The sequence below is a fragment of the Frieseomelitta varia genome, unplaced genomic scaffold (genome assembly GCF_011392965.1).
Source record: "Frieseomelitta varia isolate USP_RPSP 00005682 unplaced genomic scaffold, Fvar_1.2 scaffold_152, whole genome shotgun sequence".
Classification (NCBI taxonomy): Eukaryota; Metazoa; Arthropoda; class Insecta; order Hymenoptera; family Apidae; genus Frieseomelitta; species Frieseomelitta varia.
The window spans coordinates 1084320-1156289 of record NW_025109217.1 but is presented as its reverse complement, the minus strand read 5'-3'; the positions used below and the strand labels follow the sequence as shown (position 1 = coordinate 1156289).

Genomic DNA, 71970 nt, shown 5'->3' with positions numbered 1-71970 from the left:
TTTTTTTTACCCTACGACATTTATCTCTTTATACAGGCTATAAATCATTTAAGCTTCGACTGTGACAGAATGCAGATAGAATTTCAGTGGTTAATAGAATTAAATTTGTTTGTCGGTGATAGAAAGCTATCGGTATTTCATTAGCTGAAAATCTGGACTAAAAGAAAAAATCTACATCGACGTGTATGACGAACAAGTAAGAACGAATGAACGAAAGACAGATCTACTATTGATAAATTTTTGTCTTCGGTTATATATTAATCGGATATACAGTAATTAACGAAATTATTGACTGTACCGAACCGTACCGAATCGTAATGAATTCCTTATCAAACGTAATGAATCTGTCATTAGCAACAGTTCTTAAATAATTTAACTGACTTATTCAACGGTATTTAAGAAAACAAATCAATTATCGATCTGCTGCAGCTGAGAACCAACCTTTTTACATATTTATCGGCAGATCGAGTCCACGCTTTAAATTTTTCAATTCTCGACGCAACGTTGACAAGTTATAACTGTCGGAGTGACGTTGGCAAATCAATCGCATTAGCCATCAAGGTGGGAATTTACCGCAGGAATTAAAACGCAGAAAATTCAAAGCAGCCCCCGACTCGGTTTAATTCGATCGCGCATAATACGCGCGATCCCGTTCCAAAGTATTTCACGCGTGCAACCTCCACGGGGTTTGCGAAAGAAAAAAGAAAAAAAAAAGAAAGAAAGAAGAAAGAACGAATCACGGGGCGGCGTGGGACCAGTCGGCGCGGAGAGGAAAAAGGAGAATACGAGAGAGAGAGAGAGAGTCGAATAAAGTCGAGCCAGGCAGTGAATCATAAATACCGTGGCATAATGCAGGTTCCATTTCCGTGATGGAATGGAGAGAGGGTGCGCGCAATGTGAACTGGAAAAATAATATAAGGCTAATAAGCTCTTAAATTTACCGGGAAACCTTCCTTGGTCGCGAGTTATCTATGGATTGCAGGTGTAGAAATAATACCTCGCTCCTTGGCTAGGTGCATGCCTCATTTTTATCGTCCCCAACGGGCGCGCATGCAAGATGCCTCGGCGAAAGCTCAGCCAGTTTAAAGTCTGATATATCCACGCTCGCGTGCGTGAGTGCGCGCGCGCGCCGCACCGCGCCGGACACCGCGTGATTTTTAAGCTTCGTTCGGCTGAAAAATACCAGCGTCGCCCGTCTCGTGGCAATTATCCACGCTGCGGATCTCCGGCTTTCGAACGCTTTGCCCGACGCCAGGTTAACGAGCAAGACAGAGTAATTATTCCGTAATTGAACGGATTGATGATCGACTCCGTGCCTGATTGCCTATCGGAAAACAATAAACTGGCACGACTAGCAATAAATACGTTGTTACGGTTGATCCTTTCGTTTGGGAATATTAAAAAAAAAGGAAAAAAAAAATAATAAAATACTGCGCGAGAGGCATTTCGTGTCCTTTGTGACGGTGACGCAAGGTATAAAGAGATTATTTGTACCATTGTAGCGAGACTTGTTTTACAAAATTGATCTAATCCTCTAATTGGTCGTCCATCCAATTTAAATTGTTTTCTCGTTTTTGGTACACGTCCCAGTGGATCTACGGTACGCGAGAGGTTTTCTCGTTAAAATAACAATATATACGTAAAAAGTTTCGTTAGTCCACGTACCAAGATTAAATTTTAAAATGTTAAAGCTTAGCTAACTCGAATAATCCTATTTTACTAAATGTTTCACGTAATGTGAATTATTAATAGTGGAGTGAAATTTGTTCAAACTTGCTAATGTATATTGTATAATGTAGGCGCTCTGATACACGTGGTTGACACAATGTGTACCAAGTTTGGTACACTCGTTGAAAATGTACAAGTTACACGACGTAAGTTGAAGCAATACGCGAAAACGGTAAATTCTACAGAAAAATACAGTCCGCTGCTAAAACGGATATCCGACTTTTCAGAGCAGAATATTAAATAACGATAATTTTGCAAGTGAACCATGAGCCCCGGAAGGGCAGGAAACTTTTTCGAAAGTTCTGCGGCAGGATCGGATAAGCGAATGCTTTAATACTCCCCCGACCGAAGTTAAAATTCTTATCGGATAAGATATCTCGGCAGCTCTCTTTGGAAGAGTAGAGATAAAGGGAAATCCAATATAAAAAGATGAAATGGTTCTAAAGAGCAGGAAGAATGAAACCCGACGTTCAATAGTAGTAATCCATGGACAATCCTCTCCCCTTCCTTTTTTCCCTTTCTCTCTCTCTCTCTCTCCTTTTTTCCATACAGAAATGCATCTATCTCGCGATGGTAATTAAACAGAGTTAGTTTGTAATCTCGCCGCCCGTGATAAACGATTATTAAAATCGTTCCCGATACTCGATAACGGGGCACCAGCAATTTAATAATAATACCATCAAATACCTTTCTATCCTTGGAAAATAATATTCAGCGTGCGAAAGTTCGATGAATAATAAAAACGGAAACAGTCGTGTCGCGACGATGAAACGTAGCTGCGCCAAGGCCACTGACCTTGGTGGCAATTTTTCATCTGGCATCAGCGATACCCAGCTTTCCCTCTTCTCTTCGTCGTCAGGCCTCGGTATCGAGGCGTCGGTCTATCGTTTCAAGTTAGTTTTCACGAACTTTACAAGTTCCGTGCCCGGCGAACCGGAGTAAGGGAAAACCGAGACTTTATCTTAACTCAACCATTCCCGTCGAATTCGATAAATCCTTTCCAGCTTTCTTTCGTCTCCACTCCCCTCTCCACTCCCCTCTCCTCCCCCAACCCTCCCTCCCTCCTCTTCCTTCCTTCCTTCTGCCACGTTTGGCCGATGCTTTTCACACCTAATCGATGAACGAACATCGATTATCACTTGTCCCGGTTGGTTCGTGCCATCGATCCTCTCACACGGGCCGCAGGAATATCGACCCTTCGGGCGGGAAAGAAAAAAAACTCGCTGCGACGCAACTTCGAAAGCCTCTTCCCTTGTTGTTTCGTAATAGACGAGCGTGACGAAGCTGGGAGGTGAGAAAAAAAGAGAACCGTCAGCATAGCATCTCGACGTTGAATTGGATTAAGTTTGTCCGCGATATTTCATTTAAACTTGTATCCGCTTCATCCACTTTGTTACCGGGTGCTTGCAACACATTCTCCAAACGACGCTGTTTCAAAGTCAATAGGAAGACCACGCCAAAAAGCAGAAGTTTAAAGTAGAATCTCGTTTCTCTCTCTCCTTCGTTTTTATCATTTCACCGGCGCCGACAGTTTCGCTGGGTAGGTAATACGCGTCTGTCTTTCTACTTTCGGCGGTATTATTTTTGAAGGACGCGCGCGCGTACCCGCGTATACTTTATCGCGTGATTCTTTCGAGAGAAAGCCCATTGTCTTCTGTCCGTGATATGTAAACTTGCCACGGCTACCTGCAGCACGCTTTTCAACGACCTCGTTCCGTTTTCATGTCTCGAAGGCAACGACCAACTTTTCTTATGCACGATGGCCGCCGGAAGTCAACGGTGTGCAAGCGCCACGTTTCGCCTATCTTCGGAACAGATTGAGTAATAAGAATTTACAGGCGCAATAATCGTTTCCTTTCTCATGGCCGATCGACAACGACACGCATAGACACTGATTTGACAAACTATATCGTTCTCGTTTTCTCCTCTCTTCGGCTTTCTATCCTCTCTTCTCTGCAACACTCGAATTCGATCGTTGAATTTTTCTCATCTGGCCAGCTACGCGGAACGTGATCAACGCTATTTCGATAAACAGCTGGGAAATTTGCAAAGTAAACTTGAATGTTTCCAACATCGACCATCGCGGGATAGTTTAACGATTTTGCAAGAGATACGGCGAAAAAATTCCGCCCGGTGCGGGGGACTTTTTCCTTTTACTTTGCCCGTACAGACACACTTTTATCTCTCGGAATCGGAAAAATATTTTTAATTGAAAATCAAAACGTTGTTCGACGAAAGAGAAGTGGTAGTCTGTTACGATATTTGACAAAAACCGGGTGCACAGTGAAACAACGTCTCTGTTTCGTCGGACGGCGATCCATTTTATGCGCACCGTTCTGTTCTCTATTCGGTGGTTTTCCATTTTATCCCGGTGGCGAGCGAGTATTTCCACGAGCGGACGCATCACGAGGCATCACGACGAAGCTTCTTCTTCCCCCGAAAAGCGCGGAGCCGTTAGTTCGCCGCTCCACGTTGAATCCGTGGTTCCAGGCAGCAGCCTTGGAAGAGGAGCAGAGGAACCCCCGTTTGTTTCCCGCAATCTGCCGGACGGTAAATTTCAAGCGAGTGGCGTGTGGAATAGCGCACGATGGGGGAATTGCTGTTGGCTGAACGTAGGAGGAGGTCGAAGAACCACGGCTTGCACAAGTTAGGGATGGTACTGTTCTACGGGGAGAAAGGGGTAACGATTGTACCATCGCTGCAAGCCTCTCGGGGAATCAGCTGATCTTCCAACGACTGATCCCTGCGGTTTCTGATGTACAATTGCTGTAGCACGCGCTATCGAATTCCAGCGATACCGATTTCAGGGACGTTATTATACGATTCGCGAGAAATCTGACCGGTTTACCATGGCTTCCATAAGCGACAATAGTTGACATCACTTCATCTAACTCTAAGGTGCGCTTAATCCCGCAGACAGCGGGAAACACGAGCACGAAAAGATACGAAGATGCCACTTTGTGATTAAAAGGGGACTGTGAAGAAATCAATGTCGCGTGTTCATAAAATTTCAAATGGAAAGATGCGATTGACCGACTGAATTTGAAAATTTCTTTCCGATGAAAAAGGAAAAGAATGTAAAATGTAAATCATCGCGTTCTTTTTCTCAAATCTTCGTGTAAAATCTCTTTATGCATGTATTTGAACGGTCACGTCGTAAAACGGCTGTTACGTGACACGCTAAATCTTCTGATGGTTGTTGCACAATCATAAAAAGAGCTATGAGAAACGACGAAGAGAACGAGAGTGCAACAAATGAAAAAAAAAAAAAAAATGAAAATGAAGCGAAATTGTTTCTGGTCGTTGAAACGCTCAACGTTTCAACAAATATAATTAATTAATTTAATTTTAATTGCGAACATGAGAAATTTCTGTATATCAATCATACTATTAATAATACCTATTTGTAACATTATAGGTGTTTTACATCTATCAATAGAGGAATCCAATTAGTTTATTCGATCGATCATCATCATTTTGTTTGGTAATTACAAATTGTGTCCATTATATTGAAATTAAACATACACTGTCGTAAACGTGAAATTGTAATGTAATTGACATCGTAACAAATTAAAACTTCACATGTACTACGCTGTATCGGTGTATGATACAGAAATTTTTAGAAGCCCCATCTCCTCGCGAGTTAAGGATAATTGACGTTACGCAACGATAATTCACTCGCACGAGCCTCGATTCCCTGTAGCAAGTTAATTACTGTTCGAGGAGGTTACTGCGCGAAGTGGAAGCGCAAAGTCATTGATACATCCTGCCTCAGTTGCTGCGAGTATCCAGGGAGCGTTCCACTTGTCAGACGAAGGGAGAACAACAGAGAGAACGATGGAAGAAAATGAAGCGAGCGTTTATTGTGCTTGGAAACGTTGCTTTCAATATATACAACGATTCTTCTGTTACGTGCGATAGATGGCTTCGAGTAACTGTTCGTACAATGGCAACAATATCATTTTCCAATTGCTTCTCGCTGCTTTGTTCTAAATATCGTTAGAACTATTTTTATTTTTAACGCTAGGTATTATTATTATTATTATTATTATTATTACACAGTAAATTAAATTTTTTAGATTCCTCTTGCACAAAGTATCATTTAATTGGTCCGCTTTCCCAAAACGTTACAAAGGGTAAGAAAAAAAAAAAAAAAAGAAATGCGTTATAGGACGCGTTTCTCAAAAGCGCTCGCGTAATTTTCATCGGGCAATCGAGAAAGTTTTTTTTTTTTTTCTTTTTTCGATCAAATTTCTCGCGAACGTGCGAACGAGCTTTTTCACGGTCGCTTGGGCATCGGAATCATGGGAGGCATCTCGTAAATTGGAAATAAGCTAGGCGCGAGAACATCGATGATTCGAGAAGTGACGTGGACCGATTATTACGGTTGATCGCTGTTTATTCATCGGGCGAGATCCATTGTGGGCAGGGTGATTTCGCGAGCGGCGAAAAATCAGATTTGCCCGTCGGTCTCGCGACCGGGATAAAAGAGGGTGGTCCATCCCCGATCATTTTTCAATTACAAACAGCTGCTTGGTCAGAGGTATTGAATTCAGCGACACAACCGGGACTCTGGAAATAAAAGCGGCACGAGGCGAAATATTGATTCGGACGATGATTTCCACGAGATCCGTGGCTCGCGGAATACACGCCGACCTTTTGCAAGATATATCTGCCCGGGTGTAAAATCAAAATGTCCCGGTGAGAGATCACGTTTTATCCGACCTCAGCGAGACACGCCGTCGTCTATTATCCGGCATTATATTTCGCGTTATTCGACGACGCAATTTCAGTGGATTTGCCCTTCATCCGAGGATGAAAAAAAAAGAAGAGAGAGACAGAAGAGAAAAATGAGAGAGAGAGAGAGAGAGAGAGAAGAATATTCTGACCTCTGATTGGTCTCAATCGGATTGGCGACGCGCTGTTGGAACTTGGTGACTGAAAATTGGGCAGTCGCCAGACGTTTCATGCGAAAGACACGTTCGTTGCCGTCTCTGTCCTTTTCTTCCTCTCTTCTTCTGTTTTTCCTTTTTTTCATCGCATATCTATAATTGAATCGGAAGCCATTCCAAATGACAGCTTTGAAAAACAGGCAACTCGAAACGGCTGAACGCATTATCGTATCATTATAGTATCTGCAGCCAGAACGAAACATCGTCGCGTACAAAATTTCATACGAGTCGTCGAACGGCTCATTCATTATTTCTCGCGAAATTTCAACGACGAGTTATTTCAAGCGAGTCGCGCGTGCTAAATATTCAAGTGTTTGGCGTGTTGTACAAAAGGTGTAGAAATACCTAAAAGAAAGACGGTCGCGGCGAAAGGATAAATCGAATGATTCTAAGTGTATATCCGCCTTGTCAGTTGGCAAAGGGCACTATTTCATTTTGCAAGCGGCTCGCAACGATCCCTCCAGGAGGACGAGTTTCCTGCCAGTAACTCAATATACGTTCAGCAACGATACGTTCAGCCTCTAATATATAAGTAATCACGAGAGCCTATTATGTGCCGGAAAGAGTCGCGCTTGGTACGTAAACTCATGTTTATTGTAACATTTTCATGCGCTTCCTGCACAGCCGCAAAATATAAGACTCGGGGAAAGTCGCCGAACATCTGGCATACATGGCTGCATTCAGCTCGCGGCGCAACTTCAAAGGTAAAAGTACTCCCGGCTAATAAATAATTAAGTACGCGAGTCGTACGGCGTTTCACGTGGAAGACATCTCGTTAAAATATGCAGCGATTTCCCCGGCAGACTTGAGAGACGTGCCCGGCCCGTGCAACATTCCGACGTTTCCGGATAAAGAAAGTCACCGTGGGGATTGAAAAAATTACGAGACGTCTCTCATGAAATTTCGGACGGTTCCCGATTAAGTTGAAATTTCGCGCGCTGGCTTTCGTTGTCACGAACGCCGCAGACGACGAGGATCACGCGGACGTGTTTGGGGGGATGGTTTTCTCGGTGTCGGTCGCGTGGCGTGGTCCGCGTTATATTCTCAAATTTTTTACCTAAAACTTATTGCACCGGCATAATAGATCCTAGGATGTAATTGCTCGGTCTCATGCAATTTCTAAGATATTCTAATTGCAGCAACGGGAGACTTCGTTCTTCCTTGCCTTTTTTTTTCTCTTCTCTTCGGTCTCGAGACTCGAGACTCGCCGATCAATTTAGTGTGGAATTTAGGATAAGCACAAGCTCGGCTGAAATTATAATCACGGAGAACGCGAGATTGAAACGATAAAGCGACATTCGCAGCGCTAACGACTGACGCTTTTTAATGGTCGTGGCTACACGCATCTCGACAGTTGATATTTATTATTAAAATACACGTTAAAAAGTCACTGCATCAAAACGCTCCGGTTTCACGCTATTCCAGTGTCTAACATTTCGTTGAAAGAAGAAAAAAAAAGAAGGAAATCTGCGTTTTTAGATCTACAATGCTTATCGGTGCTCGACGTTAATGAACAACGCGTTCTTCATCCGGGAAGTGGCGTTGACAATCTGAAGGATCTGACGCTGTCATCTTTTCCCATACGTTCAATTTTATCTTTCCCGTGCGTCGCGTTACCTGTGAGTATCCGTCAAGACGCGATGAAACTTTCATAGCACGTCAGCGTGGCTTAGAAGACGACCTGAGAGAGAGAGAGAGATCAAAGCAAACGAGAAATCAAGGAAATCGGCCGGACCCGCCGCGAAATTCGATTACACGTCATTAAACGCGTCCCCGACACTCGGATATAAATTATGTTCTCGGAGTATGCAAGATCAGAGGATAAGACAACGCCGGTAGCATTAATGACCGGTGCATTAACGGGCGCGCACGTGATTTCCCGGTCGGAAAAGGCCGCGAGAGGTCCCTTCTTATTAAAAAGCGAATTAAAAGCTGCTCCATTAAAACCACTGGCCGTACGACGAGTTTTGCATTATTCATGCCAGAGATCGTGTCTTTGTGACCGATCGGCCGACGTACCGAGACAATTTAATTATCCACCGCGAAACGTCCCTGCGTTTAATTAAAGGGAAACGCGTGCACCCAGCGTTCCACGGAAGGCCACGTGCGGCCTTCGACTTGAAAACGTCTTGTCCATTTCCGGTAGTTACTGCGACGCCATCTGATGAGGACAGACGTTAGAGAGACCGCTCTATTGATCGTTTCCCTTTTTAATCGTATATCTACATGGCGGGATTTTCCTTAATATCGTTGCAACGAGCACAGAAGGTTTTCTAATATTATTCTATCGCACAGTATTTATTAAATATTATGCACGTGTCACGAGCGCAGCATGGTTAATTAAAATATAACTCGTAACTTTGTTTGACACGGATACAACGAGTCGTGGCGAAAGTAAGATTCCCTAATTATTTCTAATTCAGAATTAACACGTATATTAGTTTGGCCGCGGTGTGACGAAACAATTGAAGATTTCCCTCCAGAATTATAATGGAAATTCCTTTTAATATAAGTTTGCCGGACGATGTTCCAGTAGGGTTGATTTCGTTCAAAGTTTTCATTTCTTCAAGTTCCGTGTATGTACGTGAGGTTTGAAAATGACGAGTGAATGACGTTGAATTTACAAAAACAAAACTCGCGATAAGAAGGAAAAGAAAGTACTAGGAATGCAGAAACATATATAACTCTCGTCATATAAATTTAATTAGAAAATTTCGTTTAAAGTGGTTTTCGAGCGGATTGGTCAGCCAATAAAAAGCAAACCTTTGACTGCTCGAACGTGCTTTTAATCCAGATCACTGGGGACCGCGCGAGACCGATAAACATGCATGGCGAACGTCGATACTCGCGACTGCGACGACTCAGTCTGAAACATTTACCTCGAACTGATTGAAACGTGTCACGTGTCACGATACACGGATTTCGAATCCGAAGTGGTCAAAGAAGTCTAATCGAAATGTTTGATAAAATTATAATACGGCTCACAGAGAGAGAGAGAGAGAGAGAGAGAGAGAGAGAGAGAAACCGGATCAATCGCCATAATGCTAGAAGAGTTTCACGAGTACGAATATGAATTACACTATACAAAATAGTAAAATATATAAAAAAGACAAATAAAATTTGATATGGCAATTATTGTCGATTCGCTAGGATACAGAGACCGTTTAAAATCAAAATTAAATGAAACGAGTTAAATGATAATATTAGCACTAAATACATGGTATTTGGAAATGAAATGAGCCAGGGAACGCAAGATAATTAATTTCGAGTTAATTAATTAATATTAACGTCAATATGGAACTGTAATAATTTTAATCGACGATATTAGTTAAAAATTTCTGGGGAATTCCGTCCTCGGCAAAATTTTGTTCAACGGGGTTGATACGATTCGAATCGCACAGTGCGCACGGTTGTGCAACACATTCCCGGGATTATGCTCATCGGTTTCAATAACGGAGAAGAATTCAGAATAGAAGGAAAAAATCGGACGGGGAAAAAAACCTACGAAAAGTGATCGGTGGTTATCGGAAATTAAAAAAATTACGTCTATATTTTTTACGGCGAGTTTCGATTGAATTCCCGCAACGTTACGTTCCGGAACATCGCGCGGAATTTCGATGAAAACAAAATAAACTACAAGCTGTCAGGCTGATGAAAATAAAAAAGAAAAAAGAAGAAAAAAAGGAAAAAAGCACGCAGAAAACATCGCGAATTCTTTATACGGTTGCATTACATTTCGGATAAATTCACGTGGCAGAAAATACATTTGGGAAATTTCAGTCGACGTGCCAGTGGCATTACCCACAACGATTTCCCCCCAAATGCGCCGTCAGTTTGATTTTTATCTGTATAATTATTTTCAACGACTATCCTTACGGGCTAGTCCCGTGAAATGAATTACGCCGGGCAACTTCAAACAGAATTTTCCAACGGTTACGGTTTCATTACGTGAAAATTGCGCTCGTAAACGCTTCCCACCCCCTTGCCAATCCTCTGATAACAGTCGCGATAATAATAGTAAACGATCCGTTCGACGAAATATATCAAAACAGATACATCGGCAACGATTTCACCGTCGGCGAAATAACCGAGCAAAGACGATACGGAGTAACGAATTGTTTGTCGGCTTACGAGCGGCGCGCAGCAAACTATCTGCTCGCGAAGAGATCGTAAAGCGCGCGGCGTTACGCGCGAAACAAGACCACGGTGAACGACGAAAGGAATTAGAAGAAGGTTTCCAGAGTTGTTGCAATTGATCGTCGACGATCGAGATGTTTTCCCGGTTTTCAAGGTAGAAAACTTGCTGCTTGCCGTGGGACGTGGGACGAGCGAAGAAACAAACGGAAAGAGGGGAAGTGGGGTTGGAGAGGGTGGAGGGAAGAAAGAAGAAAAAAAAAAAGGAGAAAAGAGAAAGAGAAAGGAATCGAGAGGAACGAAACGACAGAAACGGTCTGGGAATCTATGCGATAGCGAGACAAATGTTGCCTTGATCAAAGGGAATTCGAAACGGTTCCTTGTGAAAGCGGCGCGAAGATTGCAGAGAAAAGGGCGAAGTAACGGATCCGTCTGATCCGGCACGGAGTTCGACTACTATGGCGTACCTCACGAGACGTATTCCACTTCGACATGGCACGCCGCAAATCCGTAAAGCTCAAATCCCACGGAGTCCCTGTGGATTTGCCTGGCGGAGGGAAAGACTGGAAGCGAGGAACGATGAAAAAAAGAGTGGAACAGAAAGAAGAAAGGGAGGAGTGACGAGGTCGACAACGGCGGGTAGCGGGTAGCGGGTAGCGGGGAATGGGAAGTAGGGAAACTCACGGGGTAGGGAACGAGAAAGAAAAGGAATTTCAACGTTTCAGACGGCCGCGATTGGGAGGTACAATTTGGGAGGACTACGGCGCGGGCAACAGCGAAGGGAATTCGCTCGGGACGATCGATACTATGAATATTCGATATTTCCCTGGATGCGCAAAGACCTGTCAAAACAGCAATTTCGAACATTAATGTGTCGTTGCAAGGACAACGTTTGCCGTGCAAATATGGCCATCCCTTCTCCCCCGCCCCCCATCCTGCAACGCCGCGAGCCTCTTATTTGCGAGTCTCCTATCGCACCGATATGATTAATATTTCGGTATTGATCAATAACGGGGCGAAGCTACGGGGTCCACGTAGTCGAACGTTCGGCTAAACTTTCCGCTAAAGTCAACCGTTCGATTATCGCCGTCTGACACTGGCCAGGCTTAAGTCGCCGAGTACCCTTGTTCCCGCGCCTGTGAATGACATTTTAAAGCCACTCCGATGAACGCGGTCGCGGCTAACGTAACTAACCAGCTATAATATATATCGCGTGTCAAATATGTACGATGCACAACGAAGAACTCTCATCTCGGAAATGCGTTTGTAATATCTCCAGGAGATTTGCAATAGCTTTTAAAAGCGTGACCGATCTCTCGTCGTGTTATTACGAACAACGGGGCATTAACATCACGAAGCTTGTTAAGGTATTAGTCAGTCAGTGCCAATAAACGCTGGTGCAAGAAACATCGAGGTTAAGCACCAGAACGATGTTTTGCCCGAAAGCGCAGACTGTTAATAATCGCAGACAGAGGGAGCTGGCTATTAGCTTTTCCTTAGTATGTCGTTTAAATTAATGTTTGTATGTGCCGGGTTTGCAACTTCCAACCGGTAGTCGAACGGAGCCGGGATTTCTATTTGACTTTGCACTGTATTCTGAGCGATGCACGCCGCGTTACTAATGTTTATAGAGTAGATACACGCGCTGCGCCATGTACACACGTACATGTGCACGGGCGGTGTACACGTACACGTGCACGCGTGCACGCACGGTAACGCAATATTTTAATATCGCCCGGTTTACATTTGAACTCTGTATTTAGAACGGAAGACCCTTTGATATATCACGTAAGTAACATGCGGCGCAACGTACGGGACGATAAAACGGGAACGTGGTCGAAAAATATCGTCGAAATGCTGTGCAGCTCGAACGACAAATTCGTTCGGACATGCGACTGTGAAATACAGTTACATTCAGTCTGATTAAGGTTGAAATGAAATTTTTATGAAAAAAAAAAAAAAAAAAATCGGATCGATCAACCGAAATGCATTACGAACTGTCGACTATCTATATGTAGCGGCGAATAAAATTTCCTTCCCCCTTCACCCTCCCGTCCCTCCTCTCTCTCCACCTCTAATTCGTTTCCTGGTTATCGATGCAACATCCAGTGAAAATTTTTCATCGTGGATCACTCGCAGCAGGCTAACAATGTCAACTGAAGAATTTTTCTTTTTGTTCGTCGACATTGCGACGGTTTTGTGTAGTGCGGTGCAAGTGCAAGAACGTGCGCGTGCAAGATGCAGGTAACGCGCGAATACAAAGTTCCGTGAAACGTTCTTGGCTTTTCCTATTTCTCTCTCTCTCTTTCTCTCTCTCTTGGATACCGAGTGTTTGTTACTCGACGCCTCTAGACGCTGCCTTTGTCACGCAGTTGCGCGGATCCTTGGACTGGTTCAAATTTCCCGGAAGATGGTGCTTCATCTTCAGTCAACACCGTTTCAATATCCTTTCTTCGACGTCCTTTTCGATTCACCACAGACCCGACCTGGGCTCTTCCTCTCACTGGCTAAACCGGCGACTTTCTCGGGCATAATCGATTCCGATACCCGGCCAGATACTCGCTCTCGTTTCGTAATTCTTACCGAGGCACGAAAACCGACGCTTTTCAAAGTAATTCGTACTTTAAAATTTTCTCACTGTCTCTCGATCCGGACACTCGAGACGTCCCTTCGTTATAAATCTTCGCTGTTTTAGCCTCTATTACACCGTGATATCGATAAAAATCGTCGAGAAGAGATTGTCACGGTTGGTTAATAAATCCATCGCTTTTCACCCGATCGGGTCGGACGCTGGAATTTTTATATCCGTCGAAACGCTCTGTCAACCTTTGAGTCGACGTATCAAAAAGTCCGCGTGATCTGGTATTTTCAGAAGGAAAGAATAAAATCGTCGAAGAATTTCCACAAATGGTCTACAAACACGAACTTTTTAAAAATTCGAGCGTCACGCAGGGATCATAATGTTTCAATCACTGGCGCCTTCGTTTCACGAAGGAACGAAAACCGACGAAAATTTCCAACGTTTCTCAAAGTATTACCGTTTTAATTGCCACGTTGTTGCCGGAATGAACGGTGATGTTGAAAACTCCACGTATCTTCGAGGCGTATATTCAGACACGTACAGCCACGAGCAAAGTTCCTAAGCAAATTCTCTCACGGAGTAATCCTACGGTACGTCGCGCGATAAGACCGACCGGAAGAATATACGGTGGCATAAAGTAAGCGAAGGCGACCAAAACCCGGCCACGGAAGATTCATTTAAGGCTTATGAAGAAGTCTTCCGTTTCGTGAAAGACGGAGCAGCCACCAGCAGCACCACCAGTAGCAGAAGTTGGCACACCCGTTCTCTCTCTCTCTCTCTCTCTCTCTTTCTCTCTCGCCCCTCTTTTCGGGCAACACCGGCGGCAGTGAGCGACGACGGCAGCAGTCGTGTTCCACCGAATATCGTTGGGAGCGCGCACCGTCCTCTCTCTTTCTCTCGCGCCAGTCTGGGATAATGGAAGACCATCGCTGGTGAAAAGTTCGTCGCGAAAAGTTTGGATATTTTATTCGGTGCCGGAATAACTTTTAATATCCCGCTTCTAGGTTTATATCAACGATGGGATAGAGAAAGAGGGACAGATGGGGGAACGAGGAAGAGGAGGAGGAGGAGGAGGAGGAGGACGAGGACGACGAAGAACAGAGAAAGAAAAAGGAGAAAGGGTGAAAGGTTGGAAAAAAGTGGGCGGTCGGTGGCGGAGGTGCTCAAGGGTTACACTCTTTACCTCCTCCTAGCCTGTTCGCCACCCACGACTTTTTAGCCACCTCTCGCTCTGACGTCGCGCTCCACCGAGCTTCGTCGAGTTTTAATGAAGAGTTCGGGCTCTTATTGGTTTCCCCTTTAGAGCGACCGCACCGTTTCTATGCCATCCGGAGGCGTTCGCGCGTTTTATTGCACCCTCGGTCGCGTATTTTCTTGACGATCCATAGAACGGCGCTCCTCTCCACGAGTCACCGGGAACGCTCGCAGATGGGGAAGAAGGGGACCGAGAAAGGTGGAGAGAGGGCTTTGCCCTCCGCTTAAGTCGAAACGGAGAGGAGATGGAATATTATATACGCGGCACTGTAATGTTAACTAGTTGGAAACTCGTAGGGGCCACCGACAGGGTGAGGTCGGGTTATTCCTTACGGGCGCAAGTTTCCTCAAGTTTGGAGAGACGGTAAATTGCATGGGATACATTGTCCTTCGTTGAACGCGCACCAGCTACCACGCCGACTCAACTTCCCACTGTCGAACTTCCCTGTGACCAATTTCTTTGAAGATCGATCCCTTGTAACCCTCCCCTCCCCCCTTCCCCGCGTATTCTTCGCTCCGAGTCCTGCTGCGAGTTCGTTTAATCAGTCGGTGAAATTCATTTCGTTGTGGCAAAATTCGAGTTTGGTGATTTCTCGATCGAGAGGCACGTACCTACCGCTTTATCGATCACAATGATAGACGTGCCGTGATTCGTACGATAGACAGACACTCGTAGATTGCCGTGAACTTGTAATTGCCGAATGATTTAGGTTTCCGTTGTGCAACGGAGACCTATCCGATGAGAGACGATCTCGTGCTCCCGAAACTAGATACAGGTGACTTTGGAATTCATGGAGGATAGGATCGTAACTGAACTCGTGGGACTTGATCAAGAGGAAGTTGGTCCCAAACTACATCATACCTTCGGACTTAGGAGCTTCGTATTGACAACCTTGGGACCCGTGGGATCAGATACTCGGGAACTCTTTGAACTGCCGTTTCGTTGATCTGAATTTACAGCATCGGATAGATCGCGATTCTCGAACGGCCAAGATATCACGCCGACGTTTTTAACGCCAAAGATTACCGCGTATGAAGAAAAAGACTGATTTCTCAGTATTTGAATATTTGCTCTTCGATTATCTTTTTCGTTTGTTATCTATTTGTTATCTATTTCACTTCGTTCGACTTGTTTCATCGATCAATCCTCAGCGATCGATCATTGCGCAGACTGAAACTTGAGGGCAACAAATTTGGGATGTAATTGCGCTCAAGTTCAGCGTCTCCTTAACTCCTGCTTAATTACGTAGTCTGGAAACGCGTCTCGACAACTCTGTTCAACCAAAGTTTCTAATCCGTAAATCGTTGTCTAATATACACACACCGGTTAGGTAATGCATGTTTAAGAGAGGAGGGGGGAAGAGGGTAGTTTATGCAGGGTAACCATCGTGTACTGTTCCTTCGCCGCGCGAATAATGTTTGGACAAACAATTTCTTCCTCATTAACCGTGCATTTCCATTCTTCCTACTGGAATTTGTCCTACTGGACACATCATCGCCGCTATTTGTCAATGTCGGTTTGTTAAAAATTAATTTTCAATTTTAATTCGAGATTGCATATTCCACAGAATCGTGGGCGTAACACGACAAGTTTGCGCGTAAATCGTTGCGGAAGTTTCAATTGCACGAAATTACCATCGAGATCTGACGTTGATAGTTGCGTCATTTAAATTATCAAGGAAGCTGGTTTATTGGAGCTGTACGTATCTTTGAACAGCGGCGCGATTTCATTGTTCCGGCGGAAATTATCGTGACCCCTTACGACGTTGCTGCGGGTAAACAGCACGCGGTGGCGCACGGTTGAAAGTTCACGGTACACGAAGTGGATCTTTGGTGCGAGCAACGGCGCAAGAAACGCGTAATTATAACTTGCCAGTTGCGCTCATAAAATTGCAGTCGTAGCCATAAATCGCGACATTTTGGCCGTTTACAAGTGCTAGAACACATGAACTGGCAAACAGCCCGTTTGCTCGTCGAAAGTATTAACATGAGTTTGTATTATTCCATTACATTATGTTCATCCTTCGATAACCTCTGTTATTAACCGAGAACGGATTCTACATTAAATCGAACAATTATCGAACATTTAAATCAGGTAATTATCGAAACAAATAATTACCGTGTATCGAACAGTTAATTCCTCCCATATCTTTTTTGCAATTTTCGCCATAGAACTATGGAAATAAAAATAACCTAAAATGTTCCACTTCACTCGTTCTAACACACTCATTCCTAAGAATGTTTCACTCTGACGATCAAAAGAGTACCGGGAGTAGTAATTTTTTTTCTTCCATCGTCAACGAAAAAACGTCCCCTCCTAGTTTAATGCAAATTTCGCTTAACCAGCGTTCAATTTACCCTTTTAAATTCGCGCGAGTGAAACCCACGGCCACTCGATTTTATTGTTCTTACAGAGAGACGTTAAAGCCGACCGGCGGACAAAGGAGTTGATCCTTGATGCAGTGCCTTCCTGCCACCTCGTTTAAGAACGAGTATTTGCATGGGCTGGGAGACGTGGCGAATCGGAATTGCGTCGAATTCATTGTGAATGCGCATTTAAGCTGGAAGTCTCGGGACCATAACGAACGACGCTGGATGGACGTATACCCGCGCCGTGTGGACGAAAACTTGGGAAACGAGGAGGAAAGGAACGAGGGTGGGACTGGAAAGTAAGGAAAAAGAAATAAAATGGAGAGAGAGAGAGAGAGGGGGGGTGAGAGAGAAAGACGAACGAGAAAGGGGTAGTGGAAGTTGTCATTACGCAAATTTAAGGCCGGGATATAACAGACGCGAGGAATTTTACGCTCTCTGCTGCTGGAGAGTTCGCTCATAAAAAGGAAGCTTGTATTAAAACACATTAAGTCCACCTGCTGGTAGTTTTGCCTCGTATCTACGTACGATGTTTTACTACTCATGATAAAAATTTAATAAGTTCATGCAAATGAGGCCCTTATGTAAATCTGGAAGATTTCATAGCGGTTCACAGATCCAAGGATCGCGGTACATATTTTTCCGCTGTCCCTTATTACCATGGTAAATTTCACCATGTAACGAGAACTTGGACACGGCTGAACAAAGTAGGAATTTGATTTTGCGTGCTGTGGTCAAACTCTCGCAAACGCTCGCCGATTTGGGTCATTCATAAACGAAGTTTTTGTACCGATACACCGGTGTATCTGGACAAAGCTAAATTTATGAAGATACTCGATATTAAAGATTATGAGAAAAAAATACAGATGGATTTGGCTAAGTTCGGATCAGAATAAATTGCCAGTATACGTCATGCTTTGCAAGATACGTTACTTTAATCACCTAATAGCAATCAATCAATCATTTCTGATTTTCTGATCTTTGACTGCTATTTTCGTTGACAGATGCAACTATAAAATCCGCAAATAGAAAATGTTATATTATTGACAAAATATTAATTAAAATTTCAAGCAGTTGCGTATATATTGGACATCTGATTATTAGCAGAAATCCAAGAAATATTTGAGCATGTCAATCGACAATATATATACGTATATTTTATTAATCAATAATACTTTTTTCCAGATAGTATGCGCAAAGAGATGAAGACAAATTGTATATACAGACAGCCGATTAGTATCTTGATGAAACTTTTGCTAATTACGAATATACCCGATGTAAATAAGCATTATTAAGAAATAAAGTATAAAATGAATTCCGTCGAGTTTGTTCGACTTTCTTCAAGAGACGTATCTTGATCAAACGGAAGAAAAAAAAAAAGGAAAAATCACTAGCAGTTTAAAGTTCATCGAAACTTTCGTCTATCAAGTCCAAACGATTCTCCTTTCGTATCCAACTTCTCGAACTTTTTCTTTTTGCCGTAATATACAATTCCCTTCCCCATCGGAGAGGAGTCTTCGCTGAAGAAAAAATATCAGACCTCAGCACATTCTGTCAGAATCACTGGTGGAAACCAAGATTCTCTTTGAAACACGTATTCTCTTATTCGTTCGGGTGAGAACGCCAGAGGAAATGGGAAAGTTGTATTTCACGGTAAAGGAAGAGGTAAAAGAAAAAAAAAAGGAGAAAAAAGAAGGAGAAAAAGAAGAAAAAAAAAAAGAAAATAAGAAAGTGAAACAGAAAGAAACTGTTCTTCGACGCGAGAGAGAGAGAAAGAACGAGAGAGACAGAACGAGAGAGACAGAAAGAGAGGAGGAGCGACAGGATAAGAAGAGGAATGATGTAAGTGGAAAATGAAGAGAGAAATAGGGGAGAAGAGGGAAAAGAACGGCTAAGGGGGTAACTTTATCTGCGCTAGCAGAAGCGGCCCTCGAGTTCGATTTTGCGCTGCTCGCTAAGTTACCTGATCTGCTCTCCATTGTCTTGTGATAACTTTGTGATACCTGGGCTAAGGATTTCCTTAGATACGCCGTCTCCGGCTTGTTCCACGAACGAGAAGAAAGACCAAGCATAGGGCTTAAGTCGTGAAACTTTCCCAACAAGCCCGACTCCTTCCATTCCGTGGCGCGCGGGCTGTTGCCAAAGTCGTATATCCGCGAAATGATCCCGAGCGCCGCTACTTCCACGTGGCTCTTGCTATTTCAACGAGGAAACAATGCTACTTTTCGTTTATATACTTTACGATATGGTCGCGTATTCGCAACTACGTAAACACGTGTTCCAAGAGGGCTCGATATGATTATCGACCGAGCTTGCAGCGAAATATCGCGATCGTGCAGTCCAGGCGCAAAACGTATTTTTCTTCTTTTTCTTTTTCCTTTTCAGGAAACAATCGTTCACATCGTTAAATTAACGAAGCAAAACGAAATCAAGAGTGGGACGTTGAACGCTCTACCGCTGTTATTGTCTTTTGAGCTTCGCGCAATTAATTATCATTATCGAAGAACAGTGGAAACGGAAATATGAGGATCCACGAGCGGGATACCTTCGGATTCGATTATAAATAAAATTTACAGGGATACGCCGACGTAAGTATTTTTATTCTAAATTAGCGCAACGTGCAATTAATTAATACGGCAATTAATTTAAATTTAATTTTGTTAAAACTGATTGTTTGATGCGCTGCTGCTTTATTCCATTTCACGTAGGAACAATCATCGCGAAGAATGAATAAAAATAAAATTATTAACTCCCGAATATTTCCGAATATTTCCGATCGCTTTTGCGTTATTCAATGTATCGCTCTCGAACAACAATGCGACGCATATTTACGCGTAACGATATTAATTCTTTTTTTTTTTTTTTTAATATGTTTGTTTTCCGTAACACGTTTGCGTTAGAATCGAGATGAAAGAATAATGATAACGAATCCGTGTTAACATTCGCAACATTTCATTTATCCTATGTCTTGCAAATTTAATGAACTTAATTTTGTGTTATAAATTGTTAACAATTATCTACAATTTCAATTGTTCACTCGTTCACAATAATTGTTACTTTTGTCACTGATCCGCTCTTTCTGGTGTGTCTGATCCGGGAAAATATATTTTCAACGTGAAATTCACATACACTGTATTTCCAATAATTATCAAGAAAAGTTCGTTTTAATAATTCACATTAAATAAGGATTCGTAAATCTCATTATATGTGACGATTCAACAGAAAAAAAGATACATGGACAGCAAAATATTAATATAACAGGGGAATTGAACCGGCAGCAATATGAATTAGCTAGCGAGACTTACTTTCATGTCAAACGCTTTTGTTAGGCCGATAGATGCAAGTGTTGACACGATAAGTAGAAAATGCTAAATTATGATAATGATAAATGATAAAATATTAATTAATTTATATACTGAATATTTGATTATTAGCTATGCAATTGTGATGGGAAACATAACTGTATGGGTTGTGCTTTAGAAGGTACGTTATAAGAAATTGAACATGTTAATCGATAATATATTTCGTACAATAGTGTAAAAATAACTTTCTCTGCGAACTATATATACGAGAACACTTGAAGATAGATCATCTTTCTTTCCTGTGTGAATAATCATTTTTCTCACGATTTCTAATATTAAACTTAACATGCATAATTACATATTCTTGAAACGAAAAGTTCATTTTATTATTAAAGACATCATTTAAATATCTAATATCGTTTAAATATTGCAGCATCCAAGGACTATCGCATTGAATATTGAATTTTTTCAATATTCAACTTTAAAACAATTGTTTCGCGTTTGTAGTTTCATATGCATCCTATTAACGAAATAAAATACGCGAGAAAATGAAGTGTTCGATTCTGCAATGATCTCATTTATTATTGTATCTGACATCACATTCAAAATTTATCAACTCACGAATTTATGTGTTTGTGACAAATTCGCAACAATAAATATAATGTATAACTTTCTATAAATAATAACATTGACGTACACAATAAATTGACTATTGACATCGCATCAAAAATTCGCTACAGTGAAAGATGAAATATTCCCGAGCGTTTGTCGTTTTCATATAACTGAAATAAAAGTAAGTAAAAATAGCTTTTTAAATAAACACGAGATATTACTCCGTTGTATTTTACTTGTTACTTTTCATTCAACTTTCAAACTGAAGACACATTTTAGGAAAATAATAGCAACGTTGCACGGTTTTAAAATGTCAACCTCATTCGCTGTATCTGCCGGTAATATAAATATTTTCTCGTTTCGCAAAATTCCGATACAATTAATCGGAATTTGATAAATGATAAATGTGTTTTGTAACACTGTATCCGAGGTTTATCATCTCGTGAAATAATAAATCGTAAAATAGTAAATCGTGACGCGCCAGTCACGAGAAATGGTTTTTAATGTTGGCATAGGCGCATAAAACACGTATAATGGTTTCTCCATTTATCTATAGCCCTACGACTTTGAATGATGATTGTGTATAAAAAGGTGATACGACTGTGTCAGTATCGAATGTAAAATTATGCGCAGGGAAACATGTATAATAATCGAATAATTAAAGTACTTTCAATACTTTTTTTCATCTCAATGTTGGGTTGTTTTATCACGCTCGCTGAAGCGGTGAGGACAATGCTTTCATTTACTTACAATTTCGTTTTGTAACTTAATTTTATAACAACGTTTAAATCTTTTACGTTAGTATGATCTCTTTCAAGAGCAAGTGTGGTATTTTCTGTAAGAAGCGAAGCAAATATCCTGAGGTAGCAGCAGTAAGATCACAATGATGCGCTATTAACTAATCTCAGTAACAATTGTGAAATAATATCTTCCTTTTTATTCTCTACCATGATAGAATAACGTTTATTTTTCTCTTTTCTATCTCTAAGAAGATAGCACAATATCTGATTTAAAGATGTCAATTATCTCAACTGAATACATTAATCGATAAATAAAATGAAAAGAAATGATTAAAGCTATCTTTTTATTGTGAATATTGTAAGACACACGTAAAATGGCGATGATTGTATGAAAAGAAGAGACACATCGGTGCTGAACGGGCCGAAAGCTAACCAAAAAGAACCACGGAGAAAATATTTCTTTTATTTCTCCTATTCGTTTCGTTTTACCATCATGTAACACAAATTTAGCAAATTTCGCTCGATCTTTTTCGAAAGCATTTACCTTTATTTATCCGTTTGAGTTTCACGATGCTCCTGTTATGAAAGATACGTGCAAAGTACGCGACTGAAATAATTCGTTAAAGTAATAATGAGACAGTAGTTTACAATTTTCTTCGTATTTCTTAGGACTTTTGCAGAGAGGAAAATAAAATCGAGTAGATAACGCCCCTTTGAAGAAGCTACTAAACTTTAATTACATATTCTTCCACTGCGAACGTCTGTGAACGCAGAACGAACAAACATTAACCGCCTAAGAATTCTATATTCCCTCTTTAAACATCCTCCGAATTTTCTTCCATAATAACGTTTCATTTCGTTCGTTATCCAGCCGTCGTCTAACAGCTTACAATGTTTCAAAGGGGAGGATGTCGCAGCGACTTTCCAACGTGCCCGCCGCCAGCAAAAGCAAATCGCAACGCGGAATAAGAAAGATTATAAGTTGCATCGGTACGCGTTCCTAACATCTGGCCTTGGTTCTCTCCGGTGTATTACTTCTGTTTTCTTGAAAATGGGAGCCGGATGTGGAAACGCGGGACGCCCGAGGTAGAACGCCCGGAAAGATTTTCATGAATATTCTTCTCTTTAGGTAACATTAATGCGCTTTATAAATATGTATTAAACCCGCGGATTTTACTATCTCCAACAAATTAAGCTTTCCAGCTGCCTTAACCCTTCTTCCTGTTCCTCCTAACCGGGGCGTTACCGGTGGAAAGATGCAATTGGAATAGTAATTTCAACTGCGATCTGCATCCGCGCCACTTTCCATCGTGCGATTTCCGCCCAGGGACATTTAATATTCTGTACGATGAAGTTATATTTTCTATTATGAGGATTGCGATACATCGAGTAGGCAAGTTCGGCGTGAACTAGAAGATTTTCGTCCGAATCCGCTGGCATTTGCAACATAATAAAAAAAAGTTACGCGTGACAAAGTAAAATGAACGCATGTCGTGTGACACATTGTTTCCTTTTTTTCTGTTTATTTCTCTCTTTCTCTCTTTCTCTCTCTGTTTTTGTAGGCTTCTGTGCACTTTATCAGCCGTGATATTCTCTTATCTTGAAAACACGGCCAAAGCAGACATTAAACCGGTGATTCTATCAGAGTTTATCTGTCGTTGCCGATAAAATTATTTGCGAAGTATCAGACACACGTACGAAAATATCCATGAAAAACGCGTGACGTACGCGTAGAACGTAAAACGTGTATTTCCGCATTACGTCGGCTGCCGCAGGAAAACGTGGGAAAAGAATGACAGCAGCAGGTAACGATGCAAATTCACGTTGCCCTATATTTCACCGATGAAATATTAGAAATTCTCTTTCTGATCTTTGCCGGTTTCCTCATGATTTATCATCGAGAAGATTTCCTCGCAAACACGAGTTATAATTGAACCCACGCGTTTGCCTCTCCTTCTTTTTTTTAAAAAAAAAGGAGAAACAAGTAATCGCAGTTTATGATATTATAATTTTGTTAATTTTTGTAAACAACAGGTAAATAAAAAAAACGAAATGAAAAGAAGAACATCGCGTATAAAAAAATAGGCATCAAGATAGGAATTTTATTAGAATCGTTTAAAAATAGTTAGTATTTCATAAGTTGACCTGCAAACGATACGAAGCTGACGATAAATAAATTCTTTGTTTTTTACGAGTAAGTCGAAGCCTTTGTGTTCACCGTGAGTGATAAAAATCCTCGATAAACAGAATTGGGCGTAAAAATTTCCTTTTTTTTTCATGTGTGTTATTTCAATCTCTATAAAATTCCCTTTCCTCTTTCTTCCTCTTCTTCGTTATCGCGACATATTACGTTAACGTTCATTAATGGCACTGCACACGTGTGTGAATAAATTTCCAAAAACGCGCATCTATATTTCTCTTTGATAATGTGGAGCGTGCAACAGTTGAAAGTTTCACAACGGCGAAACCATTCGATGTAAACGTATAAATTTGTGAGGAAAAGAGAAAAAAAAAAGAAATTGCTCACGTTTTCCATAAATCTGGCTGCTATCTCGCAAATTATTATCGCAGCACGAAACAAAGAGAGCTCCTGACTGTGAGAATGTTTATTAGTTCTTTTTCCCCTCTCTTTTTATAGAGAAAAATTTCAGAGAACTAACATTGATTCATTTTCCTTTATTAGCGCAATTGCGTGCACGTACATCTGTATATATTTATTGCGCGTACTCATGATTTAAATTGCAGTATAAAACTTAATAAACTAAATTGCACACATAATACATTTATCGTAAAGATACACGCATTGTTTTCATTGTGTTATATGATATTTCTTTGAAAACATACGCGCGCGACGATTCATTTCAAACACGTCCTAATTATTTCTTTGCGTGGATCGTAAATACAGAAAATGTTTTGCTTCGCTGTGTTAAAGCGATATTGTGTTTGAGAGTTCGCTGCCTCAAAGCGGGCGACTATCGTCATTTTGACATATTAGCGTGCCATTGGCATCCATTGATGGTAAAGTGATTCAGCTTGTTTACCTGAATTTAGTACTTACAGGATCATTTTGCATATAATATTATATTATTCGCGGCATAATCGAATACATTAATGACATGAAATATTCGTATGATAAACGCCGTATAGAGATAAATCGATGCTACATTAATTGATTTCAGCGTTTCTTTAATTAGCTAAATTTATACATGTGAAATAGTGCCCATTGTAAAGCATCGAATCATTTTATTTTGAACTTACGGACAATTCATTTTTTCTTCGAGACAGCTTGTTCATTAACAATAAAGATTGCGATCTTTTGCGCAAGTTTATTCTTTTTTTTGTGTATACGATTAAATGGAAACTCGTCTTCTATCTATTAAAAATTATTCGACACATCTTCGTACATTATATACGATCCGTTTGTACATTTTGTCTAAATGCGTAAAAATATGTGTTCCATTTGCTATCGAGTAACGTATCTATGTATCGCCACGTGATAACAAGCACTTCGCTTAATTGCCATCGCAAAATTGCCAGTTACACGTAAATTCTGCGGGTTTTCCAACGAGTGTGTAATGCGATTAATTAATTCCCAGAGGAACGTGAGGCAAATGCACACCGTCAAACATTAATTTCTAAGGATCAATCTACTCTCGGAATGCCCAACGACGTCTGCATTAAAGTCTCAATGAATTATACAAAACGGAAAACTGAAAGTATCGTAGAAATTAATCAAACGACAATAAAACTTTCTTTTTAAGAACAATTTTGTCGCCAGTTATAAAATGGATGGAGCAACGTTGACGCAACGATCAATTCACGTATCGATAGTTAACAGTTTGCAGCACCGGCAATGCGAAAAGGAAAAGTTCGAAGGAAAAAGTGCAGCTAAAGTTTCACTTCTGAAACCAATTAAGCCAATATAAAGTTGGCGGCTACGCGTCGGCAGGGGGCTGAAGCGCGCGTCTTGGTCCCGAGTAACCGACGAAGGCGAAGAGGTGTGTGGGTTCGATACCGCGGGGACAACTTTATAGAAGCTCAAGTGGCATAATCGAGTAAAATAGCCGGTGCCTAAGAGCAAATTAACAACTTTTTATGCGTTTAGTTCCCCGTGTCCTCTTGTTTCACTCGAGCACCCGCGTAGTTTCGTGAATTTAATTGCAGCTCATTATACGAGTGTGAGAACGATATTTAAGAGGTGCCCGCGCGCGAACGTGTTTGTTCAATAACAAACCGATATCAACTTGGAACGCTGAACTCTCTTTAAGCTTTTCCCCCTTAAAGAATAAACGCTCTCGATCGATACCTTCCGCCATTGAAAAGAATTTAACCCGACACTCGCGATTATCGTTCTCGCAAACTTATTCCCCTGACTTTCTGAATTTGCGATTTTCACGGGATTTCGTCCCGAACGCCGCGTCGATTCGCTGGCGATTGGGATTTTTATGAAGATTAAGAAACAGAAGGACGTGCAGACATTGTGAAACGATCGCGAAATTGCGATGAATCTTCGTTATAAACTTTCGGCCGAGTTCATCTCGCTAATGAAGGGTCATTATCCGGCGGATTTATCTAGCGAAATTGAATTTTTATTTAATTGAAGACATATTAAATGGTGAAAGAACGGTGGAAAAAAGGATTTAACTCGGCAAACAAATGAAATAATTAAATATTTGCTTTTAGTATGTGCTTTTATTTACACGTAGTGTAGCGGTGCGTTGTTGCGTGGAATGGTAATAAATGCTCGAATGAGATCTCAAATTTTTTTCACCGGCTTTGAAATATTACCTTCTTGTTGCTTTTATTACGTTGCAACGGGGCTGCAAATTAATTCGACGTTTACCATTGTGCAACATTTCCATGTTTACGTTATTTTAATGCAGAAGAGCTAATGAGCTGCAACGGCGTGTATCCTTCCTTCAAATGAAATTTCGATTAACAGGCTCAACTATATATCGATCGACGTGTTTATTTCTCACAACCCACCTGCCGAACTTTAATTGTGCGCCGTTCTTTTGTTCCACGCGTAATGAATTTTTATCCACTTTAAAGAGTTATTTGAAATTAAAAAAAAGTTGCTACGACTTAATTTCCAAGCCCGGAATAACAAGTGCCGCGAACGATTTTACCTGTACGCTTAGTAATTATGAAACTCATTATCCGGAAATAATTAATACAGAAAACGTGGCGAATGAAAAACACTGAGATGTAATTGCAGCACGATTCAATTACCTGTATTAATGTTAACGAAAGGACTGGAAACGAATGTTTTGCCCAGCGCGCAGCGTGCGCGTCCACCCTATATTTCGACGCGTTCGATTCCTCCGGCTCCATCTGAATATCCATTACCAAAAAACGAACGCGCAGCGCATCGTTCGACGAATAATATGCCTCCATAAATGACGCTGGCAAGCAATCATAACGTCATTTAAATAACGAGGACCTGAACGATCATATCCGCTGATGCGAGATTCACATTTAACGAACCGAGAAATATCTCACCGTCTTTAATTCCGCCCAATATTTACCATTTCTCTGTCATTTTCTTGGCAAGCTTCCTTGAAAATAAATTACCATCGAACGTTCTACTTGTTTCACGTAAAATTTCCAGCGAAATCAATTACGCCTGGCGCGCTGGGGGTCTGCTGCTGCACTGTAAAATGAAATTGTCAGGTTATCGAGAAAAATTGCTTCATTAATGCAGATTACTTCTTTCCCAGTTGCTTAATAATCGTAGCAAATTTAATATCGCATCCGCCTCCTCTCTGTCTGATAAAGATCAAACGCATGACAAGTTCCAGGCTCGCGCCAGCGATTTTCATTACGCCGAAGCGCCACTCTTAGTTATTAGCGCATTATCGTTCTCGAGTACTTGCCAACGAGAGGCGAGGTGTATCTTGATAACGTGTTTGCTCTGCAGTTTGCTGCAGTCGAAACACCGTAATTTATAACAAGACGTCGTATTGAAATTGCCTGCTTGATAGCCTCTGTGATTCTTTAAAAGTCTAAGTTAGAATCAACGTCAAATAGAAATTTTTTACAAAGTTTTCTATTTCCTGTCCTCTGCTCTGGTGATGGAAGAATTTATACCACCGTAACATAGTATTCGAAAAACGTGGAAGAATCGTTAAACAAACGAGGACGGGGAGCAAGAGCGATGCGAGGGCTCGCTTTAATTCGAGAAAAGCGTTATTAGGACGGACAAGTGCACGGGGTGAAATTTGTGGCCGGCGTTGGCGAGGGACGCGGCCAAATCTAATTTATACAACGGTGTATAGGACCCGTTGGGCTCTCTCAATCTTTGGGTACGGTTTGCTAGATTACAAATCGTTCCGGTTGGCGATGCAGGCAGCCGGTGGCCCCCGCTAGACACCGGCAGCGTTAAGCTTTACGCTTGGCCCAGAAACGCAGCGAGCACCCGGAAGGAAGGCAGCCCGTGAGTAGCAAAATGGCGTCAGATGGATGCCCCCATTAATTAGCAGCTACCTTAGCGTTCCTTCTTGTACCTCTATCATTCATTCGAGTCACTCCTGTTTCCTGCGACTTATCTTTACTTCGAGCGTCGAACCCGCGTCTTGTTTCGCCGGAATATTTATACACTGCCGCCGCCCCGGACAAAGAAGCTGTAAAACACCCCGTTACGCGGCGGCGCGTTCAAGAAACATCTTCGGCTACAGGCACAGCCTGTGAGAAATCATTACAGACCGATATTTGAAATCTCTTGTATTTTATTTTCATCCTTGAAAGATGTCCAGGAACGATGATTGTAATCGTGAGATTACCAATTCCGAAATTGATTATTTGTAACTCTCGTGTGAACGAATTCCTTCGTTGATAACGTTAATTTAATTGCGCAAAGGGAATTGCGTTCGAGTAGCTGATACAATTTGTCGAAAGTGGTTGTACGAAATTAACACCAGACAATAGACACGTTATAGTCTTTGTAGAAATGCTTGCGACAGTTAATGGATTTCTTGTGAATGTCGCTTTAGGATCGTGTCGTTAACATAAAGCAGTTGTTTGACGTTGTTCCATACGTATACATATTGCGGTTAAACGCGTCACCAGGCAAATGGAAGATTCTTGCCGGGGTCTCTCTGTGCCCGTTTGCATAATGTTATCAACATCAATGCGGCTAATATCGCAATTTTCTTGTCTCGTTGAATATTCCATTTAACAGCGTACATCCCGGGAGATTCCATTCTCCAATAGCCCCTTATTGTGTGCCAATTTCACATGCCAATCTTGTATGCGATTTACACGTAATCAATTATTACGAACGTCTGTCACGTCGGAGTACCTAGTACAGTTGATGATAAATTCACGTTCTTCTTCGAACGATTTCTCCAAATTTTCGACCGACGTTACTTTCTTCTCGACCTTCTGTTTTTACCCCTCCAATGCTCGTTTTCGACGAAACGAAAAATTTATTTGTTTACTTCACATCGTAAATTTTGCATCTTTACCTAACGTACGTTGTAAACAACTCTATCGAACCAGATAGAAGTTCAAAGCGAACTCCTCGATTAATCGGTAAATCTACATATTCCAGAATACAGCGAATACCCTTTATAAATATTCTCCTTTTCGTTTGTTTTGAATATCGACAATGTTTGAACTTTCATCGAAAACACACGTGTTTATTCAAGTTCTTTTGCCTAAAAGAACGTTTAATGGAGCTGCGTCAACACGCGTACCCTCGAAACACAGGTAGGTATATTTGATACTTAGCGACACGAGTATTTACGTATTTTTATAGTCTTTTAGGCAATTCTTAATACGTGCATATATGTATGTACATACGTGACAGATCGCGGAATCTGTCGTATGGTGGATCGTGCGCATCTGTTTCTTTGACCACTCGTCGAATCGTTTTAAAATCCCCATGACCGTGGCCAAGATTGCTCGCGGGTTTAACGAGATTGTTTTAAAATAAATTTCCATAACACTCGCGGCAACGGCCCGTTAACCACATGTTGGACAGCATCATTACGTAAAGCCTCGGGATAGCTCGTAACTATCCTATGTTTATTTAATAAGCTATTGTCTCCGTCCGTCTTGCCGAGAATCAAATATCGTACTCTTTCACGTTACAAAGGGCATTAATTTTCTTCAAAAACTTCTGCGCAATTCTTTCACCCTTCCCTCTACCTAGCTTTTTCTTTCATCAGAATTCTCGTACTCTTTCGTACACTCGGTCGAGCAAATTGAAAAATTTAATGAGACAATCTTGTACCCTGTACCACCCTCTCGTCGCCGTCGCCGTCGTCGTCGTCTCCTCTCCGCGCTCTGTTCCGCGCGACTCTTTGAAATTAATTAATTACACGTAATTCAATTTTCTCGCGTTTCCCTCTGTCGAGTTCATCGAAACCCGCGCCGCGATCTAATTAACCGGCGTGACGTCGATATCGGTCGATTATTCGCCGTCACAATTTTCGACACCACGTCGCGGCGAAACGCCTGGCCGAGTTTCGGGCGAGAAAACAAGTGAACAACGCGGCGATGATAAACGGGACGCGGGACGAGTCACGAACCGGGCACGAACGGACGATAATTTTCGGTAGTCAGCGAATCGGTAATTAAAAGCAAATCACGGGCTGCCGGCGTCCGAGCGTTTACGTAGAATGAATATATCATTTTCCGTTGCTAGCGCCGATTTTGGCACCCGTGCGTATCACCGTGAGAAGCTTTTTTTAAACTTCTACACCGGGTAGAATCGTTTCCGTCGGAATCGTTCGCACGTTTAATTACCATTCCGCGATGGCTCGATGCCGATGAAATTTTATACTCGCGTCCGACAGCGCGTGCCTCTCGTACGCACACGCGCTATCTACGCCCCTGTACTTCGTAATTCTTCACCCCCTCTCTTCCCCCGCCACATGTATGTACGTGTGTGTACAACGTATTTTTTTTTCGCCCAGTCACGTATCGAATTATATTTTTATTCTTCACGGGTTGGCTATTGGCGACGCGTCACGTTCGTCGCTCGAATCTCACCCTCTACCACCCCCTCCCCCTCCTCTCTGTTGCAGCATCCACGTACGTAGATACGTACACAGTCGCGTCTCCTTCGTTTGCGTACACACGGCAATAATTCTTCGACGGATCATCCTGCCGGACTATTAATTCGTGCCAGATTCGCTTTGATCTATTACGGTGCACCATCACAGGCGCATTGTCGTGGTGGGTTGCACGCGCGATGGCTGGCCGCGCACCAGTACCGTCGAAGATATCGGAATTCCTGCGGTCGGTCGCTTCGATAAAATTAATACCGCCATCAAACGTAATGTAATTAAAATGTAAATTCAAGCGTGAATCATGATCTCGGCTATCCGTCTCTTTTCATCCGTCGAGCGAGCGAGCGTCAGACGAACGGGGTAGGTCCGGGGTTATTGTTACGCGTTAACGACGAAACGACTCGTCCTGGCTCGTATCGAGCCGTTTTGTTCAATGCACCGTCGGCGAAAGTATTCGCGAAAAGGGTCCCCGATGTTTAACGAGTCGTGAATTAATGGACGAATTCAAAGTTACGACCCTGACGCGCCAATGAGACCTCCTCTTCCCCTCCCCCCCCCCCCCCCCCCCCCCCACGGTTTGCGAAAGAACGAAACGAATCGATTTAAGCTTGTCTTTCTTGAATAGGCAAGCACCGTATTGTTGGCAATGGATTTATTTCAGGGAGACAAGTGGCTATTGAGTTTTGATTTCTATAGGGTGTCCCGTAAATTTTGTTACCATCGAACAAGTTACCGTGATTCGTTGAAAAATTCATTCCTGAGGAGTAATCGACTCTAGAGACGTATTAAATTTCTGCGCATCTCGATCTCGAACAATAACGCGATGAATTTCTGCTTGTCTTTACGAACGTGAACATTATTCTCGCGTAGAGATAATATTATCTTATAGATGATTATCCTGCTAGTTTGCTGCTAATACGATTCACCGTACGTTAATGCGCTGTGTTAATTTATCAACAAGCATGGTATAAACATTTGTCACGTTTTCAAAATTGATTTTCTTTTTAACGAAGCCCTATTTTCGAAAAAATTCGATTTATTCTTCTATGAAGAATCGCACAGTCCGCTGGACGGTAACACACTTTACGAGATATGCTGTATTTCGCATTTTAATCAAGCAATTTCGTTGAAAACCCGCGGAATGAAAAAAACTTCATCGACAGATCCTTTTTTTCCAAATCTAATACACCGAATGAAACCACAAACCGGCGTTGATATAATCGTGATGAGAGGCATAGAGCGAGAGAGAGAGAAAATAAAGAAAAAAATGCAAGCACAACTCGCGTGTAACTACGACGTGTTTGCGTTTCGTGCGGACGATTCGCTAATAATTGGCGCGCGTTCGTTGAAAATATGGCGGTAGCTAACGCGCCGTCATTTGTACAGGCATTGTTTTGATTCCGATCCCGCTCATCGAGTTGTCGCTGTTTGTTTCTGCATCGGGGAAAAAATGCGCACGACGTTCCACGCGCGGTTTAATGTTTCGTTTTCTGGGGAATTTATGAAGCGAAACAATTTATTCATACGTCGTCCGCCGCGGCGGCGCGGCGTAGCGATTGAAATTATTTTATTTCGCGTGCGAACCGGCGAATTTAAATATGCTGATTTCAGATGCTTTTACATGAATCCCGGTATCGCGTCCAGGAAGTGGCCGGAATACTTTTGTACGTTACCTGCGTAACAACTGTTGTACCAAGCGCTGCAAAAAGGAAAAAAAAGGAGTTGCCTGTTTGTTACAATACGACGTTTCTCGTCGTTCACGAATCCATAACGAGGATGGTTGTTCTCTCAGAATATTCAAATTTCATTCACATGAAGACACGTGTTTTAACAGGTTCGAAGATTGCAGGAAAAACTATGATGACATTATGTTTTTAGAACTACGAGATAGTGTGTTATAACACAGTTGAAAATAAGAACAAGTTACTGAATCTAAATGAAAGTCTTTCAAGGATCTTAGAAATTGAATTTTTGTGAAAATTCAAACGTAGAGCTATATTGATGCTACGACGATCGGCTACTTTAAAGAATCGACCAACTATGAATTTATAAAATGTACAAAGATAGAATAAATATATAGTGAGTTTAAATGAATGTACAAATAATATTTAAACTTATTATAATTAATTTTCCAGCAGACACTACAGCAACTCTGTAGAATCGCATGATGTGTCGCATTCACCGGTCATTCTAGTATTGAGACAAGCAGTATTTCAATATCATCCACTTCAATATTTTATACATTTACTTCAATATTTTGATATTATGACAGATATATTTTAAAGATATTTAAAGATACCCGAGACTTTCACGACTCGCATTAATAATATTATTGTTTGAGTCCATTGTATGCCATTTTTTCACATAGTTTATGTGCAAAAGTTCCGAAGAATAATATTTCCACAATTGCGAACAGCACGAAACGATATATATTCAATTTTGAAAGCAAAAAGACAAAAAGAGAATTTTTAATAACAATTTGAATTTCAAAACAGTTATCCTGTAAAAAATAGAAAATGCAACTTGTCACGGTCTTTTCCTGTAATCTTCGTTTATTCTCGTACAATTTGCCGATAAACACGTGTGCGAACCTATCATGAAATAATCCGCGATGAGGACGATAAAAAAGAAAAAAAAGAAAAAAAAAAACTGGTTGGAAATGATTCAATCACGAACGGTATTGATTAAAATGGACAAATACGTGCTCTTCGGTTTCATTCTTCGATGAAATATATAGCAAACGTTGGCAGATTGAATTAAAATATAAAAGTACAGAATATTTATAAATGTTGTTTTCCCTTTTTCCGTTTGCTTTTAATTTCAGTCTGCAATATAATCACATAAAGAGATCGTGACTGTTTTATTTAAAGTCTGGTGTTCGACCAATAAGAATACAGTAACGCAGTTGATGGATGGCTATCGTATCAAAATTCACTTGTTTGTCGAAAAGTTACACACGCGCTGTTATTTTTCTTTCCTTTTTGTTTCCTCTTTTTTTTTTTTTTTTTATTTTTTTGTGNTATATTGTATATTAATACGATATAATACAACAAATATAATAAATATTACAACATCACAATACAGTATTATATTGTACAGAATTGTACAATATTGTATATTATTATGATATAATACAACAACTATAATAAATGTTAAAACATTACAATATGGTATTATATTGTATAGTATATATAGTATAGTATTGTACAATATTGTGTATTAACACGATATAATACAACAAATGTAATAAATACTACAAACAACACAATATAGTATTGTGTATATAGTAGAGTATTGTAGAGCATTGTATATTAATACAATGTAATACAACAAATACAAATAAATACTACACATCACAATACTATATATGTAGCGTAATACCAAAATACTATATTGTATTGTGTACCATTTATTATATTATAGCGTGTTATATCGTACTAATATTGTACACTTTGTATACTTCACACGTTATCACGATGTCACATAATATCTATCATATTACATCATATCGTAATAATAACTAATGTTACACCACTTTATACCTTATACTTCATAGAGAAAATATTACACGTTGGATTCTTCCCGTTTCGCGCGTAATCCGCAAAATGTCCGCGGGAACCTGATGAACGCATCCACGTTTCCGAACTTACCCAGTCCCCGTGCACGTACGTACACATGTATGTACATTGAATCCGTCGGGAGTACAACGAGCGACACGTCCCGCGGGACACACGTTCAAACAGCGAAAGTGCAGAAGCAACGAAGGGGCTCATAGGGGCTCAAGTGGTAGTAAAAAGAGTAGCAATGGAGAATGCAGGTCGCCCCCCCCCCCCCCACCCCTTATCATCGTGGCATCGACAACCGTGAAAGATCTCTTTTCCAAGGTGGACGTTGCCTGCCTCCACCTCCGCTTCCCCCCCTTCACGGTGTTCCTTTTTACCTTCAACGTCCACCTTCGCCTTTCCTTCGTGCCTCTCTCTCTCGCTCGCTCTCTCTTACACCCCCAACCAACGCGACCAGGCCTATCTCTCCTCCAAATAGGTCTTGTAGTACTTAGGGTTCATCAAGATAACTCTACGGCCTGGCTTTGTGTTTCTTCCGAGAGAACGCTGCTGTCGAGTTCACTCTCTCTCTCTCTTTCTTTCTTTTTCTTTCTGGTTCAAGGGATGAGAAAGAGAGAGAGAGAGAGAGAGAGGAACAAGGGGAACATATTGTACGAGCGGCAGTGCGCGTGCTTTATGTTTTGCCCTTTTCGAGATCCTAGCCAGTGTGCACACACAGGAACTCGAGGAGTTCCTCCGCGTGTTCCTGCGCCTTCTCGCGGCGACCGCGCCTCCTTTTCGCCGCCGGTGCTTGGCTTCCAAGCTTACGAGGAAGTCTCGCGATCGGCGACGCATGGTACCCGTGTCCGAGATTCGTGCCAGTTTACGTCTCGATAACCGGCTCGAGTCACTTTGTTTCTTCCCCCCAAGGGAAAAGAGAGGAGAATACTACGAATCGAGTTACTTACGATTAATTACGATTAATTGAAAACGCACGCTGACCCCTTCGTCTTTAAATGATTTCGAAGCGAACGCAACGAAAAGGGGTTGAGAATCTTAATCGTAATCTTGCTCAAACGAACGTTTGGCGTTTCGAAATCCTTAGATATCTCCTATATTTGACCGATTGCGCTGGCAACTGATTGCGGACCATAACGAGTGACCGAACCATATATATATATGTATGTATGTATAAAATAATTCGTCGCCTTCTTTTTTAACTCGTCGGTGTGATATTATTCGATAGAAATTATTGAGAAGTAATAAATTTCTTATTTGTTATGGGTCATACTTAAATACTTAAAATAATATAATACTTAAATAAATACTTAAATGGTTAAAATAATATAACATTTAAATAAATACATAAATATGTAATAATATAATATATTATTTATATAATAATTAATAATTATATTATTAATTATAATAATTAATAATAATAATTATCTTGATGAACCCTTAAATAATATGATACTTAAATAAATACTTAAGTAATATAATATTTAAATAAATAGTTAAATACTTAATAATATAATATATTACTTAAATAATAGTTAATAATTATATTAATAATTATTATTATTAATTATAATAATTAATAATAATTATTATCTTGATGAGCCCTTAAATAATATAATACTTAAATAAATACTTAAATACTTAAAATAATATGATACTTAAATAAATACTTAAATACTTAAAATAATATGATACTTAAATAAATACTTAAATACTTAAAATAATATAACACTTAAATACTTAAAACTGAGGAAACATTGCAATTTTGGGACAAAAATTACTTATATAGCAATTTATTTCATAATTATTAAATTCTGGATATTCATAATATCATTGATGACCAATTGCTTTAATAGAAAACTAAGGATTAAATATTTCTTCGATAAAGTGTAAAATTTTTAATGGATGGATAACAAATTATTAATAAAATAAATGTACGGTATTAAAATTCAGATGATTTCAATTGTACGATATTTTAATAAAGACAAATTTAAAAATTTATTTAATATATTTTAATCTGAAGTAAAGTATAATGTTAATGAAATAATTATAATTATGAATGATATAATAAAATTATGAAATGAGATTCTCGACGTGTGTTTCGTCGTTCGAAAGTTGTTTTTCTTTAACCATTTGAAACCTTCTTGTCTGACTATATGCAGACGTTGATTCCTTCGAGGGCGGAGCTTCACTTCCGGTTGAATGTATGAGCGATTAGTCTGAGTAATAATTTAAAATTATTTAAAGTTGTTAAACAATATTCAAATCGATAATTTTGGTGGTATGGAAGTTTATTAATTAGTAGAGGATTACGTATATATAAATCTTTGAACAATTATGTTGGTCGTGAACAGAGTTGTTAAGTTTGAAATCGTGACAGCTTCAATGAGATCTGATATATACCTTGAAATTTAAAATTCGGAACTTTAAAGTTTCGCTCGAATTTAAATTTTAGTTTCGATATTAATTTCGTTTAATTTTCGAACTTTAACGATAGTTGTGTTTATCTTTAGTTGTATTTATCTTATAATTGTGTTTATCAACTTTAATTTGTGAATTTTATCCATCTTTTAATTTTTAATCGATCTTTACTTGTCCAATATCAATTTCGACTTTAATTTTAATTTCAACGAAAATATGTACTGATATATACTTATTTAAATTTAAAATTCGGAACTTAAAGTTTCGCTCAAATTTAAATTTTAGTTTCGACGAATTTTAATTGACTTCAACGATAGTTGTGTTTATCAAACTTTAATTTTATCCATCTTTTAATTTTTAATCGATCTTTACTTGTCCAATACCAATTTCGACTTTAATTTTAATTTCAACGAAAATATGTACTTATTTAAATTTAAAATTTAGCTCAAATTTAAATTTTAGTTTACTTCAACGATAGTTGTGTGTTTATCAAACTTTAATTTGTGAATTTTATCCATCTTTTAGTTTTTAATCGATCTTTATTTGTCCAATATCAATTTCGACTTTAATTATAATTCCAACGAAATATCCCGAAAAAATACTGATATATACTTAATTTAGCTCAAATTTAAATTTTAGTTTCGATATTAATTTTGTTTATCGAACCTCAACGATAGTTTCATTTTATCAAATTTCAATTTGTGAATTTTATCCATCTTTCAATTTTTAATCGATCTTTAAACAAAGACAAATGTCAATATCAATTGACATGCAATATCAATTTCGACTTTAATTTTAATTTCAACGAAAATATGTACTGACACATGCCTATTTAAATTTTAGCTCAAATTTAAATTTTAGTCTCAATATTAATTTCGTTTATCGAACCTCAACGATAGTTTCATTTATCAAATTTCAATTTGTGAATTCTATCCATCTTTCAATTTTTAATCGATCTTTAAACAAAGACAAATGCCAATATCAATTGACATGCGATATCGATTTCGACTTTAATTTTAATTTCACCGAAATACCGCGAAAATTCATTTGTCAACCGATTACTCGGTTAATCCGCGTTAAAGAAACAGCGTCGCCTCTCTCACTTCCGAGTGAAGAATTCCGACGAGGTCGAAGAAGAAAAAGAGAAAAAAAAAAAAAAAGAAAAAAAAAAAGAAAAGAAGAAACGACAACGGCGAAAGAAGGAGGGAGGGACAAGATCGTTATCTACTGAAAGAAAAGCCACGAAAATCCTTGGACCCGCATAGAGAGAAGGGAAGGGAGAGAGAGAGAGAGAGCGCGTGCGGAGTCCTCTCGTGAAAAGTTTCAACGCTCTCCATTGTCGATGACGGACAAAAGGGAGGCACGAACAGTTACGATTTGTACGCAAACAGATCGACGAGTCTCTTTGTCCTAAATGCAGCGATCGATTGTCGTCGATCGCCCCTCGATCTCTCTTCGATCCAACAACTCTCGCCTGGAAATTCCCTCGCCAGCTTTGTTTAGGAAATAGTCTTGAGACTAGGCAGGCCTCCGGGGCCCTCGGACCACAAGAGACTGTGGAAGAATCGGTTTCGCTGAAGAGGCGGAGAGGCGAGGAGTGGAGATTTAAAGGCGCAGGTGAAGGAAGTATCGCGCGTAGAAAGCATCCTCGTGGGTCGGTGCATTAGCGTAATCACAGAGATCCGATGGGTTGTTCGTTCTTTCTTTCTTTCTTTTTTCCCTCCCTCCCTCTCTCTCTCTCTCTCTCATTTTTTTCTTTTTTTTTTTTTTTTTATTTTTTTGTGTGTGTGTTAACCATTCATTCAATTTTTACGCATTGTTCCGGACAGCTCGACGTTATCGAATCGTCCGAATGGAACACGTCACGATGTAGGTATCGCCAAGTCATGCTTCGAACAAAACGTCAAACAAGACGAAACAACGAGGTCCAGAGAACGAAAGAAAAGTAAAACGGTCGTCGAACCTCCGTGGAAGTTAGCGAACCCTTGAAGTTGTATGGAAAATCGCATACACGTGTACCTACAGCGGAGAAATTGCAACGCCGAGTGAAACTATTACAGGTATTAAAGTTGCCAGAAACTAATTAATACTTTGCTGACCAGTATACTACATTGACCTAATTAATTGCCTGGACTTTGGTACGCGTGAAATTATAATTAATAATATCCATTGATTCGCCGGTATCCATATATTGTTCCTTTAATAATGTTATCGCGTTAACGGCATGCAACGAATTGACTGGTTGCAGCTACCTGTAAGGGAAATAATCGATAACTGTTTTAGATAAATGCCGAATAAAACTAGCATAGAAAATTATAAGCGATAAATTAAATATGCTGTAACGATATAATATCGAAAAGTTACAACCCCTATGTAAACGCTGACTTCGTAGTTCGACGATGAACGAAAAAAAAAAAAAAAATATATATATATATATAAGCGGAAACGCGCTTTGTCAGCTTAATTATTTGCAGTTATTAAAACTTGGTCGGTAGCTGTTATTTTTTATCGGGGACGATCGATCGGATGAAATGTTTTCAGAACTTCGTAGAGCGTAACAACGAAAACGACCATTAAAGAAGAAGGAGGGGGGGAAGGGGTTGGTTGCTCGGGAACATTTATCTTACATAAGGTGTATCGGTAAACTCGTTAACTCAGCTAGTTTCTTTGAAGCTAGGGAAAGGGTGTTAGCCAGACAGGTGAGTGACAGTCGGTCCAGTTTATCGCGAATTGCCAGCGGCCGACCTTTCCCTTAGACCTTCGCGTGCAACGATAATTAAAGGTGCTGGCGGATGCAAAACGGTGAAATCGAGCTTGGCCACGTGGCGGCCGGAAATACATGCTTAACAGCCGTATATAATGGATGCATCGCCGGCCACGAGTGATTTCGTGCTACGGAGATTGATTGCTTTCGAAAGAGTCGTTAATGATTATCCCTTCCGCCATGATTACCATACATCTTCGATACAATGAGCTGGAAATCTTGCTTTGCCACTCATTACTTCCTTCCATACCGTCTTCGCAAACCCATCGTACACGCGGGGTGTTAATAAATTATAGGTAAGGAAATTGATGAGTTGGCGTAGACCATTGGGAGGCATAATCACACGCCACGGAGTTATTGCGAGAGGGGCAACATGGGAAAAAATTCGGCTTCATTTCGAGCGCCGGTGTATTTAAATTCGATCGAGCAAGCTGTTCGATGGAATTTGTAAAAAATTTCTTTCTGATTTAACTAATCGCTCGTCATCGTTTCTGAAATGAATTCGAACAAACTTGACAACAAACGTGCGTAAAATGTACGATGTTACAAGGCATCCACGTGCCAAACGTGCACTTAGCAAAGAATGTAGATAATAGTCTCGCTAAATTTTGAGGCCTACTGTAATATAGCGGATAATAATTCACCGATACAAATTGTGACAGTAGAATGCTTCTCTAAGTGTGTTCAAACATTCTCGCGAGTCACTCTACGCGATATATTCCGTCGTACTCGCGAATTAGCACTTGGTAATATCGCGTAATCGCATGGCGTAGGCGATCGACGATGCTCCTTGAATTCGCAAGCGCGATTTCACCGTGGCGGCGGTTTTAATCTTTCCACGGTTATTCCGTTTGGAGACAGAATCGCGTATGATACACTTCGCCGACTGATCGCGAGCAGTCCCGACAATGAACTAATTGCAGTTAAGCGATCATACCTATTGTCAAGTATCAGGAAACATTTTGAATGACTCTGTTGTTACAACGAGATAATGCCTAGTTCCATGCAGAGAGTAGCGGCAACTTTGCTCATTGTTCGTGTCATCGATCGGTCTAGTATCGGACGTTTAACGAATACATATGTATCGAAACTGCCGATGTTTCCATTACACTGGAGCGAACCAGAGAGAGAAAGAGAGAGAGAGAGAGGAGATTATCGTGGCTTCGATGAATCCCATCCGCAGCACGCGAGTTTGCGTAAACTTCACTAGAACCGAGTCCATCCCCCGTTAAGCGGATCTGTGTTTACTGATCATTTTTTCAGCAACGAGAGAAAAAGAAAAAAAGAGAGAGAATAAGTTGCCAATTCGTGAAATAATGCCGTGTGGCAAATATTTTTTTAACCACCGGCGGCGCGCATACCGCTCGTTTTATCTGTGTCAAGAAGTTTCACTCCAAACAGTTGAAAAATGTTTTCGTCTGAATATTATTAGGGACAGGATTATTCGTGAAAGTTCACCTGTTCATTTTCTGTTTCGACGCGTCCCGGACTCGATGACCTCTCCCTCTGTGGAAGCTTTTGTTGTAATATCGGCTTTATCTTTAGCTTCATTTTTTTCTTTTAATAAACTATTGGAAACATTCGATGTGACATAATGTTTTACGAAAGAAAAGTTACGTCGCACGGTTGGATATCAACAGGGTGTATTTCGAAATATCTTACCGAGTTGTACGCGTTGCGGCTAACAAAGTGTTGAAAGTCAATTACCAATTTGCATATTACCAATAAGATACTCGTCGTAGATTCAAAATGTTCGTTTTTAAGCTTCGATGCGTTCAATCCATTGCGCATACATTGTAGACAAGAATTTGTGCGTTGAACAATTCGTTGCAATATTGTTTGACTAAATCGAGTTCGATTACTGCGCATTTTGGCTTCACTAATGCACCACCGAGCCTAACTCGTCTATTCCGCGCAAGTGGGTTAATACCCCGTGAACGTAAGTACTAAAACCCGCAGACCCGTTCAATATTTATACGCGCTGCGATAACATCTTACAAAACGTCTTCGTGCACACGCACGAGTTCGAGGACGAAGGTTTAATAACACTCTCACACGGCAGAGAAATTCTTCGCTTCGTTTTATCAGCTACCGGGAATGAACTCGGCGATGAAACCGAAGGGAGAGGAGTTCATTAATTAACAGCAATAACAATACCGATGCACCTCGCCGGTAGATGTTCTCCAATTTTGACGTGGTTTGACGCACGGGCGTAGCACACTAGAACGTGTTATAATAGCAGGCAACTACTTGCGCAAACACTTAGGGTGATCCCGGAGTGTATCGTTTGTTTAGTTACATTCCCCGTGCACGTTGCCGAGACGGAGAGAAAGAGAGGATACGTATGTATGTATGTAGCTGCTTGTGCGCCCGCATGTTTCCACGCTGAAAACACACACGCTCTCGATTATACCGGGAACGTGACAAGCTACGAGCGCAATAATTGCGTCACGCCATTACATTTAATTAAAAGTTTCGCCGGCGATACTACCGAAGAAATCCGATTGTTCGAAGCTTGCTTAATATAACGAGCAACGAAAGAGGGAAGAGAGAGAGAGAGAGAGAGAGAGAGAGAGAAAGGAGGAGAGAAAATCGGGACGACGCGAAGAAGCTCGTTCTCTCTGTGTGTTCCACGCCGTGTTACAATTAAGCTCGCGTAAGCGTCCCGCTCCCATGCCGCCACTCTTCCTTTAACGAGGAAATTGTACCGAATGGAAAAATCGTCGGGAGAAATCTGGTTTTCACCGTTCATCCCTGACGCCGTCTAACACGATCCTCGGCTCACTACTTCCGGCTTGAAGGAGCTCGTTAAATCGAACTGGGTCGTGAAAACAGGCTCTTTGAGGCTTGAGGATAGGACGGGGACGACACATTCGCGTCATCGTTTTACATCCCCTGGCTAGATGCCGTGAACGTTTCTAATCCCGGAGATTGATGTCGCGGCAGTTTCGAGGCTTTGCGCGTTTGCGAACGAAAATCCGGCCGGGGTTCCAGTCGGACTATCGCTCGCTTCGATCGTTCGCATAATGGGACGGCTGGTCCTTAGATCGTTCGAATTTGGATAGTTCGATGACGAGTGGAAGGAATTATCGCGATAGATGGTCTGGCGAGGAGCAAGCGTTTTATATTAAGATAGCTTGCTATGTGTCAACTTTTCCCATCACTTTTACATACATCTTTGTATCATCTAACAACCTAACTCACCAGAGTTATATATAACTTGACTATAATTATATAACTAGCCAGAGTTACGTTTTCATTTTTAAATTTTGAACTATTGAAATCTTTTTCTGTGTACTTTTGAAGAACTCGTACGACTTCTATAAATTCTAAGACTTATATTATGTTAAATTTATGTGAAATACGCGGATATTAGAGCATTTGAAGGATGGAGGTTCAGATAGGAAGAATTTCACTCTAGCGTAATAACATAGTTCGTTATATCTTATAAACAACTGTATATGAATCTTATTGTTTGTATGAGTTTCCTTCATACTCTTTAATACCTTGAATGTATGTGACAATTATCCAAGTGAGTGCTACGTATTACGTGACATGTGTGGGAACACGAGAGTGATCACGCTTAACGTCGTACTCGAGAAAATCCTCGGTTAATAGTTATACGACTATAGTACAGTTCGTTCTACGTTTTCCTAATTAGCGCGATAACGTTTATGAAACAAAATCTCATTTTCTTGCGCCCTCTTTCACGGGTCTAATTAAAATTTCTGTTTACACTGGTTGCGGCTGCTTGATGCGTCGCGTTGTTGATGACGCTAATCGTGTAACTCTATAACATTCCTTAGACCCGAGGTCTAAAAAAAAAAAAGGAAAAAAAAAGAAAAAAATTGTAACCACGAGCGGAATAAACGCGGCGCGAGGCGACGCGCGGGTGACTGGCTGGAATTTATTAACGAGATTCGTTAATAAATAAAGCGGAATATACGGTAATTCGAGGCACACAGTTTGAAAATGTCGTCCTCCCTTTCTGGCCATATAATATTAATTCGTTATATTTATGAGTATAAATATTGAATGGCCGTAAATAAATCAAACGTTAAATGCAATTCCGCACGCAATCGGCTCTACTATTTATGCGAAGCCCTCTGGCTCTATTGTTTCTGCGGCTTCTCTGTTTATCGTGCGACAAATATACTCACCGACGAGAAAAACAGGGGCCGCAAATTTACAAAGAATAGGACCGCGATGAGAGAATTCACGCAACGAGACCTCGAGTCAGGAAAGTCATCTCTCCGGATCGTCGTGAAACGAAATTTATTAATCGATTGCGATCTCTGGCGCGATTCGAATCCCTGTGTGTTTAAAACCGCAAAGCCGCGGTTTTGGATTAAAATGGGCAAGAGTCTTTTAATTAAAGCTTCCGGCGAATCACGTGCAACGTGCCGAGGCCTGGCAGCCTCGCGTTTGAATCGCTCATCGATGGGGACCGGCAGCGTTGCGGATGTTCATGACGATGAAGGCTGCGGCGAAAGAAATGAAAACTCATCGAGTAAAGACGTGCCGTGCGAAGATCGAAAAAAGGATGAGTCACTATGCGCGGCCGTGAGGTTAGGCACGAGGAAGATGGCGTGCATGAGGTCGTGGTACCGCTGCTGTCGTTGACCTTTTTCCCTACCCTCCGCGCGATGAGTTCGTCGCTTGTTTCACCGTTGCTTCTTCCGCGTAGTACCAACGCTCGTCTCTACGTATGAAACATCTATAACGTCGATTGCATAGTCGCAAGAACGAAACGTCGACGTCATTTTACGCTCGTCGGAACGATGCGACTAGTCGTCTCGCTAATGCGGACGTTGCGGTTGTTACAATTGAATTTGACACAGAAAAAAGTGCCTGAAGAACATCCGACTTTAATCCGGCTGTCCAAACAAAGAAGGAAGCCGATAACGAATTATCGGCGAGAGAAACACTCGAGAAGAGCTCAGCATCCCTTCTATGTGATAAGTATACTTCACCGTTTCAAATGATTTCGATCCATCGCTCTCGTTTCGAGCGCTCGCACAGCCGCCCTTTCGGGACAGAACTTTCGTTTCCATTTCAAAGCGACCGCCACTTTGTTTCCTTAGCTTTGTCGCTACTGCCGCTGCTGCTGTTAATTTTCGTATACGGAAACGTCAGAGGAATTTACTCGCCGGACCCAACGAACGACTTTAATTAAGCGAGGCAATTTTATTTCGTGCTGTATATATATATTCAACGTTGCCAACGTTGGTAGAGCAACGGTCTTGTCGTTCGCGGTGCGATTAACAACCGACACAATTAAATAAATAATTATCGCGAAACCGTTCTGCGGCGGTTTGTTTCACGACTTCCGTCTGGAAATGAGACACCTTTCGTGTCCAAACGCGATGTAACGCGACTATCCGGGTTGGTTTTATCGCGACGGTTTTACCAGCAAGTCGAGAGAATTCGTGTCACCTTCTTGTTCACTCTTGGCGAATCGATACGAAGGAGAAATAAAGACAAAAGAAAAGGTACTTGCGTAAAACTCGGCAAACTTGCGTGTCGTCTTCGACGCATCGCCGTGCTTCGTAATATATTCAGCCTGGCAGTGTCACGCGAGTTGTTCAACGTTTCCCGAGCTTCATAATTTATACGAGAATTCGTTGTAGCGCGGAAGATAGTCCGAGGCATACGATACTCTGCCGTCAAAGTCAAAACGCGGCAGGCAGCTGGTAACGAGTAACTTTATACCTGAACAATTTTTAATTCGTTACGTTGTTACTAATAATGAAAACGTTTCTGTGAAGTGAACGAAGAAAAGTGGACAGAGAATAACGAAACGAATAAAGGAAAGAAAGAGGCGCGCGTGCACACACGCATATACACATAGGGAGGAAATTTCTCCGGTAGAATAATAGGAAGTACGAGAGCATTTTCCAGAAGCAAAGTTGTTACTCGTTCTTATACTACAATATGTAATTACCAGTGTGTGGTTCTACAGTTGAATAAAACTTTTATATCTCTCGTCCCGAAGAAAAAAATATCATACGTGTTGATGCTCTTTGGGATTTTCCTGCACTCTTCGCGCATCTCGGGAGAACTGACAGATATGATACGCAGATATTTTGTAGAATATTCGTGTTTCAGGTGCAACTGAAATTTTAGAGAATCAACATTTTCTTCCAAAAATACTGACTTTTCTAGAAATGTACGTACGGTGTATACAACTCAATCTTCGATTCTTTAAAGATGTTATATTAAAAAAAGGAGAAAACTTAGCAACGGCGACTCGATGTAGTCTGTACTATACACGTAGTGCGTGTAACAGAAATATTCTACGACGACAATAGATAAGTCGAAGCATACACAATGTTTCTACCCTTTTCTTTGCACTATGTTGAAACTCTTTAGACTCTACCCTCTTTCCTTCGAAATATATATATATATATATATAGATAGATAGATAGATAGATATATATATATATAGATATATACACCTATACAGTATATATACGTATATACACCTATGAAGTATATATATATATATATATAAGATTCGAGCATTTCAGTGGCATACGACAGTCATATGAGCGAAATGTCAGAACAGACGTTCGTTCCCGTGAAAAAGCCAGCAACTTACTCGACATTGTCCCTAGTGAACTTCGTGACCCGCTATCGTTCCGAATAGGTTTGGACAACGTGCGACCACCGAAAGAAAGAAAGAAAAAAAAATAAAGTAAAATCCAGACGATTACTCGTCCGTCCTCGGCGTATCTCGAGGAGAAGTCCTAACGTCTGCACGCCGGTGAAGACGGTGACTTCCACGGAACGCTCGGCGTTCCCCATTTGGTAGGCAAATTCAAGAAACTCCGCCGTCAAATATCGAAACACGTAGCGAGAGCTAGCTGCGTGTGCACGGGCCGACGAACCGGTACACCGGTGAAATCCGTGTAGTTCGAGCTATTTATGTAAACGACAGTTTCCCCCCGGAGAGCATAAAAGGCGTGCGTTTGCTTATATTTCCGGCATTTTGTGAACATTACGGCGGCATTCAGGTGACGTATTCGCAGCTTTCCTCTGTGACGGGCGCGCGTCTTCTTTTCTTGTGCAGCAGCGCGAGCGAGCAGCGTCTGTGCCGTGGCTCACGTCGTTTTACTTTATTTCCCTGTTTCGGCGTTTCTTCCGGCCGCCCTCCTAACCCCTTCCTCCTTGTTTCTTTTCACGGACGCCTTCCTGCGACCGGGGACAGCTCGCGTCCTGCGACACGCTGCCGCGCCGCGCCGCGTCGCAATCATTTACCATTCCGCCGTTTTCCGGCCAAGTAATTCCCGCGAAGATTGTCGCGTCTGTTAACTGTATACAGTTACCGGCGCCCACCTTTGTCCCTTCGTCTTTGAATTTCTATTGTTCCTCGGAGCGTGTGCCGCATTGTTAAGAATAAATTCTGGTTAAACGAGAACGCGGGAGATTTCGCCGCATCGTCTGATAAATCCCTTCGCAACACGCGCGAAGAAAAAATTAATTAAAAGTCCCGGTAAACGTGCGCTTCTGCTTGTCCTTGTTGACCGAGCAGTATCCATTCGTCAGTTATTTGAAACGGGAACGATTAACGTCAAGGGACGAATTTAAAAATATACGCCTGGAAAGTACGTCGGCGTCGTTTCCAATAATTTAAACGCGGGACGAGTCGTAGAACGTGACGGATCGATTCGTCCATTAAACTGTTAATAAATGTTGTAAATTGTATTCTATCCTAGCTTTAACATCGATACGACGACTTCGGAATTATTAAATAACGCGATTAAAACGCTGCGCTGCTCGGTCGTGAATGAATAACCGTCGTCGTAAAAATTCCATTTCCTATGATTTCATGCAAGTTTGCCGCAGAAATTTATCGCGGTGGAAATTACGTGATTAGATCGGCTATTACGTGTGGTACGTAGACGCGTTCGCATTCATTAAAACAACGGTACGCTGGTCTAATTACTCCTCTGGCTAACGAAAATATACCAAATTAGGTTCGACTCTTTATCAAAGTCTCACAAACGAAAGTCTTTTAAGAAAGAAGGTCTCGTGAAAATCCAAGCGAAATAGGTCAATGAAATTTGCAGCCTTATTAATTCTCGTTTTTCAAAAGACGAACCGTTCGGGACGATTGTCCTACAGAACAAGCAAAAAGTCTCTCTCAAAGGGTAAATTGCAAAGAACGATTTAATAAATTCTAGGAGAAAATTACGGGCCAGCGAGTATGATATTTATAACTGGTATCGAGCGTTATGAAATTAAATTGTCCCTTCGCGATGAAATTGCTACAAGAGTTACTAACACAGAGGAGATGAAGTCGTCGCTCGGAGCGGAATTTCCTTTTTAATTCGTTCCTCGCGATGTACCAGTGTTGCCGTGAATAAAAATGTGACGAGGGCGATCGCTCGCGCGGGCAACGCGCTCGATCAAAAGCGATGAGAATGCACGTTTTAGGGAAACAGGACAGTTTGCAGGAAGGACGCGTGTTAGGCATCGGTTTAAATTACATATCGCGGCGGATCGTGACAACTGGTTCGCTTGGGAACGAAACACAAAAACGATGTTTCGCCCCCCCCCCTCCCTCCCGCGGGGAATAACCGATCAAATCCCTGCAAGCCAGGGCGTGTGCGCTGCATCGATGACAGGCGTCATTTGCAATGCTGTTACTTTGGTCTTACCCGTAACAATGGATAATTTGAATGTATTAATTCGGCGTTGACACGGTAACGTTCATTGTTCAGTTTAGACAGGGGGTAAAGACCGTGAGCATGTGTGGGTTACGGTCCAAGTGACAACAAATACTACCGAGTACCCAGAGACAGAGGGAGAGTACAGGCTAAAACGATGACAGAGAGAGAGAGAGATAACACGGGGGAGGGGGAGGAGAGAGTCCGTGTAAATGCATGTATATTGCTTCATGAATGCGCGCGCGATGAGCTTGTAGTTAGCCGTCGTGGCGTCATTATTAGCGTAGCCGGCTTATACGTCGCGCGTCCAGAATCCGCTGTGACAAATGGCCTCCTGGCAGACGAAACGGTCCGAAAGCAATTTGCACTCGGTGCTCCGCGGCGAAATTTCCACCGGGCCGACCTACCCGAAAAATGTTATACACGCAACCGAACAACACCACATCACGCTACACCACGCCACGCCATCCTGACCGATCTCGTTTTCCATCGTCATCGTTTATTAACGAACGTTGGTTTCTGATGGGAAAATAAACGCTTGTTTTCACGGCGGGATTAATCAGCAACGAAATCACGGCGCTCGAAACGCGCTCGACTCGAAGGATTTCCAACTTATCGCTCGATTCGCGGCAGCAACTCGATCGCATTTTTCAATATTACATTGATTCAATGGTACGTTTATTTCGATATTATACAGCGGAGATTCACGGGGGAGAGGATCGTAACATTGCGTTAATTACTTTCAATTTCCAGCGAGAAAGTTCTCTCTCTCTCTCTCTCTCTCTCTATCTGTAATTATATTCCAAGCGCGTTTCAATGCTCGAATCGGTTAAAGCCCGGCCGAGCCCTTATTTCGCGTCTAATTATGCCCTAGCTCGAGGCGAGAGGGTGAAAGACAACTAGAAGGGAGTTTCGTGGATCGATAAGAAACGCGTGTATGACAAACTCTGTGTCTGGCCAACCCGTAAAACGTTGTTATCTAATCGACATCCAAGGAAAACGCTGCCATTCAAGGAGAAAAGATTGCTATCCAAACGAACTAAGGAAACGTCTAGCCAGTCGCTATAAACGTGCAACAAGTCACGATGAAATATTCCTACGGAATGCCAACGATGTTTCTCGATGAATCACACCCCTCTCACCACGTGTCCGCGTACGACCGCGGACGACGAATAATATTAATCTCGCTAAAAGGATGAAATTCCGGCTGACTGGTTCGTTAGGACGGTGAAAAACGGTCCGAGGAAAGTCGAATGAAAATCGTCTGGGAGACGAGTTTGTCAAGGAAGGCCGTTGTCGCACTCGCCTAGATCAGACCGGCTGAGAAGAGAAAGGAAAGTTTTCTTAGTAACGCCCGAGAAATATTACCCTTTATCACATCCTGCTACGATCATTGCCGGCCAATACATAGAAAGAGCTTTATTCTCGATCCCCTTTCAATCTCCTGATGGGACAATTTCCTTCGAAACGGCGAATGATCAGCCAATATCTATTTCTATACCTTTTTCTTCTGAAATCCTCCCACCACCGTCCTCCACCCCGTACCCCACCGTCCCGTCGTTCGGCGACCTATTTCTATTAGCCATTTATGGTCGATGAGTTACTTTATGTAGTTCCATTGATCCTGTTGGCCTGTTCGATTCTGCCGTATCAGAGTTCGGATAAAACGCCCGGCCCATTGTTATCTTGTGGACGGCGTTAGGGTTGTCTAGCCGGGCCGTCCGACGCACCGAACCTAACACACAATCTAATCTACGGAGAGGAAGAAATAAGTTTCGTCGTTCTGCGTCGGCTGCGTGGAGAGGACAGCCGCGTACGAGATTGTTTTCCAGCTCGGGGGTCCGACTCTATTTTTCACGTTTGCCCCGCCATGTTCGGAGAAATTGATTTTGCCGAGAAAGGGGATGCTGAAATTCGATCAGACGCAACGGCAGGTTCGAGCGGAATCGGACGATAATAATTACATCAGATAAGAAAAAAAAAAAAAAAGAAACGAGAGCGTAGAGGATTCTGTTGAATCAACAGAAGCTTAGTAGAAATGGGGGATGAAACAGGGTGACCTTGAATCGCCGAGCCGGGACGTACAATTTCGCAGCGTCCGCCATTGTTACTCTATCACGATCACGTCTCGTTCCAAATGTCTTCGCTCTTATCTCCGAGGCTGCCCGGTAAATAAACGGAGGCAAAGTCGACAGTAAATTTTCTACGACGTCGCGCACCTCCGCGAGAGATCGGAGATTCAGGCCGCGATAATTTTGCAACCTCGCAAGACACCGCGTGCTTGTAGTCACACGCGACTGTGATTCAGCAGTTACACTCTGACAGCGATATTATTCTATTCTGTAACTCGCAGCAACGATCACGATTGTACAGTCGCGAGCGTCGACGATCGCGGCGATGACGCGCGTTGAACTTACATACAGTCGCGTGTTATGTAACGCGCGATGCGACATGACGGTAGGTCTGGTCTGTCTCTGCGAAACGACGAGGGCGACGCTCGTTATTTTTGCGTCGGAATTCGCAAGGGACCCTCTGTGCTCGGGACAAAGCTGCGTACGACGTGGCAAACGAGCCAAGGATAATTCGGCCTCCGTTTGTCTCCGTATCAACCGAAGGAGGAGAAGTCCGCCCCTTGCGTCCCTCTTTCAAAACTCACCGAGATCTGTGTTTAACAGAACTCGTGCGGGAACTCGCGAACCTCTTTCCATTTCTTCCTCGCCACATCGAGGCGTGTCACTATCGCGGAGATATTTTTCGCGCGATACACTTGCACGTTGATTAAGCGATTCAATTGGTTCGCCGATTTCTCTCGTTGTTATCTGCCTCATTTCTCATTTATTGGAATATTTTGCTTCGTCCAATTTCCAATTTCGCGATAGTACGACCGTAAATACGTAAGTCGAATAAACTTTTCACTCGGCAAAAATGTTGACTCTGCGACTGTTCGAGCTTCAGATTTTACTAGCAGCCATCTTCTCGCACGTGAAAACGTGATAACGATGACTTGGCCAAACTTGGCTCATCACGATGAACGATCCGATCGGAATTATGGACGACTGTGTCGCATTATCTATCCGCGTGCGTGACAGGATTTCGCTGAAACGAAAGTAGAGAGTTACGTAATGACGGGATGATAATGAAACGGGCACGTGACTAGGTTCGGCCGGATTATAAGGAAGATGGCATAACATAATGCTCGGTTACTTGTTTCACGTAAACTAATTAAATTCCCCGGTTTATCCGACTAATTGAAGCGCGATTAAGAGACTAACGCAATTACGGCAAATTGATTGTACTTGTCCGCGGTAATTACCGAGCCTGGAAACCCGCGGATGTGACAAAAAGAATCATCGATCGTTTCGTCCAACGCGCTGATTATGAACCTTTCATTCATTAGCTCTCCCGTAACGAGAAATGGAAATTGAAGCGGCGGCTCGTGTGTGTTCGTAACGTGATCAAACGGTGTGATCGATTCGTTATTAAACGATAATGGCGTGATTCAATTCTGACGTGGGTAACGTTAGATTACATCATTCTTATAATTAGATGTCAAACACTGTTGCGAAGCACGCCGTATATCTAACACGGCGGGGAATTACGCGAGGAACTTTTGATACAATTACGTGAACGCGATGATGCTTGGCTTCGTGATACCGTAAACGGACACGTTGATATTGAATATAAAAATCAATTTATTTCCAGTGCCCATCTGATCGCCCGACACGGCGAGCAAGGCATTAAAATACATCGATGGTTTTTCGTTCTTCTTCTGCCGCTTCCTTTTTTGCCTCGTCTCGTGTTAGAGTAAGCCGGGCTTCGCTGTGCAAATGTAGCGAACGCCTTATACGGGAAGAAGATAAATGGACGCGGTTACTCAAATCAAACGGTAGTATTCAGCCGTTGCAGCGTTACCAGGGTGCAGCACGGCGTTCACTGCAAACAGTGATTTATAATATTTAATGAAACACGATGATCGCCTCTGTACGCGGGCACACTTGATATAGAAAGTAATTCGAGATGGTGAAACGCAGCGCGATTTATGTAATACACGTCCTGTGAAAATGGACATTTCGACTTTCCCTGTACAAACATTTCACATTTGCCTGTCCCCTACACGACTAAATTGTTACAGCGGAAGCACTCGTGGGTTTTTTCCTTATTTTCTTAAGCTCACCTCGTGTCGTACAATACACTATTACTTCCCACGTAACTAATACGAACGCTGTTCTCTCAACTTTTATGCAAGTCGCAAGGAACTTTTCCCCTAAGTACTGTTTTACACGGACTTGGAGAGAGAAAAGAAAGAAAAAAAAGAAAAGTAAAGTTTGAGTGGAAGGACAGTTCTTCAGAATACGTGTCCACTACGAGACAACCCAAGAAACGAAAGTCCATTTTCAAAGTTCCAATTTATTCCCACATTCGACCACGTGCAATCAAGTTCAGTAAGAAGAAAAACGAAGATTTATTTTTAGCAAATTAATTATCGCTCAATCAATCAAGAACAAAACAGTAAACCAACTAACTGTCAACGACGATAAGACAGAGAGAGAGAGAGAGAGAGAGAGAGAGAGACAGAGAGAGAGTTGCAAAAGCGACAGGTTTTCCAGTTCTCGTTTACTCGGTCACCCAAAGCATCTTGCTTTTACCATCATTTTTAATTCAGGTTACCGCGTTCAAGTTGCGAATGAATGTGCCGAGAAACCGACCGTGTGCTTCCGTGTGTCGACCCCATTAACAGCGCTACGATGCAAGCGGAAAAGCCTGGAATATTTTTAATTGGACCGCAAACTTTGTCGGTACCGGACTCTTGTTGCAAGGTTTTCCTAAGCGGTCCGGTAGCTCAAGCGAGCAGCTCGCGCGCGTCGAAAAACCCCGAACTCACAAGTGGCGTCGACCGTGTCCGCGTCTTGACTCTCGTCGATTTTTCTTACACTTCTCTCCCTCTTCTTTATCTTTCTTTTTTACCTTACTTCTTGATGCACGACACGTAACAAGAGAATAAGAATAAAAAGGAGAAGAAGGAAAAGAGGAAGAAGAAGAAGACGAAGAACAAGAACAAGAGAAAAAGAGCGAGACGAAGAAACGGCCAAGTTGGAATCTTGTCAAGTGCACGAGCCAGATGTAACACGCACCAGATTTCAAGCTCGCCCGCACGAGACGCGGATTCGTGCAGAGAGCAACATAGGTGCTCGCTCGCGCGCGCATCGTACGTGATAGAAACTGAAAATGGAAAGAACGGGAGGGATCGGTGTTCGACGCAGGTTGCTCGTGAATCTTGCACGAGGGATGCTGTAACGAAGCGGCGGCGATGAAACGTGAAACGTGCGAGCGTTACTGGCGTCGCTATCGCTGTCGCCGCACGGCGGAAATTAAAGATTAAAGCCGGTCTTTACGCGTGAAATTAAACGACGCTCGCTTCGTGTTCGACGGACAATCTCCTGTCGATTGCTCTTTGTCGACAGAGAAATTGTGCAATCGGTGCGAGAATTTCGAATCGAGCTGTTTATCGATGATTTCGATGGGTGTCGTTTGAATTTCGGCGGTAAAAATCCCAGTGCAACGAGACGTTTTTATACATAAGAGAACAGTAACACCGAGAGAAAGAATTTATCATTTCTCCTGTGTTCCCGCGCACGGTATAAGAAAAATAAATTTCCGTGCAATTTTCCGGGGAAACGTGCTGCCGTCGCTGAAGGCTTCTAAATATTCAACGTATAAAACCTCGCCGGGAAAGAGAGAGAGAGAGAGAGAGAGAGAGAGAGAGAGAGAGAAAGATGAAGAAAAAATAAACGCGAAACCGCTAAAACCCGAAGCATTTACAGGGAAACACGTAGGAGTTGGTTCGCCACTGCACTGAATTCCGCGAAAATTTACCGGCGGAGAATTAAATCGCGCATACGGCCACCGAAAAGAAAATATTTTTCCTTGATGCGCACGAAGCACGCGCGATAAAGTTACGTTGTTTCCTTGTCGAGCTACTTTCAACCCCGGTCTCAAAAGCGCAACTCCTCGGTTTTCTTCGCTCTCGCTCTCGCTCTCTTTCCACTACGTACCCACACCCCCGGTGGTGTGTACCGCTGCAAATCTACCGGGCGAGAAAGCGCGCGCTGGAGAGGGAACGTAAATTAATTTAAAACGTACGATTAAGAGGCGAAAAAGAAGAAAAAGAGAAAAAAAAAAAAAAAGAAAAAAGAAAAAGAAATTTCGCGTCGCAGCGACTCTCGCCGCTGTCTCGTAAATTTCGTGTATTGCAACACGCGAATCGCGGCAGCGAAATTACGCTGTTCTGCCGACGGCCTTTGGCCTCTAAAGAGCTTCCGCGAAAATTAGTCCGGTGTCCGCGTTAACGTGCATACGGTCACGTTCAACGTATGTACGTACGTACGCTGTGTACACGTGTACGCGAGCCAGGACCCTTTGAGAGAGAAGTCGGTGTATTCGTTTCGGTCCTCTGTTCCAATATTAAAACAAAGCCGTGGAATCGACCTCGAGGCTTGATCCTGCCGTCCGAGGTAGCAAACTGGCAAGCGAGAGAGGCGCGTTTCTGACCTTTATGCGAGCTCGTCACGGAATGTTTCATCCGGAGGGGGGAGGGGCAAAAATAAGGACGTGGTTTAACGTGATTTGGACGTCGGTGAATGTCGCAATTAGACGGCGCGTCGCGACGAATAAAATCCGTGGGGGTCTTTGCCTGGCTGGATGGACGATCACGGGTACGGAATTACGCAATAAATGTTACGAGATAGAGAGACAACCGGGTCGAGATCGTGCGCGGTCATCCAACATATTATCCGTGTCGGACGGCTCGCGACCACGTCCCTTTGTCCCGCGGCCTGGCTGAGGTTTCACGCAGCAATTGAATAAATATTCATTAGCGTAATTAGTATGCACGCATGGCGCACTATCCTAGCTGGCCAGCGGTGTGCCTTTAATTGTAGACTTCTCTGCCCGCACTTTTTCGCTTCGTGGTTTATAATTTGCTGGTGGACGGTGGACGCTCGCCGGGAACATCGCTAATTCCCGGCGGTGTGATCGCGATTTAATAAAATAATCGGAGACAACGCTAGCTACGACGCCGTGGTAACGATCGATCGATCTCGTTGCGATATTCGATATTCTACGCTGATTAAATGGAATAATAATCGCGCGTTCATTCGTGTCCAACGTCAGACGAAGCGTGGCACTTTAATGCATTTGCAACTGTGTTTCTCGTTCGAGAAGAACCTTTCTCGGGTTTAGAGGGACTATTCGCTTGGGGCGAAAATTGCAGATACGTACGAACAGGATTTCTGTTGTACTCTCCTCCAATGAATGCATATTCTGCAAACCTTTGGAAACGTCGTTTCTATCTCTCGTAGATCCTCGCTACTGTTTATTTGATTAATATGTTTCCCAAGCAACCCGGTGGTTCGTGAACTAACAGAAACAATCGCACGAAAAAACTGAATTTTGTAATGTTGAGAATTCGAAATTGAAAGGAAGGGTGTTTAATAAAACGTCAACGGATGAATTGATGATGCCGATATTGCATAATTTCACTTCACAGAATATCGAAATCCGCGGCATCTATATAATATTCCACTACACGTGCACCCTTTGAATGATTCCTGGTACACTATGAACAAGGCAGGATTGATCGTCTTGTATATCGATTTCTGTTGTGTAAACGATACCACTGTAACCGATAATATACTATCTCACGTATATCAGAGTTCCAAGAGTGTTACCATGTTAATTAATCTACCGCAGTTTCCCTATTGTGTCCTCAAATATATTCTCCAATTTTATAACAAAAATTCAATTAAGCTTCTGTATTACATTACGATTTACAAATAACCATCGACCGTAGATTTTTCGTGCATTCTGTCAAATTTTCATTTTGAATATGCCGTTGGTACATTCTCTATTGTTCCGACGATGGCACACATAATTCGTTCCGGCCGTGTTTCTCATTCATTATCTCGATTACTTAACCATTGATATATAAAATAGATAGAGGCGGGCCAATTTGCTCAACGAAATGAATTTCACAACGATAATACACCGTGACGCAATTCGGGCAACGTGATCCGCGGGATTTAAAGGGATATTAAACCGAACACGGACCTTTAATTTCACTTTTTTCAAAGGCATTTATAAGCCGCGAATGTGGGTCGCTGTTGCCCGATCGCCAGACTGAATCTCGTTTTACAAAGAGTTTTCAATTTATATGCAGGAATCATGTATCTGATGAACACTCGAACACGGATTACCGTTCGTTAACTCTCCGATAGAAAACAAAAAACAAACAAAAAAAAAAAAAGGAAAAAAAAAAGGAGAAAGCTCCATGAATTTCGAAGTGGTGGTTTCCGCAAGCCACCTGTGTCGTGCTTGCGCACGATGCCAAATGTTCGAACGATATCCGCGATTTTCGATCGGGATCCAAGTAAACGACAAATATTTAACGTTTAATCCTCAAGAGATGTTCGCCGTAGCTGTGCCAACAAAATGAAACGGATGTCTTACCCGCGTATCGAAATCGGAACGATATGTACATACATATGTATGTAGCCGCTGTCACGCTGGTGCAAAGTAATCCATTATATTCGCGAATAAAAACAGCGAATAGTCGTCATTGCAAACATCGAGCGTAGAGCGAGTTTGTAGTACGTGGGACGCATCGCGAGAACGAAAACGGCGCAAATCGTGACTTCGACAAACGAGCCACCGCAATCTGCAAAAAAATATGAACAACGATACCTTTTCCCTGTGCAACTGCGGCTCACGGAACACGACCGCGCGTGGACCATTTCCCGAAATTGCCACGGACGAATTTCTACCGCAACGTGTCCGCGATACCGCGTCCCCGTAGAAAGCATAAATAAAAATATTTTTATTTTCGATTATTTGCCGACCGCGCGAAAAGTTCCTCGCTCACCTGTCGCTTGGTTAACGGTGTCGATCAATCGCATAATTTCGTCACACGTCCGACGCCTGTTCCAGTTTGATTAAAAAGCTCGCGAACTGGCGAGAGACCGAGCCACGCGGGAAACTAAATTTTCCTAAAACGTGTGTACGCGAATATGAAAATATTGATTTAATCTGTTTGCACGCGCAATTCTTAAGCCGATAAGTCAATATTTCTTGCTCTCAATTTTCTGAGGTTATCGGCGATTATTTAATGACAATTAACGACGAATTTTGGAACGAATATCAGCTACTAGCCGTTACATATTTCTAAAATTATTTCTATTCTTTTATTCTTTCACTTTCCAAACATCCAACCTGATTCCTGAGTTTCTCCGCGGATATATTCTTCAACTCTTGATTCTTAATGTTTCACTCGTAACGCGAGAGTCAGGTCTGAAATTAGCCGACCTGCTTAATAATCAACCATGAATATCTTGAACGAACTGGTAGATCAAGCTGACAATGAGAAACTCTTCCCTCGTTATATATAAGGAGACTAAGGAGCAGACGGAGAGAAGCAAGACGAAGCGTTGAAGTGAAGCTAGCCAGAAAGCTGAGACGAAAGAAGGATGTTCCGACAGCGAAGAATTTCATAACCTCTTAATTGCACATACCACGATAGCGCCACTCATTTACATTTATATATCGCATTCCAATAGCTCGACGCCTGGCATGCCTTCAGCCTATATTTTTCTGCTCGTGTTTCCGCAAGAGAATTTTCATGCGATCAGAGGCCTTGCTGTTTGACTCGGGTTCGATTTTCGATATACGAATGCGCGATCATTCCGCGTTCACGGTCTGGGAGCGTTTTCACGCGAAAATCGGAAATAACAAATCAAATAGACGTTAATCTTGATTTATTAGGAATTAATTCGAACGAATTAATCATATACGCGTTAACCTGTCATCCGGAACTAAATACATTATCATTATTAATACGAATATTATACCTAAGTGAATTATAGATGCTTTGGAATCGTAAATGGCAAAATTAAAATTATTCCGTCTGTTGAAGTCGTTTGATGTGTGAGTTTAAATAATCGTTGTGGGCTTCCTTAATCCTCATCTTCGAGAGATGCGATCTAAGTATTATATGTGCAGCATGTTGAGAAATTATGGGAGGTTATTCTATATACATTTTGATCGATGAGATTTGCTTGAAAAACCAAACAAAGTTAATCATAATTTTCGAGATCGAATTTTCCGTTTCTCATCGTATTATATTCCACTCGTTACGAGAAAGAGTCTCAAAGGAACCACGGAATCGCAACTCAACTGATTCTTACGATCGATCGTAAAAAGATCTTTTCCTTTATCAAAGTACGAATATTGTAATGCATCTGGTAATGATACTGATTACTTAGCGATAGCTAAGATGTACATCATCCAAGAGAAATTGATTTTATTCTTGGCAACGTAACAAGATCGTAGACATATCGAGCGAGCAACGAGCACATTTCGCAACCGTACCTGTACGTACGCCCTAGTAGTAAATTGAACAGTATAGGATAATCGCTTACCTATACGAGCGTCAGAGTGTTAATTTCTCGACATTAATCCGCAGATCGGCACCGGATGACGCGAGGAAATGACGGGATTGGCCCGATAATGGCTCGTAAAACGCTCGTCAAACGCTCGGCGTGTGTGCATCGTGCAGCGGCACGAACAACGGTAAGAACGCAGCAACCGGCGACGCCCGGGAAAAACGGGCTTTCATTAAGGACGTAGCAACGAGTGGTAATGAGAAAAACGGGTTTCACTCGTGAAATGCCGGCCGCACACGAGGAAGCGTGTTTTTTGCCATGCCCGGGCGGAATGCGGCTATCGAAGAGAATCACTTTTGCCCCCTTATATCTCTCTGATTGCTTTCAGCTGGACAACAAGAGACTGCTGCAGCCGGCTCGATAACAGTTAAATCTTTGCCCAATCCCTCGTACTTCCACGTTCGATCGTGTGTTCTCGCTCGTGTATCTCGCTATGTGAAGTGGCAAGCTTGCGCGACCACGATGCGTGTACGTGCGTGTATGCCAAAGCGGCAGGCGAGGGCGAAGGGGAAAGGGAACAACAATTTATGGAGCTGGTCGCGCAATTACATAAGACGTGAAGGAGAGATAAATTGAAACCGCGGCGAGCATTTTTCCCTGCGTGCCGTGCATGTCGCAAAAATGAAGCGCGAATGTGTATCAGCGCATCTTGAGACGGACGAGGAATAAATCTGCGCGTTGACCATGAGCGGGAGGAACGAACGGCAGGAAAGGCAACGCGGTAGACAGGGTAAATAATTCTGGATCGTTGCGTGAGGCAATAAATAACAGACGGGGCTAGCATTTTAATTGATTACTCGCTTTAACGTCCGTATGGTTGCAGCGGATTCCTATTTTGGAGCGTATGAGCTATGGTTGTTCGTTACCGTTTACAGATATTCTTGAAGTACAGAGTCGCTCGGCCGGCAAAAATCAATAAATACACTTCGTATTGGAAACATGATCTTTACGGCTGGCTCGACACGCCAAGTCGACACTTGAATAATTGCACTGTATTTCCATATTTATTATTAATTACCTGCGTTACCATTTATTGCCGTTCAGTTATAGTCGACGAGGTAACGATCAAAACGTGCGAAACGATATTTCAACAAACGTGCCTGGAACATAGACGAATTGTTCGTACCGTGGCACATAGAACTTATCGTCAAAGATGCGGCGGCACCGCGCACTCTCGTTTCGAGACCGGGCGTCGTCATTTATTTTACGAGGCAGTGAAAATTGCGACACAAACGGTCATCGTAACGTTGCAAGTTGTATGGTGTGATCGAACTCAGTAAGGATCGTATAAGGAATAACGAACCGACGATATAAGCGCGATAGAGCCGCGAATACGCGGAGCTAGCTGCATTAAAGCGTACCCCCACGGGCTCGCAATATACCTGGTACGTGCAACGTTGCAACGCACACCTGGAACGCACCGACACCGCCACGTAAATTCAAAGTGCAAGGTTATGGATGATGTACAACGCATCGACGCTGAGATATTTCCTGATTGGCCGAACAGTTGGGAACGAGCTGGCCGCCGCCGTGGCGTGCGAACGGCTTGCATCATGGCCAGATGAGAAACGACGTCGTTTTCGCGGTGCGCCTCTACACAGCCGGATTAACGGCGCGAGAGTCGCCAATTTTCTGGAATAATAAGATCGTTCGGGAAAACGGCTTTTCCGGAACAGTTACACTGCCATTACACCGACGCGGTACTTCACCTCGGTTCTCGGTTGAAACCCGTTGTTGTTCCTCTTCTTTCCGTTTGTTTCGGCTTTAATGGCCGAGTAACAACCTGTTAATAGGTAACCGAGTTTAGTGGAACGATACAATGGCTCTGCTAACGCTTTTGACGAGATGCTTTTCATAAGTTCAAACGCGCATTCATAAATAAATAGTTATACGAGCGTTATACGAGTTATACGAGCCAAGGCTGTGGGAAATATTTGAATTTCAAACGAAGACCGTAAAGACAAGTAAAATATATGATTGCATGATTTTTTGTTTTTACAGGGACCATTTAGAAATCGATCCGACGTTAAAAATACTTTTTCACTTTTTGGATCTTAGGGTTAAATATAGGTTTCTCAATTGATTCAATATTCAAATGGAAGTCGGTATATCATTCAGGGAAGCAAGCAAAAAGAATTGGAATTTATGTCAAACTATTTCTAGTCGATTCACTTACCAAGAATAAGTTACAATATTCTATTCGCTGACTAACAAATTGCCATTTAAATCTTACGCCTTAAATCTCTTATAATTTAAAGAAAACCCGAGTCAGAAATAGTCATCTCAAAGAAATGACTATTAAAATGAGAGTAAAAGATATTAGCAAAGATAGTAACAAGAATTAAACGTCTCCACAGATATCTGTGTCCCCCCCCCCTCACTCCGCCTGACGATTGGATTTCAAAAATTAAATATCAAATCTAGTTGGAAGTTATTATAAAATAGGGCTATCGACTCAATAAAAATCGTTTCTCCCTCTGTAATCGAACTTCTTCCATCTTTCGATATCCATTCTTAACGAAAAGACAGCCAGCTATCTGTAAGTTTCTCGATCGACAGTCGAACACCTTTCCGTCCAATAGAACTCGCTTCTAGGGAAAAGCTGACATATCTCGCGCGCGATTGACTCAATCCGCGAATGAAGAGTATCAGGCGGAGGGGATCGTTGACCCGATGACCTGCAAGGGAGTCGCCTATTCCCACCCGATTATATCGATTCGGCCCGTATTCGCCAATCGTAGGTTTTACCGACTTTAAACAACGCAACGACGTATCGCGTAAACGCATGAAAATCGCCAGTAGCCAACCGTGAAATCGAACGATCGCATGGCGCACAATTGTTACCCGTGGTACGACGATTATTTTCGCGTGTTAGGCTCGAATGAAACGAATCTGCAGGCCGATATCGAATAGCCGAATCGGTAAACGACCCGTGCCGATCCGTTATTTTCGTGGTAAGAACAGACAGAATTAATCAAAATGAAATGGAAAATTATTCGAAAGGCAATATTCGATTTAGTCGTTTTATTCTGATAATGCTGGTTACTTATTCCAGCGATCGCGAATCTTAATCACGTTTCGCCGCTGGTACGCTGTACATTCTCGCAAGTCGTGTAAATGCGATTTGGATAGCGATGAAATTGTAAGCGGCGGATGGCAGTTCGTGCCGGTGAAAACGGAATGGAGATTTATTTAGAGTCGTTTGCTCGTCGATTAAAATAAATACGACTTTTTCGTTCGACCGTCGACGGAACAGAGGAAAGAGAGGAAAAATCACCGAGGAAACAAAGCGATTCTGCGTGAGGAAAAGCGCGCAGGGTGTATCACTGTCGGCTAACAACGTTAGGAAAGACGGTCCCGGCATCGATTTTGTTCGCGATTGTTTCGCGATGGAATTATATAAAGCGATTGTTTGTCTGTCACGGATTCAGACGCCATATATAAATCCAACTTCGAAACTAGCAGATATTGCGGAATTGATTAGCTGCGCGACTAGAGCCGTGACCTTAATATCAATTCCGGTACTTCCGTCACCTTTGTACTCCGTGCGGCCTGTTTCCTTCCACTTTTCCGTTTCGCGCAATGTCGATCACCACTGTACTGATCGATTGGTAAAATTGAATCATCGCGAGGAATGATTTAACCTCGAAATATAGCAGTAACTATCAATACATTGTTATTACGCGCATTCACGTGGTTTGTAAACCATTTAACAAATTGCGCGCTTTTGCCCGATATTGGTTTATTTAACACTATAAATGTTCGATGAAAAATACCACCGCCGATAAATACAGAATAATTCAATCGACCGCGAGTTGTCGCGTGTCGCCGGGAATACGAGAAATTCCTGACACGCGATGTGGCAATGTGTCTTTCGGTCAGTAAATATTGGCTGCCGTTGTCATAGATAGATTTCGTAGAAAAGCGTAGACAGTTGGATGCTTGGCAAACACAAGATTCGTCATAATTTAAAATACGTCGTACAGTATGCGGGCAGAAACGCAGCGACGCATTGGCGCCAGTGATATCGCGATTGTCAACCGTGGCCCGTTTATATATATATATGATGGAAATTCTTTATGGGCATACCTCTAAGGACTGTTTCGCCGGCAACGAACCTGTGCCAAGCAATTTCAAACGATACGAATCTCGTACCGCGTTCTATGCAACCAGTAATATCCGACCCAACATATTTCCTGTTGTTTCGAGCATTCTTCCTTGACGAGAGGACCGACCGGCGATGTTAAACGTGGATCCATTCGAAATTGTCAACAAGACAACGCGTGGAGCGATGTACGACATGAATTAAACTTGCAAAACCAACAAATAGACTGTCTAGACCCATCATAACCCGTTCAGAGGTGTTTGGGGTGATTGGAAATGTTCGGAAGTGTTTGGAGCTGATCGGATCAGTGTGGCCGTGTTTGGAAGTGTTCGGAGTTAGTTAGGTCGAATATTTTTATGAATATATTATCTGTGCCAGGCGAAAAGCTTGAAAATTTGGTTAGTAAAATTTAAAATCAGCCCGAGGACGTACATATTGGGACATTTGGTGATTACTGGGACATGTTCAACTATTCCTGCGACTTCTCTGAAATGTACATATCGTCTGTGTACACTTCCATACTTGTTCCAAACTTCACCGATAAAATTAAGACACTCGAGCCTCGTTGCAGTACTAATGAAACTTCGAAACGTCTCAAACAAGGATACAAGATTCTCTACAACGCAAATATCAAATTACTTTCGCGAATTATTCTACAAATATATGATCTACGAAGAACAATCAACGCCGTGGTAGAATTCGGTTGACGAAGTCGGCGAAGTTTCTGCCGTGCGAGAAATATGGAAACTTCTCCGGTGTCTCCGGCGTGAAAGAAGAAACGAAAGGAGGAAAAAAAAAAAAGAATAAGGTACGTGCAACGTACGCAAATTACTTTTTCTCCCGACAAAGCGAGCTACCGCACACACCACAATGACGTTTCTCTTTCGCACGGCTCTTCCTCAAAAGCGACCTATACCCTGGGCGTTGGAACTCTCAGGTACTCTACGTGCCAATATTCTTTTCTCTCGGCGTTTTCACGCCGCGGAATACGAAAAGAGGAGCGGTATCAATATTTCCCCGCGAATTGATAATCGCCTCGCACGGCCGGCCGCTGTAAAGTGCATCGAGAGGTCGCGGTTCGCGAAGTATTGCGTAACTACGTACGTGCAAAGTGTTTCGCCGCGGAACGTGGGATTCTTTGCCGGTGTATTTTATATGCAGAGCGTCGCGTTCGCTCGCGTGCTCGGTTTGCCTCGTGGCTTGGATCGGACGGAAACGGAGCTGGCAGAGAGGGATGTCGGAAATTTTACTGCCGGTTTATTGCGGCCAACTTGTTTAGAAACTCGCCGCGCCGCGCGAAATATTTAACTCGCCGCGAGGTCGCTCAAGTACCGAGAAGAAACGCCGTTCTCGTGTCCGCCTGCCACACATCTTCCATCAATAATAAATCCCTCGTAACACGTGAATCTTGGATATTTGAAAATTGCACGGATTACGCGTGACCTCGCGAAATTTCGATCCTCTGATCCGCCGATTCCTTTCTCAATCCTAAATATAAACTTCGTTTAAATTGCTCACGAGATACACGAATAATGCGAATATAACAATGCAAACGCGTCAACGTAGATACGACAAACTAAAATTAATATTTTCGTTATATATGACGATGTATGTAGATGCAACAACGCGAATCATAATCTAAAGCAATCTAAATGAATATTTCCGTTGCGTCGGGGATATATGAAATTGAATCTCGCGGTAATAGGATATAGCGTGTTCAAAATAAACCGGATATAGAAATTCGTAATGGGTAATAGCTTTTGAATTTAAATCCACTCCGGCGGTAACGGTGTTCGCTGCTAGCAGCGTGCGGCATCGAAGTTCCAGCTCGTTTCGTTTTGTTGAGGAATTTTCATTAGAATCCTCGGTACTCCGAAGGAAGTGTAAAATAAGGGAGAAACGCGAACTGGAGAATAAGGGGAATGGAGGGTGGTAATGTTATTGCTGTTTTATTGCCCAGGCAGCTTGCTTAAAAACTTGGAACGCAACCGGAGGGATCGTCTGCGGAGAATAATAGAAAAGTTACACGGCTGAGGCTGACGTTTGCGCGTGTTGAAGGGGATGGGGAGATGGAGGTATAGACGGTAGGTAGCGCGCACCTAGCTAACATGTATCAACTCCGGGCAGCTCCGTTTGTGAATCTTAACTCATTGTGAAAATTTTACAGGGATGCCTCATTGTTTGAGAAAACAGGGGATCCTGCTTTTATGGCCAGTTGTAAACTACAAGACAGTCTAATTAGAAAGTTAACCGAGTTTCGACAACAACCGCAAGAAGCATTCCGTTACGTGCCACGGCTTATGTGCTGTTAAGAGAGTTTCGTGCCCAGATTGCATCGAAATGCATACGCAGGATATATTACACCTTGGCGAGATGTTTCGACCCTATATTACCAGATAACGTGCCTCTAAAACAACGAGTAACGTTGAGGAAGATGAAACGTTAAGAAGCTGTTCGTTATACAGGTATCTGTTTTTATTTGATCTCGATTGAGCTCTTCATTATCGTGATTCACGAGTATAGAAGAATCTTCAAGTTACATTATAAGTTTCCAATAGCAAAATCTCTGTAGACTTTTTACTTGTACGATTAAAGAGAATTTTCGAAAATATTTATTTGACACGTACCATTGGTAATCTCTAAATAAAATTCTAAACTACCAAGAACTTGAACCAAACCGGAAATTGAGAAAAATTAGAAATATCTGTCCAGCGTTGAATTTCCCGATTTCACAGATGGTGAAGTCTACGAAATGATTCCATCAACTCATGTTCGATATGATCCGATTTGAGTTCTTGGACGGATGGATCCGATTTGGATTCTTCGATTCTCTGATACCGTGGAAAGAGTTTCATTACATTTTCCATTTCGCGATTCCTCGAGTAATCCCCCGAAGTAGATTTTTTCGACATTAACGTGGTCCAACATTCGATTTTTCGACTTCGAGTCGTGGCAAGTTCGTCAATCGATATCAAAGAGAATATTCGATCTCTCGCTATTCTGGTGTGTTTGTACACCCGTTCCGGAACTAAAATCTCGATAGTTGTTGAAACGGTACAGTGCTGGTGATATTTGCTACCTGTACACGTAGATACGTATCTCGGAAAACTGAGATACGACCTCTGAACTATCATTTAATTAATCTTTCTTCACTTTCCTGGTAAGATGACATTAGATTCGAGTATTGTCCCAGCGGTGGTAACCGCGCCAGATATCGTGATGGAAATGCGGCTGTTCTATTGATGTAATCGTGCAGAGGAAATTGGGACACTCAGGTTGAACTGCACGTGAATGATCAAGTTCCATACTAAACGCGTCAGGCTCGATGCACCGTCTGATATTAATCAAAAGTGACATAATGAACCGTGCAGTTTCGCGATTCATTAGATATGCTCTTTATAAATTGCGTCTGCCGATACGGGCATTGCGAAAATTGCTTTAACAACAGAGCGAGGCTAATTATATATACGCGTGCGTTTGTACCTCGCGCGTAATTTCACAAGGGAAAACATTTCTTACAATTGAATGTTCTTTTATTAGCATGATAAATAACAACGCTCGCGAAACGTAACAATGGATTATGCATTAACTTTATCATTAATTTGCCATATTTTGCCCGTGCAAGCGTTATTTAACTTTGCTTTTCGTTCCACGGTTTTATTTAAAAACATTCCAAATGAAATAAAACAATTGCCCGTTGTCGAAAGAAGGTGTTTACAGATGCGTGAAACTGGATTTATTTCATCGTTCGCCGATTACGTTTCATACACATGCCGTGTTAATCTATGCGCTGGGTGAATTACGTAACCCATTAAAACCACGAAATGAAAACCTTTTGTGTTACCTTCGATGCGTGTGTTCAGCCAAAAAAGGCAAAAAAGTAGAATTTCAGCGTAAAATCCATCGATTCCACGCGGAGAACGCGTGCGAATTGTCTATACACGCGTATGTATATATATTATCTATCTCGACGTAAAAGAGATCTTGCGAGAAGAGGGACGACTCGGGCGGTAGAGCGCACATTAAAATCGACGATATTTCAAGCGAGCTATTTCAGTTTCAAGACAGTACGGGCGCTTGAATATAAATTACGCGACGCGACGGTTACCAAGTAAAAATTGGTTATTCACCGTATGTAATACAGCGAAGTAGAACGTACCTACTCCTCGTACGTTTCGACCATCTTGTCTCGAGAGTTGAAGTGGTATCTGATAAATAAATTTTCCAACATACTAGCTCGAATCATCCGAGCGACGACCAGAAGATCTATTAACGTAGGTAACTTTAGTGTCTCACGTCATTTCTCCGCGCCTAATCTGAATTTACGCCGTCTCGTTCACACATTCGAATAACGACGTGGCAACTAGCTCCACGTTCGATGATGTGCGCCGCGAAATATCGATACACGTCTGCTGAGAATATCGCGGCGAATTTTATAGAATGATATGTTCGGTGTCTCGTAACGGTCTGGATAGAAGCAGGATTAAGCGCGCGTCAATCTTTGGCGCGATATTTCTCGATGCTTAAAACAGTTTGACTCTATTGTTCTGCTAATGACTTTAAGTGTCAGCTATGTTCTACATTTGCGACGGATAACGGAATTACATGAATCCGATAATTGTCGCGTACTTAACTCTCCGTTTAAGTACATTTAAAAAAAGAAACCGATTTAATTCGATCGAAGTGATATCATAATACGATGAAATGTATTGGATTATATTACGGACGATATATATTTCCACGGGTCGGTCGAATAATTTTTAAACGTTTCGAATACGCGTGGAAATATCGGATAAGAGTATTCTCGGCGAGTAGGGGTTGATACGTATATTATATATATTTTAACGCGGCTGTTCTTAAAACACGAAATAATGTCGAGTCGATGGAACGTGAATCAATGGCGGACAAATGGAGTCGGTGAATTTATCTTAGCCAGCTTTCCAGTCGTATTTCCAGATATATATATATATACACACACACACACACACACACACATACACACACGAAATCGTGGCGTGCAGCTGCGCAGACATATTGCACTTCAACGACGAGGCTTTCGAGGTATCGCGCGAGAATCACGCGCGACCAGCGAAAAGTGCATTGACCAAAATGAGCCTGGCTGCAGGGACATCGCGTACCCAGCCGTTCGTATCGATTCTGTGCGAAGTGCCGATAAGAGCTGTCAGCCGAACAGCACTTTATAACGAGGGAATGAGGCGGAAAGGGGAGAACGCTGCTAGAACACAGAAAGAAAAGAGGGGCCGACGCGACGGTGAAGAAGAGAGAGGCAACGAAAGAAAGAGAGAGAGAGAGAGAGAGAGAGAGAGAGAAAGAGAGGACGAAGCACAAGGTTTCCTGAAAATTGTCCTACGCCCTCGCGTCTTATCGCAAACGCCTCGTAAATGACAGGGGAAAAAATTGCTACGCGCCTATCAAACTGTAGCGGAGCTGGCTGAGAAAGAAGTGAAAATGTGAGTTCGTTACGTTACCGACCGAATGATTTATTTGATCGCAGGCTAAATGACTCAGTAATCGAGTCGATCCTGAATATTAAAGATTATAATAGATCGTCAACCTTTCAACTCTTCCCTCGCGACTTATTAATCGGTTACCGACGCGATGCATTTAGAAATTTCACTTGCGCCTGACCAATCGTGCAACTACTCTACTTCTGCAACAACCTTCGATTGGAATGCGTTTATTTTTAGACAGAGAGAAGTCGCGAAATGATTATTATCGTTATATACATATATACTCTGTCGGATCTTCGGATTCGAGAACTCCGGAGCCGATTCGATCGTGAGCGAATAGAAACGGTCGCGAGAGAGTGACGGCGACTGCTTCAAAAACTTCCATCCAGGCCGGCCACCGGAGTTTTATGCGCGGCGCGGAATTATTTGCGGCTTCCCGGGAAGATTAAAAAACTGATCCGGCGACGAGTAAATCCGGCGCGACTAATTTGGTCCGTAGGACACGGGCGGATGTTCGTTAGTTCCAGGGCTTAAGACTTCCCCTTGTCCCTTGGTCACCAGCCTTCCACTATTCTGGCCACCATCCCAATTTTACCGCTTCCTTGTGCCACTGAGCACTCGGGGGAGCTATCGCGCAATTCCCTCTCGCCTCCCCCTTCATCCTTATTTATGGCGCCTTTCTTCGCTTCATCCTTCACCGTTGGCAGTTTGTCAAAGTTGTGTAAGTTCGTTTAACATCGTAAATTAATTGTTGCCTTCAATTAACCCTTCACCCCCTAGTCCGAGGAATTACAAGCCTTGGGCTCCTTGGACCCCCCTTCTCCCGAGGTACCGGTTCCTCGGGCAAACACCATAATTATTTAAGGACCCGCGCCTCTGAATTCGTTCTTCTTAACCGTTATGAAATGCATACAGGCGTATTGTTCCGTTAATCGGCCCGTCGTAGTTTCCCCTCCCGTGAAATTGTAAACATTTGCTGTAACGTTTAACGTTAACGGGATTAATACGGGCCATTGGACGCTTTTAATTATCGCGTGCCCGCGACGTTCGAAGATTAATCCCTTCGGGCTACTTGTCGACGACATCTTCGTTCGAGTTGGGGCGCGGTAACGAACGTCATTCGAAATTACACACACACACACACATACACACACGCACGTGGAACTGACAAACGCGATAATTTGATCAGGCGAGTGCCAGGAATACAAGAAGATTTTCCAGCGAGCTGCGAGCAATCGAGAAACTCGATAAAATTGATCGAGAAAGCGGCAGACCAGTGGCAATGTTAATGTCTTCGCTTAACCGAAAACGTTTTCGCAGATGGTGAACGCGATTCGTTCGCATGCAGCGGGAAGCGACCCGGCCCGGTAATTAATTACAATCAATATTCCCTAATCTTCGAGCTGGCAGAAACTCTGGCAAGTGGGCTACACGCTCCGCGGTAGCATTTATCACGTTAAAACCGGCCACTTCTGTTACGAAGTTCGAACCGGTTATTACCATCCGTCGTGCGTCTTAGTCATCCACACGTCCGATCGAGCGAAATACCAGTATCCCTGCTAGCAGTCCGATAAAACGGCAGTTATCAGAACGTCGACGGAGGAAGCCAGGGGTGAGAACGGTGCGAGGCAGCCAACGCCGAGGAAGCGAAAGAGACGGGGATAGAGTGTGAGCGAGCTTCTACCTTAGAACTAAGCAAGTCACGCACGCACAATCTCCATACATCACCGTCGGAGCGTGTAAACTTTTCAACTGCCTCGCATATCCTGGCTGCACCGACTACCCTCCGGCACACCACTGGCTCAGTCTTTCTCTACACCGATTTTCCTTCCTTCTACTTGTCGTTTCACGTACCACCACGGGTTTCCACTACCCATCCCTATCCCATCTTATCGTTCGCCCAGCCCACTGGCGCAGGGCCACAAATTATTGAAGCTCAATTGAAGCGAGGGAAGACTTCGACCAGCTAAACGCATCCACGTCCTCGATTCTTCCTCGTCTCCGCGTTTTATATCCACCGCCATTCGATCTGCTACCATCTCGTCGTGTCTCTCTCTATCTCTGATTTCGTCTTTTTCCTCGACTCTCTCGTCCCTGCATTTGTACGTTCTTCTTTTTTTTTTTTTCCCACCGCGATCTCTACCTATCCGTTCCGTTCCGTTCCGTTTTCACGGCTAACATCTCCACCAAGTTTCAGGATTATTCAGAATCCCGGGGGTTACGGCGCGCTAAGGTGGCAAAAGGAGCAAAGACGGGGAAGCTTAGCGAACGGTCCGACGACCGTTCTTACCTCGGCGATCGCCCGAGGGCGAGCTTTTCGCAGCCTGCAATTATTTGGAATTTCCGTTCGATATCATCGACGCGGCGGAAACTTTATTACGACCGTGACAGAAACCGCGCGCCCTCTGATAGTTGGCTCGCATCGTTGTGCGCGTTCACGGGAAGACGGAAATAGACGAGAGGCGCCGTCGCTGCTGAAAGATTTGGTGAATTACCAACTCTGTTTCACTGAATCTCTCGCTGATCGAATTATCCGATACGGCGGCGTGTCCCGTTAAATCGTTAATGATTTACCTTTCTGCGAGATGTACTCGGCGAAAATTCCTGGCGTTTAATCGAGAAGGAAAGAGAGAGAGAGAGAGAGAGAGAGAGAGGACGTTAACGCTCGACACCGACCAGCTTTGAATATTCATCGGTTACCTATAACTGGGTTAACATTCCACTAGATAGGATATTAATGGCGACACTGGAACGCTCGTAATGCGGAATTTATGTTGTGGAAATAATTGTTGCAAAAAATCGTAAGCACCCCGGGGCAGGATCTTCAATCATCGTCCTGTTCGGTCTTGTCAACCCCAGAGAGCCGGGTGCTCAACCCGCATTAAGGCTGTGTGACGAAGGATACGCTAGGCGGCAGAGAGAACGTTACGGCAATTTTCTTTCATCGACCAGGAGGAATAAAAGTTGAAACGATTAACGAACAATCTTTGAGAGCCAGCCGCGCGGCTCCGCGAACGAACGAACGAACGTTTTAATTAATAACTACACGAACATACGAAACAAATCCATCCCGGACCGAAACGTGAGAAATCGGGCGTACAGCCAGCGCGAATGCCGTTATTAAGACTATGTTATTTCATTTATACTTGCGACGTACGTGACGAAAGCTGATGCGCGTGACAAGATCGTAACAGTAGGGATAGTTCACGACGTGATTTATAGTTGAGCGAGTGGCCTTAAAGTTTTGTGTGACTCTAATTTTCGACATTAATAATTAAGTTTCGTCATGAGAGCGAAAATGCCTCAACGTTCAAACTGATTAATAATAACAAAAAGTATTATGTAACAAACGTTTGCTTAAAATTTCTTTTTTGACTTCTTCACTTTATTTAGACTATTCGTTTTGTAAAAAAAAAAAAAAAAAGGGAAAAAAGAAATTGATATCCCTCTTGTATTTCTGGCACAGCTTGTCAGAGTGAATTGACGACATAAAACTTTAATTTCGATCTCGATGTCCGACTCGTTCCGACGAGAAATATTTAGACAAGGGTTTTACAACCTCCGTCGTACAACGGAGAAATCAGCGACGCAAAATCATGGCACGACTGGACGAATTCTAAATCCCCGATCCGCAGCCGTTGGGCTCTTAATTTTACAACTCGATCCACTGCTGGCACCGAAACACATACCCCGGGTTCCCGGGGAAAATAGTCGGGGCAAAGCGAAAAGAGACGGCAATAATCGTTGGTAGGTTAATAGCGGCTTTAACCGTTCCTGACAAATTGTACGAC

General features: G+C 42.3%; 1 protein-coding gene across 1 annotated transcript; it reads left to right on the top strand.

Annotated features, from left to right (window-relative positions):
* Positions 1-21572: 21572 nt before the first annotated feature.
* Positions 21573-23086, top strand: LOC122535164. The gene is made up of 2 exons (XM_043666437.1): positions 21573-21656; positions 22904-23086. The coding sequence occupies exons 1-2, from the start codon at positions 21573-21575 to the stop codon at positions 23084-23086; spliced, it is 267 nt and encodes an 88-aa protein (XP_043522372.1).
* Positions 23087-71970: the final 48884 nt, after the last annotated feature.

Excerpts from the sequence above, each read along its gene's own strand:
- LOC122535164 (XM_043666437.1), top strand. The coding sequence starts at position 21,573 with ATGTATAATAATCGAATAATTAAAGTACTTTCAATACTTTTTTTCATC. Across the intron at positions 21,657-22,903 it reads TTATCACGCTCGCTGAAGCG|CTAACCGGGGCGTTACCGGT; the intron begins GTGAGGACAATG and ends TTCCTGTTCCTC.